The 72,089-nt window shown below is 38.7% G+C and overlaps 3 protein-coding genes across 4 annotated transcripts; 2 read left to right on the plus strand and 1 right to left on the minus strand.

Moving 5' to 3' along the window:
- Window positions 1-8,518: 8,518 nt before the first annotated feature.
- Window positions 8,519-36,854, plus strand: ngfa (nerve growth factor a (beta polypeptide)). Of its 2 annotated transcripts, XM_077580921.1 has the most exons (3): window positions 8,519-8,679; window positions 34,159-34,273; window positions 35,636-36,854. In XM_077580921.1, exon 3 carries the CDS (start codon window positions 35,647-35,649, stop codon window positions 36,469-36,471), a length of 825 nt encoding a protein of 274 aa, XP_077437047.1. In that variant the 5' UTR covers window positions 8,519-8,679; window positions 34,159-34,273; window positions 35,636-35,646; the 3' UTR covers window positions 36,472-36,854. The 2 variants fall into 2 exon arrangements, with proteins under 2 accessions (XP_077437047.1, XP_077437051.1); XM_077580925.1 differs by lacking the exon at window positions 8,519-8,679 and having other exon boundaries at window positions 34,126-34,273.
- A 6,918-nt stretch (window positions 36,855-43,772) lies between these two features.
- Window positions 43,773-56,947, plus strand: LOC144039527 (tetraspanin-2-like). The gene is made up of 8 exons (XM_077552956.1): window positions 43,773-43,963; window positions 50,122-50,224; window positions 53,267-53,364; window positions 53,437-53,511; window positions 53,595-53,678; window positions 54,047-54,103; window positions 56,114-56,197; window positions 56,285-56,947. Exons 1-8 carry the CDS (start codon window positions 43,895-43,897, stop codon window positions 56,348-56,350), a joined length of 636 nt encoding a protein of 211 aa, XP_077409082.1. The 5' UTR covers window positions 43,773-43,894; the 3' UTR covers window positions 56,351-56,947.
- A 2,531-nt stretch (window positions 56,948-59,478) lies between these two features.
- Window positions 59,479-63,214, minus strand: LOC144057856 (mitochondrial glutamate carrier 1-like). Its single transcript, XM_077575816.1, has 8 exons — window positions 63,150-63,214; window positions 62,476-62,531; window positions 62,174-62,264; window positions 61,981-62,099; window positions 60,892-61,087; window positions 60,656-60,813; window positions 60,500-60,575; window positions 59,479-60,411 (listed from the first exon to the last, which is right to left on the minus strand). Coding segments are annotated over exons 1-8 (858 nt in total). The 5' UTR covers window positions 63,152-63,214; the 3' UTR covers window positions 59,479-60,251.
- Window positions 63,215-72,089: the final 8,875 nt, after the last annotated feature.

Genomic DNA, 72,089 nt, shown 5'->3' on the forward strand with positions numbered 1-72,089 from the left:
CACTTGATTCCTGGTAATTTATACATGGACCAGTGTTGGCTCATCTGCAGCTGGATTTACACTACATTTCTCAAGTGACACCATTTTGAACTTTTACTCCCATGTGGTACATTTCGGACTTGGGTTGCATCGAATGGGATATCCTCAGACACGAATGTGGATAGAAATACATGAATGATCATTTATCTGCCAACTAGGGGTGTCAGGTGATTAAAAATTTTCATCGTAATTTATCGCATGACTTTAATTAATTAATTAATTAATTGTGAATTTTATATCTGTTCTAAATGTACAATAATATTGTTAAAATAAAAGTGGAATCGTTTTAACTAATAGAAATATGGCTGCATCTTTTAGTCATTTATACAGCAATTTCATAAAATGGAGTTTAAAAAAAAATACTGTTCAGTAAAAAGCGAGTGTGATATTAATTTGGTTGGGGGTCATTTTTTTCTGCCACTAGATGACATAATTGCATTTGTAAGGCATTGGTGACAGCTCACTGCATTTTTTTTTCATATTAAGAGCTATCTGATCCTTAACATGAAGTAACTTGTGAAAATCTGCACATTTTTTTTCAAAATTGTATTTGACCCCAGTCTCCACAAATATAAGCATTATTACTACATTTATTACTGCTGAATTTTGACGTGGAATTAGGGCTGTCGCGATAAGCAATAAATAAATTCATTGCAAGATAATTAAAAAAATGAGCTTGATAAGTTTGCCGGACTCGATAATTCTGAGCCATGTACTGTATGTGCGTGTTTGTTTACATACGCCTGCAAATGTTGAGATGGCATTGATTGAATCGGTAAGATTATTGAATAAACAATACTGAGCTCTATAAAAAAAAAAACTAAAACATTCACGCTGCCCTTGAGGGTAAAGCGGCTTTTAAAACCAATTTAAACATTTTGGTTCGTATGTGTCCCATCGGGTCTTCATTAGCACACGCAATTCTCTTTCTCATTTTTGTGATGGCAGAAGGGCCGCTCATAGCCATATAGCATTATTGCTAGCAGCGCACCACAGCTATCGGTGTTGTTTTTTTCATTGCTTGTGCTTCGAAGCCTGCCGAAAAAAGCAACACTGGCTTCATGCACACACCCTTGCAATCCTGCGCCGCTCGGTGAGATACGGACTTTACCAAAGACCCTGCGTAGGCTTAATAAGTTAACTTTCCTGTCACGACTGACCCCTAAACCGTGCTTAGCGTAATGACGAGTGAATCATCTTGCCACGCACTCTGAGAGGCGGGGCATTTGGCGCATCAGATTCAGCTCGAGGGCCCCTGAGTAGTAGGAGCAGCTAAATATTTGATATATATATCAAAGTGCAATTTTGTTTACATAGACTTTATACTTTTTTTTTTTTCATTTTTGTGTGATTTTTATTCAAGTGCATTTGAGGGTTCATTTTATGTATTGTTTTTGGTGGTTTTGATTATTTATTTAGGATATTTACAATTTTTTATCATTATATTCCAAATTAAAATATTTGCAAAAAAATAACAGTTGTGTAATACAAAATGTTTTTTTTTTCTCTACATCATGCATGTTCCACCAATGCGGTAAGGGGCAATCATTAATCGCGTGTTAAAAAAAATAGTGACGTTAAAGGAACTTTAAATTCATTTTAATTTTAATTAACTTTAATTTTGACACTCCGACTGCCAATACAACTGGAACGAAAATTGACAGTTCACATCGACCCTGTTAGTACGAGCATAATTGACTACATGCACACAAGCTCGTTAACCCAGTCAATGCAAAACACAGCAAAAAAGAAAAGAAAAAAAAAAAGCACACATCACTGCAGTGAAACAAAACAACGTGAAAACATACTGTACGCCATTAAACATGATACGTGCACAGAAATACACCTCAGGAGTAAAGTCAGTTCAGGACAATTAAAACGGTAAGTCATGCTAAATGATTTGTTTAATGATTATACTAATTGTCATTATTTGCAGTACACTGTATGTAGAACATGAATGATTGAGAATGTGTGGTTAGTATTCTGGCATGATGACATGAGAGAGTGTGTTTTCACATTAGCGCTAAAAAGGAAGGATGTGAGACAATAACGGTAGCTGGTGGCTCAAATTCAGTCCATGGAGAGAAGGGGGACATCAAAGTAAGAGTTTGAAGAAAATGAGCCAAGTGATTTCCCACTTACGTTGCTTCATTAAGTCCTCAGGGGTGTTGAACTCGCATTCGTGTTTCAATTATCCCTAAAACGCTGTACCAGAAAGAAAACACATGCAATATGGAACTTCTGATGGAACAAATATAAGATCGATAAGGAGTTGTTGGCTGACATTTTCAGGCAAATTTCAATCCCGTCAAACTGCTGGAAACATTTTCTCCTTTTATGATGTTGAACCTGTCCAGGCATTCGCCATTAGTCACACAGCTGTTCTTGAAAGAATTTGCGTTACAGCTGTTGTTTTGAATTTTCAATGTATTATTCTTATTTTTATTATTATTATCCATCCATTTCCCATTCTGAAGAAGCCCAGACATCCTGTATTAAGTCTAGCTAGGGGATTTCAGAGGTGTTTCAAGTTCACCAAGGAGGCGTCCAAGAGGTATCTGAGTTTCACCCTTTTCCTGACTGCAGAACTACATTATCTGCAAAAAGCAGTGAAACAATACCGAGGCCACCAATCCAAACCTCTGTCCATAAAACGTGAACATAATCGCCTCCAAAAGGGCAGCCTCGAGTCTTCTATGTCGTCAATCTCCCTTTCCAAAACGCTGCTCTGTCAATTCTGAGACCCCCGTCCCTGATGTCCACACGATGATGCAGAGGTGTGTCAACCAAGACAGGCCCACAAAACAGTCAGAGCTTGAGGAACTCTGGGCGGGGTCTCATCCACCCCCGCCATCCTCAACTCCAGATATAGGATAGTCTACTTCAGAGTCCCCAGACTCTACTTCCTCATTGTATCTGCTTCCTTTAAGTGTTCTCCCCACCAAACCACAACATCATCTGTGTTTTTCCTCCTTGAAGGGTTATGTTGTGTTGAACTAGACCGCATTAGATTCATAGTATCCTGGTGACTTTCTTCTTCCCTTTTTGCCTTTTTGTGTTTTGTTTGTTAATTCGTTTTTTTTTTTAATGCTTGTTTTATTTCTCATTAGTAACTTTTAGTTTGGATTTTTGATTGACACTGGCCACTTTGGACATTTTCACGTAGGGGTGTACTCACTTTTTGGGGGGAAATTCAATTTACACTGCTGTACAAGATGTACAATGACAATTTTAGATTGTAGCAAATTATATTTTTTCCAATGTTGGACCATGAAAAGATAATACATTTTTTACAAAAATGTGAGGAATGTACTCATTTTTGTGAGATTATAGTTCTGTATTCTGTTACTCTACTCAACAAAAATACAAACACAACACTTTTGTTTTTGCTCCCATTTTTAATGAGATGAACTCAAAGATCTAAAACTTCTTCCACATACACAATAGCACAATTTCTCTTTCAAAAATTGCGCACAAACCAGTCTTAATTTGTGATAGTGAGCACTCCTACTTTGCCGAGATAATCCGTCCTAGAAACCCCCAACAACACCCCCCCCCCATTTTTTTTTTTTTTAAATAAAACAAAACTGGACCTTTCAGTGTGTCCTTTTATTGCACTAATCATAGTGTCTAATCAGCATCTTTATACGGCACACCTGTCAGGTGGAATGGATTATCTCGGCAAAGGAGAAGTGCTCACTATCACAGATTTAGACTTGCTTGTGAACGATGTTTGAAGAAATTTTAGATTTTTGACTTCATCTCATAAAAAAATGGGAGCAAAAGCAAAAGCGTTGCGTTTATATTTTTGTCGAGTGTATGTATGTCAACTAGCGCCTCGGCCGTAGCATGTAATAAACGCGGTGCGTGAGAGTGCGTGCGAGGATGCATGCTAGCTTGTGCGCGCCACAGGCCGTCCTTGACGAGACAATAGCGGTATTCTGCAAAGAGAGCCCGTGGGAGGAAGAGTACAGCGGAGTCAATGAGTGAGGCGGCTTCCAGATACGTCAGCGCTTGGCCACCACGAGGGTGTAGGAGGACAAGCCTGGCAACTCAACAATGTGCAGGATGTCACACATACAGTATGCAAACAATCAAGGGTGTACAGCGCAGGTGACATTCAAGCTTGGGAGCTTGGGATATTTGACTTTCGGGTGAAAATTCAGGTTGACACCACCATAACGCTTACAGGTGACTTTAATTTGAACTTTTGAACGCACAAGTCAAATCATTTGAGACGTATGTACCCTTTGCACGACTGTCTCTTCACTTAAGCCCTTTTCACACTGCACTTATTGACAAACACATTCATTGTGTATGTGGTGAGGGGCAGACACCAGAGTATTGATGGGCGGCGCGGCAAAAAGACTTCCATTGTCTTTCCGTGTTGCCGTTTAGAGTGAGTGCAGTGTGAAAAGGGCTTAACAAGGAGCTGCATGACAAAATTCACAACACGTGTTAACACATTTCGAAGGACGTCCATTTGTATGCCTTTATGTGAGTCTTCCAGTCTATGTTGATGCCTGCTGATGATACTCTGTGACACTCTTGTCGTGATCTGTTTTTATGTTGACCTTGTTTGGATTCAATCTCGATTTCTTTTCGCGTTTTGTCATGTCCCTTCTCATGTTTTGTTCACTTGATTTCTATTCCACCTGTTCTCATCAGGCCCCCCTTTCTTGTGTTTCCTTTTTTTTTTCTGGAGAGCTCAGTATTGTTCATTTGGTAATTTTACCGATTTAACATGTCAAACCCCCAGGGACCCCCCCCCCCACCCCCGACCCAACCGCCAGCCCCCCAGACCCAGACCCCCAGATCCCGGGGACCCCCCGCACCCAGGCATTAGTGCCGAAGAGGGGCCGGACAGCGGAGCGGAGAGGGCACCCGCGCCCACACCGGGGGCAGAAAGGGAGATGGGGGCACCGGGGGACGGGCGGCACCCCTGAACCCCAGGCCCAGCGGGGAAAGGCCCCAGTTGTCACTCCAGCGTTCTTAGTGAAAGCTAACCCTGTTACTGAGTTCGCCAGCTCGCCGACTGGTGAACTCTACCCCTACACCTTGAATGTGACCCCACCCAATGTATCGTTTCTTGTGTTTCCAATCAGCTCCCTCCAACCACTTGTGTTTTGCCAGCTGAGGTGGTTTCTTTCAGTCTGTTGGGTCATTATTGTTGCTTACCTGTTTTGCTCCTGTTAATTACGTTTAGTCTAGAAACGTTACATTTCCTTTTGTCGTGGTTTAATCTCTTGTGTTTCTCTTGTGTTTAGGTCTATCTTTTCCCTCCACACCAACACCTTGCTGATAAACATGTCAAAAGTAAAATGGAGTTGTTCCAACTTGGTCACGCATTGCTCGTATTAGACATTATATTAGGTCATAAATATAATGATGATACACCTTTAATTCAAAGGCAGCTATGCAGTGTACAGTATGTGAGCATCAGGAACAATTTCAAGTCCTTGCAGGAATTGACTGGAATTTATAGAGCTGTAAATTGATTATGACTCATCTCAATTATTGCTGGGCATGCATGCATGCACATGCACTGTAATAATGATTATAACTGCACATTTTCGGGAACAACCACCAATGCAACTAGTCTTGATGATTTTTTCCATAAACAAAACTTTGGTTGTGGTTACCGGTGTGAATCAAACATCAAAATATAAACATTTTTGTCACCCACACATTGCAAATTGCTTGTAAAAGAAACTCTGTTCAGGTCTCTCTGAAGTGATCTCACTGACGCAAAGTGTGAAATATGAGCATTTTAGCGCACTTCTGACCTCTACGGAGCGCAACCAGCCCAACGTGCCCACCCCCCTCCTCAACAGTTCTCACCATGAAACAACCTCAGAGTCAAGCGCGAGGGCAAAGTCCACCGTCTGGGGGTTTCCCCTTTCAGCTCTCGTCCCGATAACAAGGGCCGAGGCAAATTTGACAGTGAAACGAGTTTGGGCATTAGGCAAATGCTCACTAGGGGTTGAACTTTGATGCGGAGGTCAACATTCTTAAGCAGATACAAAGAGGGAGAGAGACAGACCCTCTCAAGTAAGCACCTGTGTTCATCTTTTTTGGGCGCCAGTTTGCACCCAATTAAGTTTTCCTATTAATACCAAAGCAGCATTAACATATCTAGTAAGATTGAAGAATTGTTTTGCTTTAAGGCGGGGGGTGTGGGGGGGGGGGGGGTGATAGCGATATCACTGACACAATCCTTCCTTTCTCTCATTTTTCTATCTGTCATAGAAAAGGGAGTGGGATGGCAATTCGGGCCAAAGACAAGCTGTTAAAGTGAAGCTGTTGAAGACAGCAGCACTTGGAAGCAGAAGAGAGGAGATTGGAAAAAAGAAAGATGCAAAAAGAAAGAAAGAATAGAAAGAGAGGCCTGAGTGAATGTCGATTGTGGGCTTTGCTTCTGGTCTTATTTTCTGACTGTGTGAATGTTACATGACATTTCTGGCATGGTTGTTGCAGTCTTCACTAAATATGCCCATCTGGAAAGGTATTTTGGATATCCAATACTCACAATAACTATCCACAATGGTCATTTGGGAAGCAATTGCTACAAAGGGGTACATACGCGCATTTGCCAGCGACATATGTACATGAAATTAATAGACGCATACCACAATACATTTATAAATCATATCCTCATACTCACATATACAATTTTCATTACACTCATACCGATACATCCAAAGAAATTACAGCATATATATATATATGGATGTATGTATGTATGGATGGATGAAGTCTGATTTTTAATGTAATGGCTGTGTGGTTTTAAAGGGGAAGTAACTGATTTAAAGCCTCTTCTGTCAATGGTGATGCATACATTGGTTGTTGGGCAAAGCACTTAACAGGACGATCACTCAAAGATGTGAGGTCAGCGAGAGTTAGAGTTCTCCTCTCCCCTCCCCTTCCCATGGAGAGTAAAAAAAAAAAAAAGATTAAATTAAATTAATTTCCTTTTTAGTTCAATTCTTCATGCTTTACACACATGTAGTGTACTGAACATACTGATGTTCAACAATCTAATAAATGTAATGAATGTGTGTAATCTGTCTGATCTGAGCTCCATGACACAATGTGTTGAAGCTCTTCCCATAGACATAACATAATTGCTGGCCAAACATACGGTGCGTGGGCCAGAACCGGCCCTTAACGGGGTCCAATTTGGCCCCGTGAGGACAAAACAAAAACTTCAGTCTCTCACTAAAAATAATATAACTATAAATCTAGCTAATTTTGTAAACTAGAGGACGACCACTGAAATGACATTCTAAAATGTGTCTGTTAGTAAGAATTTAATGCAAAAAATTTGCACTCCACTCATTTTTGTTAGAACATTTTTGAATGGGAATGTACTTGTAATTGTTTGCATCCAAAAAATTATAGTTCATTAGGCCATGGACATGCAGGTCCGGCCCACTTCAGGTCATTTTCGGGTGAAAGTGATCGCTGAATTAATATGAGTTAAACACAACCCAGGGATCTCTTCCATTCACTTGTTTTGAAGTAATTGTGTTTGGCTCCAATAAATAAATCATAATTCATGAAATTATTTACTGATTTTGACTCGGATTGGTTTGTTAGAAACATCAGACGTAGTTATGATACCAGACACGTGGATCATTTTATACTTACGGCTGTCATAAAATATTAAATAGAAAGGTGTAAGACTAAATGCCTTACACAACAGCAATGAACTCGATGCTAACTTAAACATGCTTTTGTTTTTCTTGCTTGGTTGAACAGTGTGGAATTGATTGATGCATAATTAAAAACTTTGAAAACAAATGCTTCGATTTAGGTCAAAATTGAGATACAGGTTAATCTTCTTTTTTGGGTTTGGGTTTTTATAAATGACTCCAGAGGAGTCAGTGCTTCAAAACCACACCGAAATAACTTCCCTCTCTGTAAGATTAGCACTTTGCAAACATAATTTTCCTTTTTTTCTCTCTCGTTTACTTTTGTAAATGTACATTTTACTTAAGAAGTTTTTCTTTGGTCCTTCCTCGGGTCTCCTGACGGCCTCACGACTCTGGCTGGAAGTGTTCGGTTTAGGTGAACGGTATGGGATTTTTTAATAGGTTTTAGGTGAACTAATGAATACACACACGCACACACACATGCTCACCCACATACAAAAAAAGAAAATAAAAAAAGAAAAATGATGATGACATGTCAAATCGGTAAAATTACCGAATGAACAATACTGAGCTCTCCAGGGGAAAAAAAAAAAAGTTTTGGGGAAAAAACATTTTGGGACATTTGTGCATATTTGTAAATTCTGTTTCTACCTCTCGCTACTGTATTGTTTTCCTCCTTCCATGTGGCAGCTTACAGAGGACGGCACTAGGACCTGCGGTGAGGAACAGCAGGAGGGAGGGAGCAGTATTGGGACTCTTGTTACTAAAGTTTTAGAACAATCCATTTTCCAAGAGTGTGGGAGAGAGACACACACACAAGTGAATGGCCCCAGACCTGGATGCATTGCACAGCTTTTGAAATCAGGAGCAAGATCTGACTTTGGGATAATTTTGGGAAGAGAGTGTGGTGGAATATAAAATAACCTTTTTTTTCTGGAAGTTTTCACTCACTGGGAAAAGAAGGAGAAGGATCACTAATAGGGTGGTGAGTTTTTCATTAAAATATAAGCATGTGTGGTGTGGAAATTGGATCTTCAAAAGCAAGGGAGCGTTTTTCCAGAGATGTTGGCTTTACAACTTTTTTCGACACCTGCTATTAAGTGAAAGTGGAGCCTCTGAATTGACATTGAGACCAGCATATGAATCTTCTACTGATGGGAGAACAATTTCACCTCAAACGTATGAAACACACTAATTACTTACTCATAAAAAGTGGATCAGGTGATAGTTAAGCTTTTGGGGGGGAATTTATATAGAGACAAATATGACAACACCAACAGCGGAAAATGACAAACGGGAGACGGGTTCGGAGAGGAATGCGAGAAAAGGAGGTTCTCCAAACTTCAATTGGAAGCAGCTTAGTGTTCTGGAAACCCCTGAAACATCAGGTTACCTTCTTTCTCTGTTTGTCTGTCTCGCCCCCTCTCGTTCTATCTGTCTGTCCCGCTGCTCATGTTACACAACCCTTGAAGGGCTTGTAGATTGGGATGAGCTCCAATGTCTCATCTGAAATATGCTGTTGAGGTTCCCCATGAGCTTGTCTGGGTGGGGCCAAGCTGCAGACCCTGTGCTGGCAGTCATTGTTTATACCTTGGCAGGTATGGTGGATGTATGTGCTCATATCTGCGTGTATACAAGCTTGTGTGTGTGTGTGTGAGTGTGTGAGAAGAGAGAACTCATGCCTGCCACTCCTACCAGGGAATTCCTTTTTGGCTTTGACAGGGGAGGAATGTCACCAGGGATCCAAATTTACTATAAATCTTCCAACAGTCATCACAAACCAAAAGACTCCTCCGACCACTTTTGGCCTGTTAAATATACACAGTCGCACCTTGAGGTTCAAGTTCCCCCAATGAAATTCATGGAAATGGCATTAATCTGTTCCAGGGCAACCCAAAAATAAATATTTGTGTTTGTGTATAACCCCCCCCCCCCCCCACCACCACCACCACCACCCAAAAAAAAAGCTTAGCAATATTTATAAAAAAATAAGATATTTACATAGAATGTAAAGAATTCATATATTTGTGCGTCATCATTTATTTTCATTGTGGTGCTCTTTCTGGTGTTCCCACATTGGCCACCGGTTATTATAATAAGTGAAAATGAGCAAAATAACATATTAAAATTGAAATGAAAAACTTTTTGTTAAACATGATAAAATATAAACGAGAGTGTAAAAAAAAAAAAGAAGAAGAATATTTACCAACTATATTTTACGTTAATGAGGCTTACAATAACTATGATGGCAATGCCATTTGTTTTTTGCCAATTTATTTCATACATGAGCTTTCAGGTTTGATTGTTAATATTTATTTCAGTATTACTGTACAGCTATACAGAAGTAGTAAGTTCAAAAAGTCGCTTAGGAATTTTAGTTCACTTTACTATCCAATATCTATTGAGACATCTTTATTTATTTATTTTACTTTTGTTTGCACATCACAAGCACGTCATATATTAAGCAAAAAAAAAACTAAAACTAATACTAAAACTACTTGAAAAATAAACTAAAATAAAGCATTTCAATAAATAAATACATAACCGGATGTAAAAACTAATCTACTATAATGAAAAATCAAAAACTATTATAACCCTGTTGGTAGAGAGCATAATAGAGTCAGGCAGTCATTAAAAACAACAACTACTATTACTGTGATTCTGTAAGATGTTGTAATATGAACCATTTTTCATAGATGATACAGAATATAGGCTACACCTGTAAGTATTGTAATCTTATCTGTCTACACTGTACGTGTATTTCTCCAACTCTTACTCTTGTTTTGAAATGTCCGTGAATTAAGTGGTTCTAAAACCAGTTCAGGGTGAAGACTGGGACGAGGAGTGGCATTAAAAAGCCTAAAGCCTCATTTTTTTAAATGAATTGTTCACTATTTACCTAACGGCTTATAGTGAAGTGAGATGCATTGAGTTTATATAATAATAATGGCTTGTATCACAAAAAATGATTCACCAAGGTGGAAATGCATTATTTTTATTATTTTTATTCGTATAATTCTTATTATTTTTATTATTATTATTATTATTGTCTGGTTGCTGATATTATGTGTTAATACAATAATAATACGGTAATATTGCATATAATTATTGAACACGTAACCCAAACTTACATCCAGCCATAAGTCAGCCAAGTTTCTTGAGAAACAATGGAACTTTAAAAAAAAATTAATTAAAAAAACTATTATTTTTTTCATAATGAGCTGACAGCGGATGTGGCAGGAGAGAAAACTAGTTGTTGTAGATTTCACACTAAACGACATCATCTCACATTGTCCATGAGCCAGTTTACTGGATGTTCACATCCAGAGATTTTGTTGTTTTCACACAAACGCAGATCATTGACTGTCATTAGAGCAAGCAAATGGATGGCATGCATTTGCATCACTTGATCCTTTTTCAACTTCCAACTTTGTAGAAGCCGTTTGGGGAAGGTCAAGTTGGTTGTATGTTTTTTGTGTGGCAGAACCCACAAGCCCTGAGCTCAAACCCTTTCGAAATAACCTGCCGGCTGTGGCTCACTTGGTAGAGCGGGTTGTCGAGTGACTGACAGATGTCATCTTATGTCGAAGCTCACAAACTGCTTTTAACTCATTCACTGCCATTGACGGCTATAGACGTCAAAAATTCATTTGAACTATTTCTATTAGTTTAAAAAATAAAATCCACTTTTGTTAAAGAGTATGAAAACCTAGAATTTTTTTATTGTACATTTAGAACAGATATACAAATTGTGATTAATTGTGAGTTAAAATTTTTAATCGCCTGACGCCCCTAATTTTTAATAATCTTTTCTCTTTTTTTTTATCGCGTCAGGCGATTACATTTTTTCATTGTAATTAATTGCATGACTTCAATAGTTAACTCACAATTAATCACAAATTTTATATCTGTTCTAAATGTACAATAATTTCTTTCTAGGTTTTCATACTCTTGTTAACAAAAGTGGGAAAAAAATGTTCAACTAATAGAAATAGTTCAAATAAATTTGTGACGTCTATAGCCGTCAATGGCAGTGAATGAGTTAATATGTATTATTTCTGCTCATTTGAATGGAAAATGGCAGAGCAGCCAAAAGTGTTGATTTCAAATGATAATAGTTAACTCACGATTAATCACAAATTTTATATCTGTTCTAAATGTACAATAATTTCTTTCTAGGTTTTCATACTCTTGTTAACAAAAGTGGGAAAAAAATGTTCAACTAATAGAAATAGTTCAAATGAATTTTTGACGTCTATAGCCGTCAATGGCAGTGAATGAGTTAAATTGTCACTACTGCGCTTGGCATCTCTGTGATCATTTTTGCATAATTTCACTAATGTTAGAAAATGCATTGGGCTCCTCAAATCCTATTTTGTATATTGCAAGTCGAACAGCTTAATTTTTCCTCGATATTTGTCTATTGAGCTGTTTGTATGATCACTGCGGGTCCGTTCTTCCAACCTCAACTGCGGTAAACACAAACATAAAGTGGTGCGTGAATGGAAGGCAGATGGACAGTTTTCCAGTGCAGACAAAGATGTCTATGATTATTCATGACCAGCTCAGGTTTCCTTTGAAGCTGAATTACAGTTTTTCCTGACGCTTGCATGTGAGGGAGTGGAAGGATAGTGTATAGAGACAAAACGAGATCTTACAATCTATCGCCACACTCCATGAATCAGGAAGTTGGACTTTTCTTATCTTTTAAAAAGATCACTTTAAACGTGAATGCACTTTTTTTTTTTTTTTTTTACTTCAGACATTATCCACAATAGATGAAAACAATCCACAAAGCTGTTGCCTAAGTATTTATTTATTTTTTTTATTACATGTATCACACGAACTGCAGATATTACTTTTTAGGGCTCGTCTCATTCCATACTATAGTATCAGTGACGTTGGGCATGCGTGTTTTTAAAAAGGCAGGCCTAGCCTAATAAGTAGAATGAAAGTCAGCAAATGTTAACATAGAATTGGCTGGCTGTTAACTGCTTCGTCTGGACCTTTCCTTTGGAAAAACCTGTGTAAAATGCTCATTTTCTGTAGTATTATTGTCAAATTTTGAATTGGATCTAGGGAAGACGTCAAACTGTGATCCTGTTGTGTTTTCCAGTTCACCACACCATGCTACATTCATTTTGAAAAAAGACGAACATATAATTTGTCTTATTTATTTATTAATTTTTTTTGTTCCATTGCTCAGTGGCAGTAGCACTTTAACAGATTCTAACGGTTGGGGAGAAAAATCCAAACTCACTTTAACAGATTCTAACTGTTGGGGAGAAAAATCCAAACTGTTATCTTTAAAAATAAAACTATGCTGATACTCCAAATGGTTCAAGAACAGCTTCAAATTTACATTGAGTGTACGTTTTCTAGGCGTTTTTAGGTCAAAATGACAGGAAAGGTAAGAGGCTGAACGTTAGCTACTCTAGCGTTTAGTGATGGCATCAGTTGAGGTCATCAGCAGGTCATCTAAGAACGTGCTCGTGTTTACTGTATTTTGTTAACATTTGTTGTGTAACGTGACAAAGTACACAAGCATCCGTGTCCATATTCCCTCGATCCTAAGCACCTGTGGAGGCAACTAGTGGTGGTCGGCTATATTCAATGAGTTAACAATGTCTACTTTGCCGTAGACGTTAAAAGAAATGAACTGCAACACAGTGAATCGCAATATAGAACGGGATGGCTGTCGTTATTGTTTTCCAAAAGCCAGCTAGGATTTGAGGTCATGACCACAATGGATACAAACAAACCTGTTCAGTCAGATTTAAGCACAGCGAAAATAAGAGTTGAGGACGGAATGGTGTGAAAAGTCTAGAGTGGTTTTCAGAACACCTGGGCAGGGGACAAGCTGTGATAACACACCTGCGAGTTTAACTATTGGCTATTTCACCTCAGGCCCACAGCCAAACTTAAGCCACCTCTGAAGGCTACAATTTCAAATTCCACCAAATAAATAAGGTACAGACAAGTAGCTGTATTAGCCCTGAAATGTCAACTCCAATGAAAAAAAAGTTGTTGTTTTATTGTTAAAACACTGTACTGAAATCTCAGGTTCATAAAAATGTGTTTTGGTAAAAGTAGCAATTACGTTTTTGACAGTGTCTGGAATCTAAAACACTATGGCCATGCTTGTAGTCAAGTAAAAAAAAACTTTGTACCAATTTAGAGCAGTGATCTTTGCTGAAATTTTACATGCATGAAGTAGTGGAGCAAATGGTAAACGTGCCCCGCTGTGCAACGCCTCCATAAACAGTTGTCACGGGGCCTTTTGATCAAACAACGCCACCAGACACTTTGACATCTGGGACAGTGCCAGTTGGCAGCGGAATTTCAATTCACAAAGTCTTGTTTGGTGACTTTTCCTTACATCAAATGGCTATAAAAAGCAGACAGAAATCGTTTCCCTTTTTTAATTGTCTTCTAATAAGATCCGGTGCTTTCAAACAGAAAAAAAAAAAAAAAAAACTACCATTCGTGATTAATTTGGCCTGTGTGGTGAAGTGAGCCTTTAATGATTTATGTCACATGTTCCAACTATCCTAACAATTCCTCCTTACAGTTAAACCCAGTTTGACAAACTTCAGGATGCGTTCAAGTAAAACCATTCCAGTGTGCTAAAGTGTCAGCGTGATTTTTCAAGAGCGCTGACAACTTAAACCGCGGTGTTATTTTTTGCACCCTGTTGCTTTCAAGTCGACTCACTGTTTCCTTAACAGCCGCGCTGGCTACCAAAACAACATCTCGTGCGTTAATTGCCTCAGGCTCTCTGAAGAAACGATTCAGTCTGAGGCACGTTAATGCATTCCAACTGATTTTTAAGAGCGTTTTGATAAGACAGTTAAAACCTTTGCAAACAATTCATTACTAAACAATTTATTTTGGGGATGGAACAAACAACACAAGAATACACTTTTAAAGCAGTGTTTCTTTTTACACAAACTACCACCTCAATAAATATTTTTTATTTTTTTCTGGAATGCTCAGTATTGTTCATTCGGTATTTTTATCGATTTGACATGTCATCATCATTGCTCTTCTTTTTTTTTTTTGAATGTGTATGTGCGTGTGTGCGTGCGAGCGTGTGTGTATTCATTAGTTCACCTAAAACCTATTAAAAAATCCCATACCGTTCACCTAAACCGAACACTTCCAGCCAGAGTCGTGAGGCCGTCAGGAGATAAATAAATAAATTCTTATACCACCATGGTACCAATTTTAAAAGTCACAGTCGATTGCTGTCGTGTCATAATTCCTGCACTTGTGGTCACTTCAAATTAAATGACGACTCTTGCTGTCAGTGTTCTGTCCTACCACACTAATGGTAGGATTACGTTGCTTAACGACTTTCTGCATATGTATGCAATTACCTAACTGTTCATTTCGTTATAGTGGCTTGTTTGCTCCAATAGTAGTGGCTCAAACTGCTGGAGACAGATTTCCTGTGTGTTTTTAACCCTGGAGAACCCAAGAAACCTTTTCTTCTTTGCAAAATGAAGAATTATACATTAAATGACTGCTATAAGTTCACTGAACACCAAAATATATGTTTTTTTCAATTTTAACACTTGTTTTTTGAACTAGCTCAGAGTTGCTAATTTTTCAAAATATATATATAAAACATACTCCTAGGCATTCTGCAACATGATCTGAAATAGATTAACAAAAAAAACACAATTTTACCATCTGATGGTTTGCTGAGAAGATGGTTTTGTTTGGATTGATTTCCAGCTCAACAAAAACAGCATGTTGCCAGCCATCTTGTCACCACCACTCTGGCTCATGTAAGTGCAATATTCATCCACTAGATGGCCCCATGCAGGGGTCAGAAGTGGCACTCTGGACTTTTGAAGTTAAATTTGTAAAAAAAAGAAAGAAAAAAAAAGGTCTTTGTTATTTGAGTAGCAGAATTTATAGGGGCCAAATTTGACCCCGTGGTTTCTCCAGGGCTGTGCTTGGCCAATAAAGATTATTCTGATTCTAATTCTGTTCCTGTAGTTATTATTACGGTCCAACTGGTCCTTAATAATGAGGCAGTCCTTAAAAGTGTACTCAATGCTTTTGTTAGCTAATGCACAGTATCAACATTAACACTGCGCTTAATGATGGAAAAATAATTCAATCAGAGTGAATTGCACATAAAAATAAACACGAATAAATGTTTGAAAACATTTACAAAAATTAAATGCTAATGTAAAGGTTCTGTACTGGATTAACAAAAATGAAGCCACAGTAACAATTTGAACAAATAAGTGATTTTTTTCACCACCAGTAATAATTGCATCACACTTTGAAAATCATTGAAAAGGGACACAGAAAATCAAAGTGTGGTATTTTTGTTTGGCAAAATGAGATCATAATTAACGGCTCAAGTTTTGGTGACCAGAACTGTATTGTGCCACATGTCAATGCGAGCGGGCTAGCACATGTATTCTGGTGCTGCCCTCCAGTTGCACGGGTTAGTCAGAGGTCAAGGGAGAGCTATCCGACATCTTCAACTTAGCATCCTACCCCTACCACGATGACTCCTTATCACCCCCGAAATTCATACTCATTCCTAACACATTTTTTGATTGGAAAAACAGAACAAAATTACCCACTAAAACATTGGTGTGAACTGCTAACGGAGCATTCGACATTTTCCATAAAAGACAATATCACCTGTTTTAACAACTGCTGGTTCCCATTCAAGCAGTTTATCCAGAGCTGATAGTGGTTTGTTTATCCTCCCAAAAGACTCGAGCTTGTCCTTGGGTGCGAATAAGGATGGGAAAGCTTGCTTTTTCTGTGCGAGCGGTCCTTTTGCCTTTTTTTTTGGTATTGTCTCATATTGTTATTTTGTTTGTTTATTCGATACCGTTCTGTAAGTGGGCTCAGAACATCTGGCGTAAAGTGAACAAGCTGAGGTGTTCAGTGTGGGCTCAGCGGAGAGGTGAAAGGTCAGAGTGTGACCTCAGGGTTACCATAGCTGTTGGTTGAGGAAAACTGAGATCTGTCAGGTCTCTGTCATTGCCTTCTTTATGAACATCCTTTCCAAAATATATTTTGAACAAATATTAAAACATAATAACTTAGTATTGTTCTAGGATTAGTGAGTGTGTTTTGCAAAATAAAAACAAAGCACTTTATGAAAATATGCACGTCTGTCTGACATTTTTTCCCCCTCTAGCACAAAGCATTACGGAATTTATTGCTTTTCTAGTGACCAGTGGTTGTTCACTACTTTGCATGTGTAATACATTTAGAACACTATATAAGACAGGGGTGTCCAAACATTTTCCTACGAGGGCCGGGTAAAAAAAAAATAGAAGAATGTAAGGGCCCATTTGGATTTTTTCTTATTTAAATTTATTTTTTTTAAAAAAATATGTCAAAAACAATCTTTCAAGTATTTAATTTTTTCTATTTTTGTTGTTGTTATTTAAAAAACAAAACAAAAAACAGCTTCCTGCTAAGAAGTGAAAAGAAAAAAAATTGTGACCTTGTCAAGGAGCAGAAAGTGGAGGAAACAATTTTTGCTTATTAGCTTTATTCTCCTTGAAGAGAAATGTTGTTACTATTTTAATTGTCAATTAGTTGTCAGTTTCTTTGTGTCTTTGCATATTGTTAGAAAAACAACCCTCCACCTTTTTCATCACCCACTTTTCATGTCCCCCTTTTAAGGAAAAAAAATATTAAGTTGTGATACGGGCCGTGCCAAATATTAATTTGAGTATTTGTTGTGGGCCAATAAAAAACGGAAGCTAGGCTGCAAATGCCACCTGGCCATAGTTTAAACTTGGCAATATAGGTGTTAATGTTCAAAATCATTCGCTCATTACCTACTTCCTAATCACTATTGGAATCTTATATAGTGGACTATAGAATACACACATCAATTACGGTAATCTCTCATTTATCACAGGGATTAGTTTCCAGACCACATAGGCGAGGCACAATCCACAAAGTAGCAAGTCGATATTTATTTCATTATTAATAATCAATATATATGATGTGATACTATATGAATGTGAGGGGCAGGTATTTTATTTATTTTTTTCCACTTGTGGTAGCCATCCTACTGTTCTACAGTACAGTAGGTGTGACTGTGACTGCATGTTAATGGCTTTGAAAGGCGGGGCCTGGCCTGTTGAATAACGTGAGCATTACAGTATAGCATCGACTGGTTGTTAGGGACAGGTAGGTCACATGTGCTTGTTTTCTTTTTTTCACCTTTGTTCAGTAAAGCAAAAGTGACGGAGACACGAAGACGGAGGGATTAGCATTGTTCTAACTAGCAGTTTTATGATCTGTATATTGAATTAGCTAACAATGCTTAATTGACCGTAGGCGTGCCGTTATGTAGCTTAAACCAGTTATGCTTCGTAAGAGACACATTGCACTTGAGCTTCTTTGATTACGTGTGAAATGATCCCAAACGTTGTCTTTTATGCGCTCTTTCCTCCTTGTTTGTGCTTATTGCTGCTTACAGCCGGTGGGCCTTCCAGAGTAAATAATGACTAATTAAATAACTCTTTGACTGCCAGACGTTTTCAGAAAAGGGATGCCGTGGGTGCCAGCCGATTTAAGCATTTTGACTGATCTTTCAAGGTCCACAGAAAATGTTGCGTTTGGACTATGGGAACACACATACTACCAAATGAAAGATTGGACTCTCATCTTTCATCAGAAAAAAAGAGTTTGTTTCTACCTTATTCCGTTTTTCAGTAATCAACAATAGAAAATGGTTAGTTTCACCTCTGTTTTGAAACAAACGTCTTTTAACGTCTTTGGCACTCCTCCCTAGGATTTTACTAAACGTTATTTAACGTTTTTGGCAGTCAAAGAGATAAAGCATTTATTATATTAATTGATGACACTATATAGGGGATAACCTATACTCACTTTACATTCAAACAGTACAACAATATAAAATGGCAAACTCATTATGATGACTATATAGTAGATCGGGAGTGATTCCAAACACATTTGTGGCGATGCAGATGTCGTGTTGGAACCAAGAAAGCGTGCAAACAAACAAAAACAGAACAAGCTGGGGATAGTGCAGCTACAAAAACCATCTGTCTCGAAACTAACACACACAATGAACCGATAAAGCCCAAAGCAAAAGCAGGAGAGCTTAAATACACTCCGATTAATTGACACAATAGCCGTGTTTCCACCGCAAGAACTTTGGGGTAGGAGCCTTCCCAACCGGGCCACATTTACAGGAACTTACAGGGATGAGCGGAGGTCCTACTCGAGGGTAGGTACTCGGCCGGACTGATAAACTCCCGATTGAGCTTTCGTGCTGATTGGCTAAAAATGATCTTAACTTCATGCGCGACGATGATGCGTTCTCGGCTTAAGTCTCTTCCACCAAAACAATTCTCTTAATAATCCTTTGCCTATTTTCGTTCCACTCTACTGTTAGCCTTTTCAAATTCTTCATCTAAACGCCGTCTCCTCTCACTCAAACCATCCATCCACGCCAAGTACATAGAAAAAAGTTTTTCTCTTTCCTCAATGTTCTGATTTTTGCGGCGCCCTGCTCGGGTGACGTCACGCCGTCGCAAGGCGATTACGTGTCGATCGGAACTCGTGACTTGCGAGTCGGCCTTTTCAAATTCTTCATCCAAACGTAAACGTTCGTCTCCTCTCACTCAAACCATCCATCCACGCCAAGTACATAAAATAAAAAGCAGAGAAAAACAGCAACCATCTTAAGTTTTTATTTTTCCTCGTCGCACGGCGTTTACGTGCCGATCGAAACCCGTGACGTCGTGAAATGGGTCGTCTGAGAGGATGGTTCTTGCAAAAATCCCTACCCCCCTCTCCATACCCGAACGTCCTGCGGTGGAAATGCGGCTCATGAGGTACAGCTGAGAGGAACCTGAAGGGATGGAAGGTGCTGATTGGTTTGCAAAGAAAAAATACACAGGCAAGACCAAATCTATAAACAAGCTACAAGGACAAAACAAATATTCCAAGCCCAAATTGTAAATTGAAAATCCCAATGCAACCATGATATTAAGTGCTTAATGAGCACCTGAAACACAAAAGAGTACAGAATGATCCCATATAAACCTGCTCTTCAACCTGCACTGTTTGGAGTCTGCATTAATATAAGCTTGTGTGTTTGTCGGAAACCGGTAATATCAGTGAATGTTTGCATTCAGCAGAAGTGACAGCTTTGACAGGCGCTACGTCAAAAGAGATACATTTGCCTGCTTGTACATGTTTGTACAGTATTTCCATGTGTTCACATGTGCTTCATGTATGCAGCATGGTTGTATAGTGTCAATGTGGAAATTAGCATGCTGTTGTTCCAACTCAAATAATAACCTTGTGGTCTTAATGTGTTGGTTTAGTGGCGCAGTTATGCTCCCAATTGTTTTTTTTTTTCAGAAGTTGTGTTGACATAGCCTTTCGTTCATACCGTATCATCTGTTGCTTGTTGGAACATGAAACAAACTCGCTGCTGCTAGAGTGCAAGATTTTTTGGGTTACATTTACGCCTGAAACAAAACAACAATATCAAAGGTGAAGGTACTTTATTTGTCATTTTTAACCCTGGAGAACCCAAGAACCCTTTTCTTCTTTGGAAAATTATGAATTATACATTAAATGACTGCTATAAGTTCACTGAACATCAAAATATATGTTTTTTCAATTTTAACCCTTTTAGATTAACAAAAAAAAAACAATTTTACCATCTGATGGTTTGCTGAGAAGATGGTTTTGTTTGGATTGATTTCCAGCTCAACAAAACAGCATGTTTGCCAGCCATCTTGTCACCACCACTCTGGCTCATGTAAGTGCAATATTCATCCACTAGATGGCCCCATGGCAGGGGTCAGAAGTGGCACTCTGGACTTTTGAAGTTAAATTTGTAAAAACAAAAAAAGGTCTTTGTTATCTGAGTAGCAGAATTTATAGGGGCCAAATTTGACCCCGTGGGTTCTCCAGGGTTTTGTATCTTTCCATTTGGCTCAAAAATTGAGTCTAAAAAGGTACATTTAGTTTGAAATTCCTCATTCAGCCAACTGGTAAAACGTTAAGAGCTCATTGAAACTGAAATAGTTCACATTAAAGCACATAATGACGATAATTGTTATTTATATCTTTGTTATTTGAGTAGCAGAATTTATAGGGGCCAAATTTGACCCCGTGGGTTCTCCAGGGTTAAAAATGTAAAATAAATCTTCTTGTTGGTAGCATTTGTCAGATTGTCAGAAAAAAAAGGATTCAGAAGGGCTGTAGTCCAAGTCTGACAAACGTGTAGGCTACGTGAGCATACGTATGTTTGCGTTGGATACGCATCAAACACATGCACACGCCTTAGCCTCAAGTCGACATGCGAGGCCGCTTATTATGCACTTATTCGGATTATGTCAATCTGGAATCCACACGACGTGAGACGATGAGTCATAATTGGACTCCCACGCAACTGCAAATTAGTAACGAGGAGTCGTTTACTGAAGGAAGGAAGTGATTTATGCTTCCCCTTGGATTCACGAGTTTTGTAGAGGAAGCCATAGTTGTCGGATGTATCCAAGGTGACGCCTGCACTCGCATCAGTAAATATGAAACCATCTGTGCATTAGCCGCAGGTCATACTGGGAGCTTTATGTCTTTTGGCCGTAGATCCGCTCACACGGTGAACATGGCATGCCGCTAACAGACGGAGTGCGGGCCTGGGAGGTCCCACGCGGACAGGTGGTTGGCATCAGCCGGAGGGGGAGCAAGATGCAGGGAGGGGCAGTTGGGGGGTGGGGGAGATTACGAGGACGCAGGCGGGAAGAGATGACAGAACGATGTGAAGACCACACAGGATAGAAAATGGCCTGCTTATGTCTTCAGGAGGCAGAGTGAGGAAAACTCACACGTGTAAGGTGGTCTACTGCCGTACACCAGATTTTTTTTTTGGGGGGGGGGTTTGTTAATAAAAAATTACGGAAGAATATTGCATTTTTTTCTGTTTTTCTGAATATCTTTTTCTGTTTTACTGAATATGTTTTTCTGTCCTAATTTTTTTTAACGGGGTAGAAAAAATAGGAGGAAAGACAGGAGGAAAAATTATTATTATTATTAAAAAAACTGAAAAAATTAATCAGATAAATTGGGTGGGGGGTGGTGTGGGGGTTTCAAATGATTTACTTCATTAAACCTTGGTTTCTCACACAATAGTCATTTGCTTTAACCAATGGACTATTGTTGACTTCCATGACATGGTATGTACAGTAGTTGTATTTAATAATGCAGTAAAATACTGAAAGCTATCATTTAATTTGCTGAATGCAATGTTGAATTAATTTTGCCATTGAAAATAAAATATGCAATAAAATATGGAATATTGAAAAAAAAAATAATAAATGAATTGTGTGAATGCTTAAAGCATTTACACGATGCAAACGTGAATGGCAGCTGCACTGAACAGTATTAAACACAAAACAAAATACAACAGAAGTGGCATAGATAGATGCATGGAGTGACAGTTTCATCTGCACAACACTCAAACGACTCCAAATGGCTTCAATGCAGAAATGTTGTTATTCTGGAAAACGTCATTTCAAAGGTGACTCAAGTAATCAGTTTGTGAGTTCATTCCAATTTGTCGAGCATAATTTGCAATGCTCTAAAATGTTTTAATCTGTGTCTTCAAAGTATCTCCACACGCGCACACTTGGCTGACATTGAAACTAATGGAGGTGAGCCAAAGAATGTATGTGTTTAACATTAACAAAGCTCCTCTGTATTATTTATAAACAATATTAAACATTGACAAATGAATTTATTGAGTGGTAAAATTTGTGTACACAACTCCGATCAGTAACCTCTGTGCTAACAAAACATGACGTGTCACCATGGCATTAACAGAGACACCATTTTTTCCTGGTCCGTGCCAGTGTCGAGATGAATTTCACATCCGTGGAGATGTTAACAGACTTTAATAACTGCAATACTTTTGTTTTGGGGAACCAAGTGAAGAGGGAAAAACATAGTGATGAACAATAAAACAATATAAACAATTGGATGTTAGCCATGCAAAGCAAAAGATTTTGCTTAGTCTTTTGCTGAGTTTTTCTCCTCCCCATATAAACACTAACAATTTACTATATAATTCAACTGCATGTTTCATAGAGCATTAAACTGACTTCGTTTAAGGAGCATTGCTGAGCACTAAACTTGATTTGTTATTGTACAAGACTTTTAAGTGTGTGTACACCAAATTCTTAATAATGTAAATATATTGTGTTTTATCTCCCCGATGGCTCTATACAGTGGGGATAATTCATGTTAACTGCTCAGTGCATTGAATTGCTCAATGCAGTAGGTAATATTCAACCAAAACCATGTAGGCATACCCTAATGTCTGACGCATAGCAAACCTAATTCTGATGCTCCTGGCATCAGATGTCAGAACCGCGTCATGGAAAAATGACGTGTTGCCAAGAGTGCGATTTGGCCCAAAGGTGGAAAGAAGGAGGCTTGGGATTAGTAGTCTTCCCTGGAGCTTAGTTAAATTTTTGTTCCTATCAAAAAATGTGAAGTCCTCGCCCTTACACAAAAAAATAAATAAATACACTAAGGCAATGTGTTTTTAACAAGACAGATAGCACTGTCAAAACATAAAACAATGACATTATTAACTCTTAGATGCATGACCAACAAATGCCTACACTCTTGCATGAGTGGGGTCAAAAATGACCACAATTACAATGAATGTGTTTAATGCTGTAAACCTGTAGAAAAAACTCTCATTTTGGTTAAAGGAGGTGATTTGGGTTATTTTGGCCAACAAAAGAATTATTTCATGTCTGGCATGTTAAATGATTTTTTTTGTAATTTCTTTGTCATCACACAACTGCATTGGTGTGGTGTTCTGCCCTGGCCAGAGGACCCCTCTTTGGGGTGAACATATAATACAGACATGGAGATGATTAATAATATATGCCTATGAATATTGTTATATAATGTGTACATGTGTGATTGTACCGTTTGTATTCAAATAGCCATTAATTAAATGTTTTTTACACTGCGAGACCGATGTTGTTAGTTGTTAGCCCATCTGTAGCATTTTGCATTGTTTGCATTAAGCTAGGTAGACTTCTAAGCAAAGCAATGTAGATGTTCTCTTAGTTTTACTTGTAATTTGTCAGTAAACTTTAACAGGGATTGGCTTTAAAACTCTTGAAGCCCCTTTTTCTTTCACAAATTGTTCACTGTAGGATAAACTACTGTGCGTATTTCAAACTTTTGGGAAAAAACAAGCCAAACAATGGCTGGTATCTAAAAATTTTTTTTTAAAAAGGCACCACGGTACTTATTTGTTGCCTGTGTAAGGTTCAGAAATGAGTATGATTTAAATTACTTTGTTTAAATATATATATAAATATATATTGTTGTAAAATGATCCTTATGTTTTCCGCGTGTTCGTATTTTCAGAATCAGACTGGAGATCGGTGAATCAGGTTTCCTTTGAAGGATTTTATTTTACAGAAATTTCTGGACAATATATATATATATATATATATATATATATATATATATATATATATACACAAGTAGCTAAATTGACGTGTTGAATCTGCTGTTCTCATTCACTTGCATTTACCTAAAGTTTGCTAGCTCCTGATTGGTTAGTGGCTAGTCAGCTGATAAGTTGACAGGAAGTGTTGTTGCTGTAGTTGTGTGTGTGACGAATAAACAGCGTTGCTCCGCGAGAAATCCGTCACCATCCTGCTTTCTCGGAGTGTTCCATTAACCACCAACGAACCCTCACGTTACACCTGCATATAAAAAGAAAAGCTTCGTGGCAAGCTAAGCACCGGGGAAACCTACTAGCAAACATTTACTATGCCCACTGTGCAAATTCTGACATACCATTTCAAAGCAGTGAAAATAAGAGTTACTAGAGAGCAAAAAGTCATGGCAATAAAAAACAAACTGAGTCATTTGAGCCAGTGATATTTATGTAAAATCTAGCGTTTGTTTTATGTAATCAGATTCCAAGTGATATTGCTGTCCTCCCCGGGAAGATTAGCGCCGCCAGTGATTTGTGGCTCATATGGAATGGAGTGGTTGTTTTGAAGGATTCCCTTACAGTAAATATGCAACATGTGCATGCAATCGCTTTGGTGGAGTGGGCTTTAAGGCTGACAGGTGGAACAAAGATTTTCTTGTTAAACTTGATGAAACTCCACGTGTCCCTTTTAGTGTTGTAACTCCTCCCTCTGTCTTTGTTCTCAAATATTCCTTATATTTGTTTATTGCCCACGCTCTATTGCTTGTAGCCTCTCCCCATCCCTTGATATTTCCGACTCCTTCCTCGCCAACCCGCCCTCCATCGTCTTCATCATTCTCCGGGTCACACAAAGATGCTGGCCTTTTGCTCAGAGATCTTGGATTCTCACCAACAAAGGGGAGTCTTAAGTAGAGCCTTGCCAAAAGATTCCACACTTGTCTTGAGCGGATTTTGTTCAACGTCAAGGTCATAAGAAAGCACAGGTCTGGAAAACATGTTAAGGCCTTGTGTTCATCCCAGATACGAGGCCTCCCACATCTGCCGGTCAAGTACTGGGAGAGTCATCAGGAAGTGGAATAGGCTTGGCTCAGCGAGTGAAGATGGAGCATGGAAGGCCTCATTAGCACGGTCACGAGCCTTTAAATGTGGTTTTGCTTCACTGCCAGAGTAACCTCTCATGGCTGGATTCTCAACGTGTTCCAAAACAGAAGTCGAGTTTATTATGGGGATATAAAATGAGTAGCTTGTAACAGCATCTCAGCCAAGATGTCAGGGATCATTTTCACTAATGTGTCATTGCTCCCAGAGTGTGATAAATTCTAACTGAGACATTTGTGGCTTATTATGTAAGAATGATTGCTATTCCACTTGTTTGCAAAAGATGATCATTGCCAAAATTGAGGAAAATTAATATGACATTAGGGAACAGTAATTAATTTATCGGTCTTAAAAAAAAAATGTGCTGAAAGGCTTGGCTTCCCAAGACACACCTGGGGAAATACAAACCTGGCCAGAAAATTAAAATAGTTACAACAGCTGGAAGTAAATCTGAGTTGTGGACAGAAAATTAGAACTAAAAAAACAAAAACATGGCCGCCAAACGATGCATTATAGTCAGATTATATTCAGATGTGCTTCTTAAACATTTTATACCACCTGAGAAAATACTCATCTCTCCAAGTACCATCAATTGACCATCATTAAAATATAGACAAGCCTTAGTGTTAATCAAAAAAATAAAAAATTAAAATAAAAAAAAACTAGGTGGCAGTTTTATTCCTAAAAAAAGTATACCTACATTATTTCTAAGCCACTCCATGATTAGAATCACGGACACTATTATCAGTGGCAGGCAGTTAGTTTCGAACCTCCAATGGTTATTTTAGTGACCTAGTCCACCTTGTAATAACAACATTGCATTGCTAAATGTACAAAAGCGCTCAATACGAAAGCATGAAATAGTTAAAGTTACCTTTATCATCCAATATTGCAGCTGCTGAACGACTTCACAATCAATATTTAGCAATAAAAACAAAAAAAAACAAAATACATGGTACTCACTAGAGATGTTGATGCAGATCCTCCTTTCTTTGCTCCTGCCTGTCTGTCTAAGCTAACTAAATGTTATGCTCATAAATAATGCTCTGAAAAAGACAGAAAAAAAAAATCAAAATCCTGGTTGAAACAAGCCAGCCAGCAACATTGTTGGTTGATCTGGTCCAGTTTTTCTAGAAAAATGTGCCTTGAAAATGAATTTGTATGATGTGCCTTAGTATGATTTTTGATGTGCATTTTAAGCTCAGCCAATCGGAATGCTTAAACATAGCTGAACCAATCAGATGATGGAAAAGTGCGGAAGTCATTAGACCAGCCAACAGGTCAACAACAACAAAAAATCAACAACAAAAACAACAAAAAATCCATCACTTGGGAAAATGTAATTTACATAGCAACAGAGAGAAGCTGAAATCCAATTGGACTTAAAAAACAAAAAAAAACTTTTATTATGCAATTAAGTCAAAAGATTGTTGAAATTAAATTATTAGCATTCCGTATATATTGTGAATGCAATGTTATACAGTAATCCCAATTTTACAATTTCATAACCACTCCCACCATACAAAGGACGACAAAGGTGACTTTTTTGTTTTGTTTTGTTTACCTGAAACATACTGTCATGTTTTTGTGATAGGTGTGCAGAGCAATTTAAAAGAAAGAAAAAATTGAAGAGCAGAGAAGTTCTCTGGCCGCTCGCTGAATTCAGTTGCTGCTGCTACTTAATGGGTACTCTTGACTGACTGATTTATGTTGGCTTGCAATAACAAGTAGCATTTCATGATGTTTCCTCTCTCTACTTCAGTAGAACATGTGATGATAGCTTTAAATCGTGTTTAAGGATTAATGAGCAGTCACTGAATTTGCTGGAAAGTTCTCGAAGTTCTGGATTTCAAAATGAAAAGATTGGCCGAACACCTGACCTTTAGGTCAACACATTGGCACTCAAGCATGTGTGTAAGTATGCTGTTGAGTTTTTGTAGTATCTGTTGTTAACTATAAGAACAAATCCCACATGAGAAACATGCCACAAAGAGCAGGCATTCTTTACCTCTTTGACTGCCAGACGTTTTCAGAAAAGGGATGCCGTGGGTGCCAGCAGATTTAAGCATTTTGACTGATCTTTCAAGGTCCACAGAAAATGTTGTGTTTGGACTATGGGAACACACATACTACCAAATGAAAGATTGGACTCTCATCTTTCATCAGAAAAAAAGAGTTTGTTTCTACCTTATTCCATTTTTCAGTAATCAACAATAGAAAATGGTTAGTTTCACCTCTGTTTTGAAACAAACGTCTTTTAACGTCTTTGGCACTCCTCCCTAGGATTTTACTAAACGTTATTTAACGTTTTTGGCAGTCAAAGAGTTACTTCTACAACCGAGTGAAGTACCATTTAAGACTATTTCACAAATTTGACATCCAAACCTTTTGGTATTAGCAGCAAGCTTGAAAATATGCAGTAAATGAGGCAGCGTTGATCTTCCAAACCAAACACAACTGAACAAATGCACTGCAAGCAATGATGAATCACTGAGAAATTAGGTGCAAAAACAAAGGCTGAGCCATTCGAGAAAAAAAAGCGATTATTGATTCAATGATGTGTTAAAGTAACAAAAGTAAAGTGACTTAACGTTCCCATGATTAAAAGCTTCTCGTTGTCATGTGTCTCATTGAGCTAAACAGCATGAACTGGTTTGATTTTCACCTTGATGTTTTTCTAGTATTATTTTGACCTGAAAGTGGAGCCAAATGCAGACACATGTCCAACTGTCTAAACTGATTTCTCTTCCAGGAAAGATTCCATTTACTGGGACTGAAAATGCCTTGGCACAACTTTGTTAACTTAAAACTTCTGAAGCAGTAGCCAATTATATTATTCGATTTTAAACATCAGAGTCAGGGAATTCAGATGTGCAAAGGAATATGCGACATCCCTGTGTATACATGAATGAATATTGTTTTGTTGTTGTTGATCGAAAAGAATATTGCTTAGGTCTTGTTTGTCTGTCAGTTTGGCTGCCAGCAAAATTGAATAGAAGGTCATTTTCTGGAAGAAATAACCAGCTTGTTATGGGCTCAAGTCACGTCCGTCCATCCATCCGTTTATTCATGCATCCATCCGTTCGTCCATTCATCCATCCGTCCATCCATCCATCCGTTTATTCATGCATCCATCCATTCATCCATCCATACATACATCTGTCCATCCATACATCCCTCCGTTTATTCATGCATCCATCCATTCGTCCATTCATCCATCCGTCCATCCATCCATCTGTTTATTTATGCATCCATCCATCCATCCGCTATAGCACTTAGCGTCATTAGTAGAATGGTGGTGTGCTTGAGCCTATACCACCTGATTTCGAGCAAGAGGTGCGGTTCACCCTGAACTTTGTTGCCAGTCAATTGCAGGGCACACTCACAAAAACGAATTAGAATATTTCACTTTCCTTTCTTTTCTTTGGTCCTTCCTCGGGTCTCCTGATGGCCTCACGACTCCGGCTGGAAGTGTTCGGTTTAGGTGAACGGTATAGGATTTTTTAATAGGTTTTTTGGTGAACTAATGAATACACACACACTCACACGCACGCACACACGCACATACACATACTCACCCACATACAAAAAAAAAAAAAAAAAAAAAAGAGCAATGATGATGACATGTCAAATCGGTAAAATTACCGAATGAACAATACTGAGCTCTCCAGGAAAAGAAAAAAAAAGAAGAATATTCAATTAGTCAATTTTGATTTTGGAATGTAAGAGGAAGCTGGAGTGCTGGAGAAAAGTCACACAAGCACAGGTAGAACATGCAAACTGCACTCAGAAAGGCCCAAGCCCGGATTTGAAAGCTCAGCTCTTAGAACTGTGAGTCTGACAGGCTAGCCACTAGTTCACCATGCCGCCGGCATATTTCATTTGGTGAAATTCTAAAATAATAACATAATACAATAATAATCCACACAAACGATCCCTATGCTCATTTTTTTTATTAAGACACCAGTTGGCAGGAAAACAAAAGTTTGCTATGTTATGTGATTTTAATAAAATGTTATCAACAGCTTTGTTGGATCAGGAGGCTGTCGGGCTTTGATTTGTCATTTTAACACCGTAATCTCATTTTATTGAAAATCATGGACATGTTTGTCTTGTTTACTTTTGTAAAATTCCAGTCAGAAAATTCCACGGGTAGGAAAAGACCCAAAAGTAAAAAGGTGTGTGTGTGTGTGGTGTGTGTGTGTGGTGTGTGTGTGTGTGTGGGTGTGAGCAGCAGACCTACCATGGGTGTGTTTTATTATTCAAGAACAGTATTAGGAGAGCACATACTTCTGCCGGGCATTACAACCACAAATATCATGGCACTGCGTCCATAATGATATATAATAATTTTATATTTTCAACATTATACTGTATTTGGAATGATCAATGAAAACAGTGTTTCAATAAGGTCATATTTCGTACAACAATTGCCATTCACCATCTGGACAGACTTGGATAGATAGATAGATAGATAGATAGATAGATAGATAGATAGATAGATAGATAGATAGATAGATAGATAGATAGATAGATAGATAGATAGATAGATAGATAGATAGAAAAAAATATTATCTTGCTAACTAACGATAAAGATGATTGCTTGCTAGCAAATGATATTAGCTTGCTAGATAGATAGATAGATAGATAGATAGATAGATAGATAGATAGATAGATAGATAGATAGATAGATAGATAGATAGATAGATAGATAGATAGATAGATGCCTTTCCCATAGATTTTTTTTTTTTAGACTCCATTGAGAGCTTCTTAACATTTGTGGAGGGGTTTGGCCTAATTCTGCATTTTCACAACAGATGGTGCATGACATCAGTTTGCGTGATAAAAAAAAAAAAAAAAGAGTGGCGCCATTGTATTAATGTGGTATTAGTTTCAAAGGGGTGACTTTTAAGGGGAGATTTATCATACCGTTCATCAGTTTAGTTCACACATATGAGCCGAATTCATTCTGCACAGTATGTCGATAGCATTTACCCTAAAATGAGCTCATTGACTTTGAAATTCTGGTTGCAATACCCTTGACCGACAGGCGGATTTACTGTCACAGATTTGTGAAAGCGGGTGTGTTGACCTGGCAGTCATCATCCTCAATAATAATTTCAAGTGGAGGACAGAAGGAGGAAGTGCGCTGGCCTCATTTGATGAGAGACGCGTACAGTGAAAACATTTGGCTTCCTCTCCATTTGCTCGCTCCGTCACCACAGCTGACAAGCTCACTTTCACACCTTCTGATTATCCGAGGCTGCTGTCGTCACCCGCCGACGTGGGGTGTGTGTGTTTGCCGTAGGAAGCCGTTGACGCGCTTCTTTTAGCGAGGGCTTTGTAACGCACGATGACTGCAGCATCACATGCAAAGGGGTGCGCAAAGCAGCGCCCAGGCAGACAATGGCTTTCGTCCTACTCTCGACTCGCGAGGGCAAAAGTCAAAACAAGTGTTGAACCCACAAAATAAAATGGTGTCATCATCGGATAATTAGTCAGCGTGTGTCAACTTCTCCTGCCTTGAGGCCAAGTAATTTGCTTCCTCTCGTTTTCCCAAGTTGTAGTAACTATGTTAAAGCTTTTCTTTTTTATAATTTTATCATCTATTTTATATTTCAATGGCTTACCTTGACCAGAATCCCATTGTAGCAAAAGGTACAATCCTGGTTAATGCGCTTTGTAAGTCCTTGTAAAAACTGAAACCAGTTTTTTTTTGCTTTCTGTATTAAATCAAACCCCAACATCCAATTCAAACTGAGCACACAAACCAAAACGGTGCTATATCTATAATCTATATTATTATTATTATAGTAGAAGAACGGTTGTCACGGAACTTGCATTAATCCACCAGGGTTGTACCTTTGGCATGTGATTCTGGTTAAAGAAAGTCATTTAAAACTAAAAAGGAAAAAAAATAACATAGGGAGGACGTTTCTTCGTCCTTGTGTGCTGCCAGAGACGCTCCTCTTCGCATTCATTTCTGAGCACAGCTGTTTGTTTACCTTCCATGTAACTGTCTGCTCCATTTTTTGGGGCATTCCGTATAAACAGCACATTTGAACAATGTTCTTTGTTTTTAAGCAGTACGTTTGGAGCGTATTTTCAAACGCACCTACAATAAGGGAAAGGGGATTTTGGGAGCCATAAGCTCAAATTTTCATGATGTCTTTTTTTTTGTCAAACAAAATTCCCCCGAAAAGATTGGCATTTTTGAATGAAATACAGCAGCAATAAAACCCGCAATAGATGAAGTTATGATCACAAATGAAAACCCGCGATAAGAGTGAAGCCGCAATAACCAAATTGCGAAGTAGCCACTAGCCAGGGAACCCTGTACATCGCCTTCCGTTTTGCATTCATCTTTTTAGAACCACGATGCACGAAACAGTGCATTGACCGTAGAATTAGAAAGTGATACGTGACTCATCGGGAATGGTCTTGATTTACAGTGAGGACACAAAGTCATAAACATCCCCTATGGTGCCAATTTAAGGACCTTACAAGGTATGACTCATAAAAGCCATCTTGAATAACTGCTTTGTTTATGCTGGACTGCATTAATGTAATGCGAAGCATCGTGTGTTTGTCACTTGTGAACCTGCAGACCCTTTGTCATAATTGGAATTGTACATGAGAGCAAAATGTTTTGTGTTTTTCTTGAGGCCGCTGCTCAGGGAGATGATCGCACACAACTCAGCTTCATGACTTCCATATGATTATATTGTCATATTGAATGCAAGAAAAACACCCTAAACCCTTTTGTGTTTTTGTTTGCTTTGGCTCCAGATGCATTCAATTGTAGTTGAAACTTCACCTGGCTTTCTACATTGAAAGATGCAATCTATCACTGGAGTGGAACTATTTTATTTCAGCCAACAATAAAACAAGCAATTTGGCATCGGGAGATCATCCAAACGGCAGTTACAGAAATATTCAAAAACCTCAGGATGCTTGCTAGCTCGTGTTTGTTGTGTCCATAGCAGGGTTGGAAGGGATACTTTTAAAATGTATTCCGTAACATTTACAAGTTACCTGCTGAAAAATTTAGTTAGCAACGTAATCCAAGTAACATAATAATAAAGTAATGTAACTTGATTACTTTGGATTACTCCAATACCGAGTATGAAGACAAAATAAAAATAAATATCACCACAATATATATTCTATACAATGTGCCCTTGCTATTTGCGGGGGTGATAGGGACCAGGCAGCCTACAAATAGCAAAAATCCTTTTTTTAATTAAAAAGCATGTGGGCTATAGATTGATTGATTGATTGATTGATTGATTGATTGATTGATGTCCATATGCTACTCAAAGCATAGTGAAGCTTTTTTAAACTGCCCGCGTTTGGACGACACGACTAGTCAGTTAGTTTCTCTCTCTCTCTCTCTCTCTCTCTCTCTCTCTCTCTCTCTCTCTCTCTCTCATCGTAGAAATTGTAATCCGTCGAAGTAATCCCCATTTTGAATAAATGTACCTGTAATCTGATGTCGTGTTTTTTCCTGTAACTGTAAGGGAATACAGTTACATTTTTTTTTTTTGTAATCTGATTACGTAACAGCAGTACATGTATTCCGTTACTCCCCAAGCCTGGTCCATAGGGTATAAGTGTGCCAGGGTGACAGAGACAGCCCAAGAAAGGAGCGAGAGAGGAACGAATCCTGTATAAATCAGAGATACTCTCAAAACAGCATTGAACGCTGTGCTCCCGCAGCAGCATTTGTACCGACTCCACTAGCATTAAACACAAGCCACATATTTTTTACATTAGGACTCTCCTGGCTCGCCCTGGACTTTTTACAGAGGGAGCTACACGTCAGCTTGGATCAATCAACCCACTGCCTGCTTGGACCAGCTCCATCTGTGTGTGTTTGTGTATGTGTGTAGGCTTGTTGAAGCTAAAACAGTGGTTCCTCTAACAGTAACTACCTTAATAAGATTATTTAATGCTTTCAAATATTGAAATGCTGTAGTCCATTTTGGTTATATATTTTAAAAAAAAAAGCAAAAAAAATCACAATTACGCTACATCTTTGGGCATGCACGCACAAGCAGGTGAGTGTGTGCGTAAAATGAGATACAATTATTTCAGTTGACTTTTTGTGACGGTATTGTACCGTAACAACCTAAGTGTTGGTTTCTGGTGCAGTCAATCAATCAACCAATCAATCAATCAATCAATCTTTATCTCTTTGACTGCCAAAAACGTTAAATAACGTTTAGTAAAATCCTATGGAGGAGTGCCAAAGACGTTAAAAGACGTTTGTTTCAAAACAGAGGTGAAACTAACCATTTTCTATTGTTGATTACTGAAAAACGGAATAAGGTAGAAACAAACTTTTTTTTTTCTGATGAAAGATGAGAGTCCAATCTTTCATTTGGTGGTATGTGTGTTTCCATAGTCCAAACACATAATTTTCTGTGGACCTTGAAAGATCAGTCAAAAATGCTTAAATCGGCTGGCACCCACGGCATCCCTTTTCTGAAAACATCTGGCAGTCAAAGAGTTATTTGTATAGCACTTTTTATACAAATAAAATGCAACTCAAAGTGCTTTACATGGTTTAAAGACGAATCCCCAGCCCTTCGCCCCCTCACACAATACCGAAAAAAAAAAAAAGTGTTGTCATGTGATGAGTGCGAGTGTATTTGTGACTTTTAATGAGGCGAGAGCCGGAAGATGTCAAGCATCCTTAACTATGAGAAGTCAACATGGTTGAAACAGAAAGGGATATTGCCAGATTAGGGACTGCTTTTGAGATTCACAAAATGTTCAAATTTTTTTCAGTTGGAAGTGTTTGAATGTGGAGATTTAAAAAATTAATCCTGTGTTTCTTCTGTGCAGTATACGTGCGCGTTGTGAGGGGGTCCAGATGGCAGGCATAAGGGGCCCGGCCTGCACTGGAGTCTGGCTCTAGAGTCCACCGAGGGCTCCCACTTTAACTGGACACATTCCACAGGTGCGTCTTTTGGGGGGGGGGGGGGGGACTAATGCTACATACTACTGTATTAGAGATGGGCGAGTACCCATATCAGGTATTGGTATCGGCTAATACCCGGCTTTATTTCAGGGTATCAGTACTCGCGACAGCAGTCAATGCCAGTGTTGGCTTCCCTCTTGTGACCATTTTGCAATCAGGAACTTGAAATTGAAGAATAGAAAATTGACATTAACTTCATGCAATTTTAAGGATTTTTTTTTATATTGGAATTCATAGCTATTGTATCAAAAGTACTTCTAGTATTGGTACTTGGTATCGGTGACTACTCAAGTGTTGAGTGCATGTACTGGTATCTGTCTGAAAAAACGTGGCATCAAACATCCCTAATGTGTGTGTGTGTATATATATATATATATACACATATATATATATATATATATATATATATATATATATAGGGCAGCACGGTGGCTGACTGGTTAGCATGTTCGCCTCCCAGTGCAGAGGACGTGAGGTTTCCTCCCACATTCCAAAGACATGCAGGACAGGTTAATTGACCACTTCAAATTGTCCATAGGTGTGATTGTGAGTGTGGATGGTTGTTCGTCTCCTCCCCTCCCCTCCCGCAACCATTGTGAGGACAAGCGGTTAAGAAAATGGATGGATGGATGGATAATATATATATATATATATATATATATATATATATATATATATAGTGCGTTTATTTTGAGCTCAGTTAAAGTTCCTTTAACGGCACTATTTTTATTAATTTTTTTACGTGAGATTATTGACTGCTCCTTACTTAGAAAGCCTGTACTGGAGGAATTTCAGTTGCAACGCAGCAGACAGGTCAAAATTTCGCAGTAATTAATTTAATAATAATGCATTTATTTGTGGAAAGGAGTCAACTTGTATTATAATTTTTTAGATACTATGAAAAGAAAAATGCACTGAGCTGTAACCAATGTTTTACAAATGCAATTATGCCATCTAGTGGCAGAAAAATGACCTAAACACAAATCACTGTCACACGTTTTTTACAGTACAGTACATCTTTTTAATTTTAACTCAATTTTATGAATTATTATGAAATTACTGTATCAATGACTTTTTTTCCACTTTTATCTTAACAGGAATATGAAAAAATACACAAAAAAATACAAAAAAATAAATAAAAATTTTATTGTACATTTAAAACAGATATAAAATGTGCGATTAATCAAGTTAATTATTGAAGTCATGCGATTAATTGCGATTAAAAATGTAATCACTTGACAGTATGTATGTATAGACTAAGCAGTTTTAAGAGTGTTAGATTATTATTATTTTTTAAATGAGGAATGTTTAGACATAATTTGAACTGTGTGTTGGTCTCAGGACGTGTGCCCATGAGGTCGTCACCACTGGTCCTGGTCCTCCTGATCGGCGTCCAGGCTGTACTGAACATGGGAGGTGGACTGGCCCACACCTCCGGGTTAGCCAACCACAAAGCGGGACAGCAGACAACAGCCAACCACCAAGTAAGACAGCAGCAACAGACTGTGGCGGCGGCGGGGGACCAGCACTCCGAACTTCACAGGACCAGCCATCACAGGATCAAGAAGCGTCATCGGGCAGCTTCCCACGCACCGGACCCCTCCATCCCGGTAGTGGACGCCAAGCTCTTCTCCAAGAGGCGGTACCGTTCCTCGCCGCGCGTCATCTTCAGTGAGGTGCCGCCCTCGCATGACGCCCTAGAGGCTGAGGGTGTTGATACTGAAGGGATGAGGGGGCTCCGGGTGCGGCGCAGAGCGGGCTTGCACACCATGCACAGAGGAGAGTACTCGGTGTGCGACAGCATTAACACCTGGGTGGGCAACATGACCCGGGCCACGGACATCGCTGGGAACGAGGTGACCGTGCTGCCCAACGTCACAATCAACAATGTGGTGAAGAAGCAGTTCTTCTACGAGACCACCTGTCGAACCCCAACGCACAGGGGCTCTGGGGCAAAGATGGGGGGACGAGGAGGCAAGCAGGGCTCCAAACCGGGCAACTCGGGCTGTCTCGGCATCGACGGTCGCCACTGGAACTCCTATTGCACCAACACGCACATATTCGTAAGCGCCCTCACCATCTTCAAGGAACGGACAGCCTGGCGCTTCATCCGCATCAACGCCGCATGTGTGTGCGTGCTCAGTAGGAAGTCTTGGGCGGGCCGAATCGGACGCTGACTAGGAAGAACGGCCCCTGCCCGACCAGCTATGAACCGAACACACACATTTCTCCCAGACGACCACTATAGCTTTATTGCCAATACTGTAATTCTTGTCCCCGCCTCCACATAAACACACACACACACACACACACACATACAAACTCACATACAGGGCTTCATTGTTCCAGCCTCATGGCACCCCGCCCCTTACCCTACCTCAGCCCGAGAAGTCCTGGTCTGGACTGCATGTTATATTTATGGTTTATACAGTGAAATAATACAGTATATGTATATGTGTGTGTTTTTGTGTGTGTATACACACAAAATGAACTCAAGCTTTTATTGTTGTCATTGTTGTTGTGTTGTTGTTCTTATTGTTATTTATTCAACACATATGTACTTGCCTGGTTTGTTTTGTCGATTTGAAATATGCACATTCAGAATTTTTACATGAATGATGGATAAAAAGAAATGACCAACTCCACACTTGGATTTTTAATTTACTGTGCAATTTTTTTTTTTTTCAAAAAGCAGACAAGACACGGGGGTCTTTAGATACAAAAATACAAAGTAACAACAGAGAGAAGATTCAGGGCTCCATTTCACAAAAGCAGGTTCAACAAACTCTGAGACTAACCCTGAACAGTGAGTTGGCCTACCCTGAGATAGGAAATTCTGCGTTTTTGGTTCCAGAACAGCTGATTTGAGTTAGTTTGATCAACGCAGAGTATAGTTTCACCTGGCGTTTACACCACACTAAAAAGACCACATCAATAGAGCCCCGATTCGACAAGTCACCATGGCAACGAGGAAGGAGGAGGCAGCGGTGCCCTCTGCTTCCGCGTTTATTTTTACCTCCTGCCATCATATGGCAAATTTGAACATGTCTTTAGAAAAAAAATATTTATTATGAGTTCATTAAATTTAATATATTATATATTAATATATTAGGTTTAATGAGCTCATAATTAATTAAATTTAATATATTCACGTTGGATTAATGAAATTCAATCGTGTGTTACCAATTGAAGCAATTGTATTAAGTTGGTCAACAATTCAATTTGCATTCTTAATTTGGTTCAACAATTCTCTTTTTAGAGTGCACCTTCATCAACGGGATCATTTGTCAAAAGGACATGCCATATTCGTAGAAAAAAAGTGGACTTTTAATATAGGCCAACAACTTTTTTTTTTTAATAGCAGACGGCAGAACTATGTTCCGCCAAAACTCGCCAGCTGACTGAATGAGGAAATCAATATGTGTGACTGAAAGAAGGCGGAGACAGAGAGAACCTCCAGGTTTATTGTGATAAACCTGGTACCAGCCAGGTTAGGTTCATAGACTCTGTTACTACGGTAACTGACCGAGAGCTTAAGTTACCTCTTTTTATGAAACAGGCTAGAGTTACCTCTTTTTCTCAGGTTTCAGTTACCTCCCTTTCTGAAACGGAAAACGCAGAGTTTCCCACATTTCAGGGTTAACAGACTCTCACAAACCTGCTTTGTGAAATGGACCCCAGATGGCCTCGACGAAAAAGGAGAAACCTTGACTGAAAAAGCAGGGCAAGATGCATGGAAGCAACCTCAAACATATGGAAGAGAACAGCCAGAATGGACGAGTGGGGACGGGAAACCTCACCATAGTGAGAAAAAAACCTCGGCTAAGGAAGCTTGACGTAGTAAATTGTCATTCAGTCACGCAGTAAATAAGTAAGAGCGATTTGTGATTGTGAAGATTGTCACAGATTTGTGAAAGCGGGTGTGTTGACCTGGCAGCCATTACGCTCAATAATAATTTCAAGTGGAGGACAGAAAGAGGAAGCGCCCTGGTCTCATTTGATGAGAGACGCGTACAGTGAGAATGTTTGGCTTCCTCTCCATTTACTCGCTCCGTCGCCACAGCTGACAAACTCACTTTCACACCATAGGACCACAGGGTCATAGCAACTGACAAAATTATAAGGGACATAGTAACCACATAAGGCTAGACAATTTAAGAGTGTATAGCATGATCAAACGTTATCATTGGAATGAACATAGTAACTGCATAGCAACTGATAACACAACACAATGACGCCATGACCGAACCCAAAACACAATCATAACACAAACCGTATGCTTATCAACTGTGTAGCGGTACAGTACTGAGACAAATGTAGAATTTAGTTCCATCCACTGAGCACAATTATTATATCTTACTGTCGTATTTACAATTTTTCAACACTGTCAGGTTTTGTGTTGTGGTGGACCCAAATGCAGGGACACAAAGCAGGAAAACGGTCAAAACATTTATAAACGCAAAAATAACAAAAAGACAAACAGGTACTTGACTATTAAAGAAACACAAAATTCAAAAGTCCAAGATACAAAATTTTCAAATACAAAGCAAAACTGGGGATCAACTCACTAACCAAGACAACACAATGTGACAAGGACATGGCAAAAGAAATTGACAATAAGCGAAAGCAGGGAAGTAAATACACACAAGCTAACGAGATAACGACGGACACCTGACCCAGACAAACGTGGGAGCTGATTGGACGTCACAAGTGACCGGGATGACAAGCACAGGTGGTCATGATAAAACTTGACAAGCATGACAATAATGACAACAGGGACACAAGGAAAAACATGACAGTTTGACAAGTTTGTGAAAACGCATTTAAAATGACAAAACACACAAATTTACAACTTATCCAATATAAAATTATTCACAGAACATACATTACTCAATATATGATGAAGAAAATGGGACTCTCAGACTCCAACAATTGTCTCCAATGCTTACAAAACACTACAGACACTTATGTTCATGCTTTATGGTTATGTACTCCGGTTATGTATTTCTGGACTAAAGTCTTAGAAAACTTTCCGCTATTTTGGACTGTAGGATACCTTTATCTCCAAACTTGTGTTTGCTAGGTGACCTAACAACAACTGACTTACCACATAAACAATTTCAATCTACACTTGTAGCCCTTACTATCGCTAAAAAAACAATTCTTGTTAACTGGAAAAATAAACAAACTCTGAATATCGACCAATGGTCTAACCTCCTCATAAATCACATTTTAATGGAAAAAATATCTGCCTCAAATAAAAACCAAATATCAAAATTTATAGAAACATGGTCTACGTATATAGAATTTTTTAACCAAATTCTGGTTACTTAATTCTGTCTGTTAGCGAGAGCCACTACATCGTGATAACTTACATTGATGTTTCTGCATTTGGCAATTTATTATTATATTATATTATTAGTATGGGATTTTTTTTAATGGGCTTTAGGTGAACTGATGAATACACACACGCTCGCACGCACGCACGCACGCACACACACACGCACATACACATACTCACCCACATACAAAAAAAAAATATATATATATATATATGTGTGTATATGTATATATATGTATATATATTTAAAAAAAACATTTATTAAAATTTTTTAATTTATTTGTTTTTTTAGAAAAAAGGAGAGCAATGATGATGTCAAATCGAATGAACAATACTGAGCTCTCCTGAGAAAACAAAAAAAAGGAAAAACATGACAGCTAAAACCTAACCAAAACCATAAAGAACAAACAGACCTTGATGACAGATTCATCCTTGATAACAGTTGCAAAAGCAATGTAAAGATTGAGCTTCGAATAATCAGCAAGGTCTTAAACATTGCTCACTTCCACAAAACACACTGAAACTAATTTATCAAAAAGATTGGACAATATGGCCACCAATAGTTATCGCATAACTTTAAATAATTAGAGTAAGTTGCTTTGAAAATAAGGCTCATTTGAACTGATGACATTTTGAAGAAGTGTCCTCACCTCCTGTGCATAAATCAATTCCCTTGTAAAAATGCAAGTGCCCACCAGCTGGAAAGGTCACCTATTCGCCAAACGAATTATGAGCTATGAAAATAATCTTACTTTAATGTACACTATGTTCAGGCAATAGAAATGGTGACACTGACATCACTGTTCGAGCATCCAGTGGACTCATTTGGCACAGAAGCATTGCTACTTGGTCCGGCATGCAGAAGAGCAGTGAAGACCTTGGAGGAAACCGTCAGACTGTTGACGCATTCCTTGCATGCAACCGGAATGATGCAATGTTGTTCACTACGTGCGGGCCATGCAAAGTCCACTTCTGCGTTTGATGTTTATTAAGAAAGATGACCAAAGTCTGAAAGCTTCATGGACAGAAAAAAAAAAGCATATTTAATTATCCACACAATAGAAATTGAAACGCTGTGAGAAAACATTATTATACAGTGCTCCTGATTAGAGGGAAATGCGGCAGAAGGCAAATATTGAGACACATTGTGAAAGATGCACACAAAAAGATCAGATAAAACCCATACAAAATATTTTTATTCTCTGAAACAGTGTCAATATCTTTTGATCTGAGGAACCAATCAACAAGTGGATGCGCTTATTTTTTGCCATCTTATTGACATGACCATTTAATTGTTCTGCTGGCCACAATATGCTGTTGCTTAGAGAGAAGATATACTTGTAATTAATAAATAATTTACACACTAATTCATTAAACACCCGAGGATCTCTCACAGCTTACTTAGTGGGACACACTGCTCTGGAAAATATTTTAATTTAGCAAAAAAGAATATTTGCATTTGTAGAATTTTCATCTGCAAGATTCTTCATTGCGGCCAACATTTCAAAAACATACAGGTTAGGTTCATTCAAGACTAAATCAATTATCCATACGTGAGAATGGCATCATTGGTTGTTTGTCTCTAAGGTGCCTGTGATTGGCTGTAGTGATAAGTAAGTTTAAGTAATATTATAGCATATAATAATGTAAACATTGTGTGCATTAGCTACACCATATTTAAAATCGCATTTTGACCTTTTTCAGCACTTCTCACGGTTGCAGGGCAAGTCTGTCCATCAATTCATAGTGGCAGTACAACCACAAGGTGGCACTATGTCACCACAAATGCGATCTCGCCCACTTTCATGGCCAAGCGAAGACTACTTTGCTGCGTGTTTGAAATGATAGTCTATGCTATCTTACGACACACATAGTGAAATTCATGTAGATATGAACATGCCATTAATGGGACATCTCCCAGCACACTGACACATTATTGCCTGTTGTACCAGTCAGCTGCAATATATATATATATATATATATATATATTCATTTCTGCTGTTGGTCTATAGAATCACTGAATGGTTTGAGTCCTGAATACATTAAGGAAATGCTAATTGAATATAAATCCAGTAGGACTCTGTAGTCTGCAATTTCGGGTCAATTAGTGGAGCCCAGGTTTCAAAGCAAACATGCTGAAGCGACACTTAGCTGTTATGCTGCACACGAATAAATTGCCATCGAAGTCAGCCCCAAGTATAAATGTTTTTAAATCCAGATTAAAAACTATACTACTACTTTTCCCCCCATTATGTTAATTAAGGTCTTTGAAACCGTTTTTAAATTCATTTCACTTGACAGTCTAGTAATTTCAGAAAGCTACTTTGATTTTTTTTTTTCAAATCTCATTTAATATTTAAAATGTTGACAATATATGTTCTTTTAGTAATTTTGATCAGATATTTTTGTTCTCTTTGCTCTGCGAATGTCTTCAGTTGTTCTGTTTGTTAAAACTACTGGAAGCAGAAAATTCCATTTCAAATCACTACTGCCACCTTTTGATGAAAAATGAAACTGCACATATCCTTCTTCATGTACTGTACACAATTCGCACATGACGTCAAATCCGCAGCCAGAGGGTGGGAAATTCAAACCCCAATCCAGTCTGAAAAGTATTGGCCAGAAGCTTGCAGGAGTACCCACTGTAAACAGCTAAGGTGTTAATCTACTAATTAAAAATTGTTTCAGTCATAAATGGTCAAATAAAAAGGATAAAGGTATTTTGGGCCAAATTGTTACAGAGAGCAGCTTTAATACTTTTAGATGTTGTGCTTTGGTTGTGTGAAGCATTTAGTTGATCTGTGTATAAAAAAGGCCTTATAAATAAATTTGTCTTGCCATGCCTTGTTATCTACACTGAAAAAAACACTATTGCAAGTTACCCGCACACGTTGGAGCACAGTGGAAAAATGTGGCCTTATATTGACATAAATCAAGGGCAACTGGTCCCGCAAACTGTGCGAAAGGTGACACAGGACCAGAATTGATGGCGGCCCTTGACCTCTCCCCAACAGCACCCTGGCACTATTTAGAGGTGGTAGGCATGTTTAACTCAAGTCACCACCAAAAGAAGAGCTGAAAAGTTCTGGTGAGCATGTTCCAGTATGTTTTATTTTTCAAATACTTGCAAGTGCACACAACCAATCGCAAGCCACGTCCCCACGCTTATCAGTTTTTCCATTTTTGGCACCATTCTGGTCAAGGTCCAGACTAAACCGTATTGTTTTGTTTTCCTCCCCACTTTCCCAAATGAAAGCTAATCTGAGGCTTTCAGGAGGTTCAGATGTGAGTCCCCGCACATTCACGAGACTCAGAAGATCTGCATGTCCATGATTATACACATGCACATACGTCACCTATTTTTGTCTGACTCCTCCTCTCATACACTGTAGCTTGGCTTTGTTCCTCTACAAGGACATTTTGAGAGTGGCCGCATTTCTCTGAGCGATAAGATGAACGACTATTTGTTCCCTCGGGGTGATTTTTATGTTGGACCTGGTGGTGCTGATTATTTGCAGCAACACAGAACAAATTGATTCCATCATAACCTTTTATCTGATGTCCGTGTCTTAATTTAGCAAATATATATTATTGTGTTTTAATGCAAACAGCTGCAATATAGCCTATGCTCCATTCTTTTGAGTGTTCCCTAGCACTTTCATGTATTATTAATGTGCTTTAGAATTAACTGAAGCAGTCCTACAATAAAGACGCTGTTTTGCATATTCATATTAATATATGCATGAGCATACAGGACACAGGGACGTTCCCAAACGGATTACCTTAAAGGAAAAGAAGAAACTATGACATAGTTTTTTTTTTTTTACTTGCTCAAGTCTGATTTTTTTTTAAATATCTTAAAATAATTGCAGCTGTAGCTACAATTTATTGTAGCATATTGGACAAATGAGAGAGAGCATTTTTTCCACTTCTTTGTGAACAATTGCCAAATCCAAATTGCAGTCCCCCCTGCAGCCCGTCCCCCCCTCCCTCCCCCCCTCCCTCCCCCCTCCCTCTGCATTATAGAAGGGGGCGGTCTGGAAAGAAGTAAGTATGTGTGTGTGTATGCGAGAGAGAGAGAGAGAGAGAGAGAGAGAGAGAGAGAGAGAGAGAGAGAGAGAGAGAGAGAGAGAGAGAGAGCGCTTCTCGATGCACAAGTGTTTTGACTCGCGGGGACGATCCTTGTCATCTTGGACGGAACCAACTCAATCAGCCCTCCTTTAGGTCGTACTGTGTGGATAAAAGCAAAACCCGCTGACATGGGGAAAGTGGAAGGAGGGATGAAATGTGTGAAATATCTCCTGTTCGTGTTCAACTTCATTTTTTGGGTAAGTGTCCGTGACTGGTTGAAGCTGCGTGTTTGGATGCAGGTGCAGCGAGTGCAGCTGTGACTTTGCGGTTGAGGTTGTTTACATGCATGCTGTCTCCGTCTGCCGCTTGGTGTGTGGTGGGCGAAGTGATTGATTTTGCAGGCAGTCGGCGTGGTTTCCCTCTGTGCAGCTGGTGAGGGACAGACCGAGCTTTTCGGTTGTTATTTAACTCCTCAAATCAGATTTTCCACAGAAGAAAAAAGTCGCATTCATTCACTCATGTTTTTTTTGTCTGAAGGGAAAGAATGAATGAAGAATGGGAGATTGTGGGTCATCTTGGAAATCTAAGTCAGCAGTTGGCGCCGCATGACCTCAATGACACACAATGCGGAGTTGGTTGATGAAGTCGGTGCACTTGCATCATCTCCAGTAATTTTTTTAGCACAAATCACTTAAGTGCTCACAATGAGGCTCAACAGAGTCAGGTGGACATGAAAGGTGTGGGTTGAGGTGGACACGCACACACGCACACACACACTTTTCAACCATATCCAAGCAGTGTTCTTAGAATGGAACTTTTTCTTCCCTTTGTGTACGTGAGAGTGAGATTTTTTCCGGCAAGCGTCTGTGGTGGGGCTCAGTGTGAATGGATCCATTGTGACAGCGGGACAATAGCATCACTTCAGCCTGCTGCTCCAGCCTGGATAAGCAGCAGAACCCGCTTGGCTCCCAAAAGCAGCAACAGCCCCCTCCGGTTAAGCTGCATGACCTAACGCCAACATAGAAAAATTCATCTCGTATCCTGATGGGTGTGGCTGATGCAGATAAAAACGATGGAGGCCAGAAGACGAATGTGAGGACGAGGGGACACCGGGCGAAAAAGCTCATCGGGAGATTGTGAGGGAAGTTGGTGTGCGTGTGTGTACTCGCTCACATGGCAAAAGGGGGTCAGCTGGCGTGAACTTGACCCAGATAACGGCAGAAAATCAGTGTGAGGATAACAGGATGGCGTGTGGGTGCATATGTTGATGTCACAGTACCGCGGATATTATTTTTTTGTCAGTGCTGTGCTCGCTCGGTGACAATGATCCATTCGTTCTCTTGTCATGATGATGTGTACCTATCGGGTGCGTTCCCTTTAAAGGCTCACGGCAGGACTTCTTGCTGGTATGTCCGGTCTGCATAGTTCAACAAGTGTTCAGTCACGGAGTTAAGCCAGAGATGTAAACATGATAGAAATATGAACTTGGGTTCTTTTCTCCCATCATCACAAAAATGCAAAAACTATTATTTTGACGTTTGCTTTCTACTAGCTTCCTCATTAAATTCCTATTAATTTGATACAGTGAAAATCTTCTGCAATTGGACACACCACAGAGAAGAGTGTTGTTAGCAACTCTGCCAAACATGAATGATAAAAAAAAATAATAATTGTGAAATCATGACAACTGTACCCATTTTCAAACGTTGTGGGTGAGTCAACTAAATTCACTGAAAAATATGCCCCAATCAACGCAAAATAATAGGAATATATCCCACCAGGTTTCTGCGAAGCACTCTAAAGCAGCCATTCAAAGCCCCATTCGCACACTGGCTATCATATGGGGCGCTCCCCCCTCCCCCCACCTCACTCTTTCGCCTTCGCTATGTGATGTAGGCCTATATGTACACTTATGGCCAACAACGAGGTGCTCTGAACCGGCCATGCCAGCCTGAAGTCCCAAGTGCACACAGTGGCTGTCAAGTCGGACTTGAAAAATAAATAAATCCAAAATCCTCTCTCTTTGGCATGTCTCTGTCTGACTTGCTCACTCTTACTGCCAACAACGAGGCACTCTAAATTAGCCATGCCAGCCTGAAGTCCCAAGTGCACACGGTGGCTGTCAAGTCGGACTTGAAAAATAAATAAATACAAATACAAACATCCTCTCTCTTTGGCATGTCTCTGTCTGACTTGCTCACTCTTACTGCCAACAACGAGGCACTCTAAATTAGCCATGCCAGCCTGAAGTCCCAAGTACACACGGTGGCTGTCAAGTCGGACTTGAAAAATAAATAAATACAAATACAAACATCCTCTCTCTTTGGCATGTCTCTGTCTGACATGCTCACTCTCACAGCCAACAACGAGGCACTCTAAATTGGCCACTATCTGAACGGAATATGTCGATTCAGGGTGAACCGTACGTCGGTCAGATTGTCATGTATTGAGTTGGAGCTCATAATGGAGCCGCTCCAATTATGAAACATTTGCTCCTTAGTTGCTAATTTTGTTCTGGTTATGTTTTGCACCATTTTCAATAGCAGTTTTAGTTGTAAAATACACACAGTGACTCCAAAAAACAACACTCGCTGAACTCATTCTGTTTTCTTTCATTCGCCAATTTATTTAAAAAATAAGGCTTTCGCTTTTCCTGTCAACCCTGTTTTATGAAAAAAAGGAAAAAGAAAAGAATTCCACAGACTGTCCCTGAGTGAGACCACATCCATGTGTCCGTTCCGCATGCTCTCATGGAAATTTTCCCCTCACAAAAACACCATTTAACTGCACTTTTTTAAAAGTTGCCTTTACACCATCAAAAAACTATTTCATCTTAAACACAGATTTCCATCAACTTCCACAACGGGACAAACGTACAATTACTGTTAGTGTGGCTGTGCGTATACTTCCAGGCCACATTTCTAGTGCGTTTCCACAGGCAGGGGAGCAAAAAATGATCCTCTGATAGCGAACACCATCCCTTTCGTTATTTTATTATCTCATTCATTGTGTTTGTCACTTTCCCTCATTTTGTGCACCAAACCAGGGAGACATTGTCTCTTTGTCCTTTGGGGAGCGATTGGGTGGGAGGGCGTGGGACAAGGTGGGGTGGAGTGGGCGGGGATGCATGGAGGAAAGTCAGGGGGCGGGTGGAGGGATTTGGGATGAGAGGCGTGGGAGGGGAAGGGTGTGTCTGCTGTCAGGATGCTAATGACTCAAGACAAAGTGTGTTTGGCAGAGTGGGGGATAAAAGCAGGGAGGATTTTAGCAGTGAGGGTTGATGGGGATTTTGTGTGCCCTGAGCTGGTATTTATTAGTGCTTCTTCCCCAGAGGGCATATTTTAAATGTTATGTTGACTGTAGATTGCAACCAGTAGAGGCGTGACAAAGAACATCTGACCCAGTGGCGTGGTGGCCATCAGGAATTTCAGGATTTTCTATTCTAGGCCACAATTGTCGCGCATCAGGGCTCGTTGATGGTCCGTACGAAGGTGACAAATATTCCCAGTCCGAATTTAGGCCCAAGTGCGTCTCTGCTTGGATCCCAACTAGTGCAAATATCTTGGATTGGGTGGCATTCTGGTTTATTTAGGTTCTAGTGCAGGCAATAATCCCTAAAAGTTTGAAGAGTTTTATTTGAAAACTAGGATTGATGGTACAAGGCATCGGTTGAGTGGAAGCACCTAAGCCAAACTGTGGCAGTGTTTTTACTTCGGACCTGGATTTGACACCTTTGATGGAGAGAAGACGAGACAAAGCAGTGGTTTCATCTTTGACCTCATTTCTCCAATATCCCCTTAAATTAACACAAATATGTTTTGCACCATTGTCCCTTTCCAGAAGATACTGATAGTGTACCGATGGTTAATTTCCCTCCCTTCTGTACAGGCAGCATAATAAATAATAATTAAAAACCGGGCTACGATTTCACTGAAAATGAAATGTGCAACAAATTCTCACCTATTTCTAACAACAAATTTAATCGCTTGTCAATGTGGTGACTTGTTATGTTGTGTTGCTTTATCTAATGCTAAATGTTATCTTGGTTGACAGTTTAACTTCGCTAAACAAGGCAATGCACAATTATCCAACATTTTTGCTCAGTCCCGCCAACTATTGGAAGTTTGCTGTGCCGTTTAACTCGCGCCAGTCCCGCATTTTATCATTGGAAATATGCCACCAGAAAAGCTCAGCTTGCATCGGGTCTGACCAGCAAACGCAGCATAACGTAGGACATGTAAATGTAGTATGGACTACATTTCCCATGATTCTTAGACACAGAAACAGGAAGTAGTTCAAGTTTCGGTGTGTCATTACCACATGCGATCGGGCTGCCAGATCGTATCGGGGTCGCCTACCGATGATGTCACGCTACAGGATTGGCTGGAAATTATCCCGTTGACGTTGAAACATTGGAAAGAAAATGTTAAAGATGTAATAACGTGCAATTTTATCTTCATTCTTTTATATTTATTTACTTATTTATCTATTAGTATTTTATCTAATTTATCATGTATTCAATCTATTTGATTATTTATTCAATATTAAAGTATCCTGCTTTTATATTCTTAGGTTTATTTACATTTTTACAATTTCAGTCCATACATATTATTTAAATTACATCTTTGATATTTTTTTTTCCCAATGTTTCGACGTGCAACGGGTTTATTTCCAGCCAATCCTGTAGCGTGACGTCATCGCGCGACCCCGATACTATCTGTATCGGGGTCGATACTATAGGCGACAGATACAAACTGGTAGCCTGATCACATCTGGTGCCAACACCGGTATGAAGAAAACACGCCCAGAGTAGTTAAGTAGTAGAGAAGTAGTTAGATTAGTTGTATGAATCGCTATGACAACAGTATGATAGACATACACATGGCCCAAACAATTGGTTTGGTGACTGGACTAAAAATAAAAATAAAAATAAAAAAACAGGACTCAGGGCACAATGACCAAAATGAGACTGTCCTGGTTAAGCATGTTTTCTTTTCTTTCTTTCTTTTTTTTATTCAGGAAAAAGCATGTTAAGCATGTTTTCAATCACACTCAGAGGGGGTATGGATGGGATGTCTGTCTCTCCCTGTGATTGACTTGTAATAAGTCTATTGTGTAGTCTGCCTTTTGCCCCAAGTCAACTGGGATAGGTCAAGATTAAAGCTCCATACTGCTTTACTATGACCAACAGAGACAAATAACACACATTCTCAAGCCAAATCAATTGTCATTGCCTCAATTGTCTTTTTCTGTTTTTCCAGGCTCACACTATACCCCCCGTTTGGAGGCATAGCTCAAGCTTTGTCCTTTTTTTCCCCCTCTGCATTAATGATCAAGAACAACTTGTTACCAGAAAGCAGACCCTTGCCTTGACTGCACAACACAGAAACTGTCACACAACCTGTCAAGAGAATTCCTGAGATATAGGACGCAGACACACCATGTGACAATCGCTGCTTAATACTCCTCATCTTGTTCTCTGCGCCCATAAACATGTTTTTGAGCCCGTGCACGGACTGGATTATCCTCAACGACTCACGAGCCTTGACTGGCTGTTTGTACTTAGTGTATGTGTCAGGATAGCAGCCGCCACTGTTGTTTGTGTCCTCTAAAGCGTCTCCAATCTCACGGGAGCACTTTGACGTCAGGCTCGTCCGAGAATGTTTCGCACTGTGCGGAGAAGACCTTTATTGTACGTATACCGAATGAAGGAAAATGTGAGCAGCATGAAACCACTTTTCCAAACAAACAGGAGGGCCTGGTTTAGCTCAAGGTGCCACACTGCTGCGGGGTGCCAATTGTCAAGCCAGAGATGGTTAGGAGGGTTGTAAACGATGTTCTTAACCTCTAGGCGTTATTGTGACCATTTTTTGGCTTTTTGTTAGTTCTGACCAAGCCATTTCAAAATAAAATACTGCCCACGGGTTTAGAATCTGTCGGTCAAAAGCAGCGCATTTATCTGACAAATTCTCAATCCTGCTTGTTAGGTCATCATTTCATTTTACCCACGCCACAATTATGTTTGTATATACGACTGCTTAAGTGCAAAGGGTGGAAGGCCCGTCTGGAAACTTCCTGTCATCATTTGCTTTATTTTGGTGGAAAACCACAATTAGGCAGAGCAAAAGAACAAGTTATAAAACATGCACTTTTACTGCATTTCTTTCCTTTAAAAGACTGCCTGTCACTGCTTTTCCTCTATGTTACTCTCACTGAGGGACTAACATTTGCATCATTTGCAATTGTTACTCTCTTCGCTTTGTCGATGTATTTTCAGGTCACAAAGAAGCATTCATGATAAAAGAATGAATGTAATTTGATCGTAAAACATATTGGCCTGAGTGCATTTCTAGTTTGTTTTTAGTTTAAATTGCATTTGATGTGATCCTAATCTTTCTGCTCCATCCACCCACAGTTGATGGGATCCTTTGTTCTGGCAGTGGGACTGTGGTTACGTTTTGACCCGGAAACTGTGTCTCTGCTCAACGGTGATAAGGCGCCGGACACATACTTCATCGGTATGTACCACAAAACCTTATAAGTTACATTTTGTTTGTTTATCCTCGACCTTACTGACCTCTAAAGTCTTGGTGTTTGAACCAAAAGCTAAACTAATTATTATTATTTTTATTACAGTGGTGCCTTGAGATACGAGTTTAATTGATTCCATAACCACACTTGTAATTCAAGACAATTGCATCTCTGATCATCTTTTCCCATTGAAATGAATGGAAATGCCACGTTTCAGTCTCCCTCAAAAAAAAATAGTTTTCTAAAAAAATATATATATAAAAAAAAATAGCACTCTATAATATTGTACATTTTTTTTTAAAACACAGTTATGACATTTAAATAGAATGTGAAGAATTAAACCTTTTTTGGTCAAATATTTTTTTTTCCGCTTCAATTCAATGAACCTGCTGCTCTCTTTTGTGCTAGACAACAGCTCAAATTTTGTCGCTCGTTTGTCAGGGCACCATTTTATTTTCCATGTCCAAATGACACATCAAACTGTTTTATTAATAGTCCGGTTCCATTTGCTGATGCTGACAATGGCGCAAGACTTACTACTTTGCTGCCAGGTTCATGTTTTCCCTAAATACTGGTCACAAAGTGAGCCACGTTGCTCTCTTCTCAATTCTCCGTCTGGAAAGGGGCTTAAAATGTTGCCGTTGACATGTTTCCGTGCTACTCTGGGCTAAAGGACGACATCACTCGGGATATTCCTACCACCGTCTTGCGGTCAAATGCTCAGTGACCACACACAAAAGTGCACTAATCTTGGTTACAACGGAAAAACCTCTACGTGGTACTTTGTGAGTTTCACTATAGGCTACTGTACTTTCATATATATTTTCAAGCTTTAGAAATACCTGGAAATGAGGATAGTGTGGAAAGATGGACTTGGATTTAGTAATGGAGGCGTACTAAATCACTGCAATGAGTCAAACGATAATGTCAGTTGACATGACGTGCTGCAAAATGGAGCATTTAGAAATAACCTTCTTGTAGCCAGTAACTCATTTCATGAATCATGTGCGTCATATTGGACCTTGCAGACATTCATCATCAGCTGTTGGCTTATAAATTCATATATTGTAGCGTCTGAGGTCAACTCTAGTCTCAACAATCGCAGTCTGAATCATCATCATCATCAACATTCGGGTGATTTTGAGTGTCTGGCCTTCGGCGGACAAGGTTTCAAAACAGCAAACCGCGGAGTGAGCTGTTAAAGCAGATGTGACAAGTGTGGTCAGAGCTTTAAGAAGAGAAATGTTCGTCGACTGAATGAAGGGCAAGTTAGCTCGCCCCACAGAAGTGACAGGAGCACTTGTTTTAAACAGATCACTTACTGACTGTATAAACATGAACAACAAAAGAGCACTCAGAGAGTCCAAAGTTCTGTCATGGCTTAAACATTTGCCGTTTGTAAAATCGTATCGCCAACTGAATTCTCTCTTTCCCTCTAGAAACAAAACCAACTTAGCATATTACAAATTGCACTGAATATATTTGACACATGATCCCATGTTACATTTAAATAACCTGACCTTGCAGATTCATTGTGAAATTAATCCAAATCCGGTTATAGTGTCATGTAGCCCATTATGATACATTGGTATGTGCTTGTAAAGATTATATTTCATGATGTCATCACTACGGAAGCATGGAACTGCCAATGGGGAGTACGTTCGAACGTGTTTGTGAGTATGTTTGAACAAATCGCAAATATGTTCAAACGTACTCGCAAACATGTCCGAACGCACTTGTAGGCTAAATGCTGCGAACGTAGTATATTTTCCCATAATGCCACAGGGTATTACGCATGCATGAGTGAAGAAAAAAGTAACTTTGTGGAGCACAATACCCTGTTGCGTTATGGGAAAAAATACCAAACACAAATCCTGCACTCTAGACATAATAATGAAAAAAGTTTTTTTTAATAAATTTTTTCATGTATTGATATTATGTGGCCCAATATTTAAAAAAAGTGTTTTTTCGCTTGTGCATGAGCAAGAAATAGCCCATTGCATTATGGGAAAATATTGTATATTTGTAGCATTTACCCTACAAGTATGCTCAAATGTATTTACAAGTATGTTTGAACGTACTTGAGAGTTGTTGTTTTTTACGAATTTAAATACGTTCAATGTATTTGCATTTATTTGTGAGTATGTTCAAACATACTCGTATTTTTGAACGCCAGTCAAAAATATTTACTCCACAATTGTCAGTTCCACGCTTCCATTTCCAATATTTGGATTTCATGAAAGAATACTGCTGACCTGTCTTTATCTTATTGGTCACACGGAGTCCACACATTGTTTAAAAACAGGCATGATATGTTTTTCCATTTTAGGTATTTCTTAAGAAAATATAACTTTAACGAGTTCAGGTTAGGCAGCCTTTTGTGTGTGTTCCCAAAAGTAACTCAACAACAACACATCCAAGTCAGTTATTGCGTTTGTGTAAAGTTCTTTCATTGCCACCTGAGCCCTCATCACCTGCGGCCTCCAGGGGTGTCGCCTAGCAACACAACCCCTGCACAAGAGAAGAACGCTTGCGCCAAACTGTTGACTTCCTCCCTACAGACGCATGATGTACTTTTCCAAATGAGAAGCTTAATGGGAGATGTGGGTGTCGTCATCTTACTTGAAGATTCCTCAAACTGGTCTCTCTGTGAGGCCAGAACCAACATTTAGCACAGTAACACTTGTCTTTTCTTTATTAGATTACATTTTGAAAATGTAATAGCACTAGGAATATTGTCCTGGCAATTTCAGACAGCTGTCTTATGATTATGCTACCCCCTGCTGGTGGATAACAAAAATAGCTAAACCAACTGGGAATAATATTGAAGCCATTCAAACCCTCTATTGAACACTGAGGCTTTGTAAACAACTTTTGCTGTTTTTGGATCATCATTAGAAATTCCTCCCACAATGTCATTGTAACTTGAGTTTACCAACATTAAGTCAGAATATATCTACGACTATACAATCAGCAATATAAGTAGGCCTAAACTCAAGAGGTGAAGTCAGTTTTTGCTATTCTTGCAGGTGTATATATCCTGATAGGAGCTGGCAGTCTGGTGATGTTGGTGGGTTTCTTTGGCTGCTGTGGAGCTGTTCGGGAATCTCAATGTCTGCTGGGTTCAGTGAGTCCAAATGTAACAACTAAGCTTGTACCTGTGAACTAAACTCAACTTGAATGTGTTGATCTCTGCCAGTTCTTTGCCTGTCTTTTGATCATCTTTGGCGCTGAGGTGGCAGCCGGCGTGTTTGGATTCTTAAACAAAGACAAGGTACATTCAAAATGTCGTAGCCTGAATTGCGTAAATTGTTCATGTAATGTGTGTGCCTGATAAATACTTTCTCTCTATTACAGATAATTGAAGACGTTCAAAACTTCTATTCTACGACGTACAATGAAAATAACAACAGTACATTGATCGTCTCGTACCAGAAAGTCGTAAGCTGTCTTTCTTGTCAATATCCATACATATACTTTTAGTTAAATGGATTTACTTTTTTAAATCAGTTTTTTTTTTACAGTAATAATAAATGTGCTTGAATTAGCATTGCCATCAAATGTTTCATTTTGTTTTATTTTGCCAAACACAAGGACAACAATAATAATAATAGTGGAAATCTGTTTGGTTGTTTTGGATTTTCTCCTATTATTTAATTTGTTTAATTAAGTTAAATCATCGCATTTATTTAAAGAGATTTAGAAATAATGATATATTGTCACAGCATTCAAAAAACGAAAACTTTTGCTCTTGTGTCTGGATACTTACTGTTTAATTGCAAACATTGTGCTTTGCTTTTTGTTTTTAGCTAAACTGTTGTGGGACGTTAGCGAACAACTGTCCCGATCAAGAACCAGGAACAAAGGTACACTTCTGTACTTTTCGAACTACTACTACTACTATTATGAAAGAGGCAGCATACTGTATATGCTTAGACATGATGCCTTGAGATATGACTGAGCGATGTATGAGGATTTTTGCTCTGACTTAAGGGCAATTTTGAGATACAAGTGCTATGTGTGCTATGGGGGTGGCAAACTGCTCGAGTGACCTCACAACAAGCAACAGTTTGACAGCGAATAATTCTTCTAAAAAGAGGTCTCAAGCTGTTTTACCACTCTCAGTTGGAGATTACTATCAAGCTAAACACACTTCGTAAAAACAAAAAAAAAGGAGAGTTGCATAATTAACTCATTTGTGCCCAAAAACATATAAATACGTTCTATTTTAACTGTTTTAAGTGTCCCAAAGACGTAAGTTTTTATGTGTTTTTTTATGCTAGAGCATATAGAAGGCTTTGATGCAGCCTCTCAACTGCAAAAAACGGTTGAAGATTATTATTATTACACAAATAGCCAGCAGGTGGCAGCAGAGCAAATGAGATCAACCAAGGCCATGTTGAAAAAAAAAAGCTAATTCACTCACAATTCTAAATAGATTTGTGAATAATGATGAAACTTATTCTAATGCTAATTGTTGCAAAACGGAAACAGATAGAGTTATACATTTTTTCCTGATGAAAGAAGAGACTTAATCTTTCTTTTGGTAGGTTCCATGTTTTTATAGCAATAGAACACAATATTCTGCGGGCCTTGCATTATCAGTCAAAATCCAGTAAAACAGCCGGGAGTGAAGAGGATTGCTTCAGTGAAAATGGCTGGGAGTGAATGAGTTAAAAACAACCACATAGCTTTGCCTTAGGTACATCCGTTTCGCTTCATGCTAACAAACAATACAAACCTTAATAGACTGGCTAATGAATAGCATGAGTTATTTGAACACAAACGGTGCAACAACATTTAGGCAGGCATCCACATGTTGATATCCGTTAGGCATATATATATTCTTGTCCCTTTATGAAAATTACTAATATTTTACAGCAGCAAACCGAGTCAGTTCTGACACACTTTTTCATGTCTGTATTATACGACTCCCTGGTGGCCAAGGTTCACACACCACAAGGAGTTTAACTTTTTACTGTCATGTTTGGGTTCTGTTTTTCCTTGTGTGTTCTCGTTAAGTGTAATCCCGCCCTTCCTCGTGTCAACCAATCAGTGCCCTCAGCCACTTGTGTCTTGCCCCAGGTGTGTCTTGTTGTGTCATTAGCGTGTGTGTATTTAGTCTCCTGTCTCACCTCCGTCTGTGTCGGTTCATTGTCATTTCCCCTCCCGTCATGCTACCAGTTTTTGCCTTGTTGTCCTCCCCATGTTTTGTTTTCTCTTGTCATTTGGAGATCGCTTTTGTTTTGTAGTAATTAAAGTCCTTTTTTTGTACATCACCTTCGCCTCCTTGCCCTGCTTCCCTGCGACTTGGTCCTCCACCAAACTTTGCCTTCCTGACAGAGGTCGGTTCATTCTGTGGGGAGGACAACAAGGCAAAAACTGGTAGCATGACGGGAGGGAAATGACAATAAACCGACACAGACAGGAGACGAAATACACACACGCTAATGACACAACAAGACACACTTGGGGCAAGACACAAGTGGCTGAGGGCACTGATTGGTTGACACGAGGAAAGGCGGGATTACATTTAACAAGACCAAGGGAGACACACAAGGAAAAACAGAACCCAAACATGACATTTATATTTTATTGAATTATGTCATTACTACGTGTTAAGTACAATATAATTGAGTACTATTCTTCTTATTAAAAAAAAAAAAAAACATTATAATATGTTTGTTGTTTGTTGGGGTGAGGCTGGAATGTATTAATGGCATATTCAATTCATTTCAATGATAGTTGTGATGGTGATCACAGAACAAATTCAACTCATATCTCAAGGCACCACTTCATTTCTCTCGCACTGGGTTGGGTGATATTTTTTCATTTGGCATGCGTGTAGTCATTGTAACATCATCGACGTCATGCAGGACTGTGAGACAGCTATCAAGGATTTCTTCAACAGTAAACTCTACATCATCGGCTACGTTGGCATCGGCATTGCTGGGGTCATGGTGAGTTGGGCTTTCAGAACTGTTGCCAAAGGTCAGGCACAGCTTGTCACTTTTGAGTTTCAAAAGAGCTGAATTTTTCTCCAACAGATCATCGGGATGATCTTCAGTATGGTGCTCTGCTGCGCCGTACGTAACAGCAGGGAGGTCATCTGAGGTCATGCCTCATTCCACATCCGTCATCTGCCGAGCAGCGCAAGATCCCAGCTGCTCTTAGTGGATCTCCCTTTTATTTTCTCAGTCTTTTATTTCACAACGTCACAACACGACGATGGGACTTGGCCCATCTTATTATAAGATGCTGTTTCTTATCTTTCAGGTTGTCTTCTCTCGTGGCTATTCGGTCACCGCAAACAAATGTGAACCCTCATACTTTCACCAGGTTTGTCACATGACGCAAAAGGCCTGTTTTATAGGAAGAGAAGCAATAGGTTGACTTTTTTTTGGCGGGACATTCTTATTTATTTTCTGTATTGCTTCAAACATGAGGCTTGAGATAGCAACTAGCTAGCTTTGTTTAACATGATTACTCAAAACTGAAGCAAATTTGCTATGAGGGAAAATATGATTAGGTTATTATTATCATTATAATATCCAATACAATGTTTGATAATAATTTTAAGAATTCACATTTTGGCCATGGCATAATAAAAAAAAAATTTTTTATTACATCCTTTTTTATTGTCCCCTGTTCAATTTTACTACATTTTTATCTGGACGTTTTTCATAATACCTTTTTTTTTTTTTTTTTTTTTTAAGATGTCTGTAATACAATTCGCACAACGATTTGTGAGGATTAAAACAAGCCCCCCCCCCCCCCCCCCCCCAAAAAAAAAAAACACAATAATAATAACAATAATAAATCAAGACTTTTGTGTTAAGAATGTCATGAATTAATTTGTTTGGAGATTACCCAGTGCCATAATTATCGGATTAATGCCACTCGTCACCCGTACAATCTCTGTAAATGTGGACCCTCATGCAAGGTCACAGCTCCTCAATCATATGACCATTTTATTCAGGCTGAACAAAAACGGAGCCTTGTTACTTGAGAAATAGAACCAGGGCTGAGCAATGTACTCCAGCAAATTTGCCTATTTGTTTCCTTCCCCTCTCTGCTATGAAAAAAAAGAAAGAAAGGGGGAGTGGGGGGGGGTGCATGTTAAATGTCGGCTGTCATTCTGTCACTTTGTGCTACATTATGTAACTATCCGACAGGTTTTTGTAGCTGTCGTACTGTGTGTAGATACAGTTTTGCAATAGTTGTACAGTCAGCAAACCCATAAAGAAATAATCCATATGGCCAAAAACAGCCTTTCAATGTGCCTTTTATTAATGACAAGCTTAGTGACAATGCGCTTTCCGGATGTAGAGTGTAGATGTACATACAATTGTGACGTTAGCACGTTTTTAACAAGTAGCACATATTCAACTTTTTATTATTGGTGTTGTTTTAGTTGTGTCACTCGACTGTGTCTCCTTAGCCTCTTGGTAAGAGGGAAATGTGTTTTAAAACTATTTTTGATTATATAAGTAATCAAGCAACATGGGACATTATGTTACTCATTATTTTAGTAGCAACACAAGCAATGAGATGATTCAAGGCGTATGTTAACTTGCAAGAGTGACATACAGACAAATATAATGAGCCATGTGATCACGGAATTGAAAAATGCTTGATCGCCCCTTTTCGGTGAACATTTTTTCACTCTTCTGGAAAGTCTTTCTACAAGATTGATTTTGTTTGTTCATCCAAAAGAACATTTGTAAGATCAGAGTTCACTGAAACAACTCGACCTTATTTCACAGTCGGGGTTAAGATGAAGATTCAATAAGGGGAAATAAGGTGTCTAGTAAGATGACTGTCTGGATGCTTTTGTTTAAAGTGTAAGAACAGGATAAACAATTCTTCTCAATCCACTTTACTGTTACAGGCACATACTGGATGTCATGTAATATTTCCTCCCATAACAAATGTGCACACCGTCAAGCCTTTTTATAGTCTGTGTTAATTTATTTTGTCACCATTATGGGCTTCTCAGGTTGACACAGTAGATGTTGAAGTTAAATAAAGTGTCTAAAGTTTTAAACCGTTTCTTTCATGTTATTCCATATCTCTGATGTATTTTGTGCCTTTGAATGGTGTACAATTTGATCATTGTTCCTATTGCATTTTTCTCTTTAAATGTGGTCAAAGTAAATCTGCGAACAGTTGTATTTAGATTTTTCAACGGTCAAATAAATGTTTACTGCTGAAATTTACCTTTATAAACATTGATCCAAACACTGAGTGAAGTCGAGCTAGGTTTCAACAAAGGTTGTAACGATATCCAAACGATGCAATAATTATCATGATATTGTGGGGAGGTTAGCGATACAAAAATATTAAATATATATAAAAAATATATATTAAATACCGCAGATATGTTGGCAAATGGTACACCAAACGCAGGGTATTATTTAAAATATATAAATAATAATAAATAATATTACAATATTGTCAAAAAAGGAGCTCATACTAAAACAAAAGCACAGTATTGTGCTTTTGTACATAACAGCAATACATATAAATCACCTACAATCTCTAATAACACTTAATATTGAGGCACTTATTGCTAATTCACGCTCAAATTGAGTTCCTCCACAAAATGACTCGGTTCACACGAATATTACGTTCCAAGTCTTCTGACCATTTGCGTCTATTTTAAACATAGAAGGGCCAAAACATCAATTGTAAAAATTAAACTGCACTAAAAAAAACTAGCCACCAGAAGGTGCTAGAACTGCGCAAATAGAAATCAACCTGACTTTTTTAACAGATGTGCTGCTTTTAATATCGTGACATGACGACGACGACATCCCTAGTTTCATTATTTGTTTGTATTAAACATGGCCTGAAATGGCGCCTTCCCACAATAGTACCTAATTTCCTCTATGACATCCTATATAACAATATTGGATGACCAATCAGTTGGGAAAGTACTGTACTAACCTGAGTAGTAAAGACAGCTGAACACTTGAATTATGTGAGTGCTGTTGCAGAGGGCCAAGGATCACCCGGGCTCGGGTTACTCAACACTGCAGCATGAGCATTTCTACGGCCACAAATGTGTCCACGCGAGCGCTGCGTGCACTTTGGGGTAGGGTGACACTTTGCATCAGAAAGTTTGACTCGTCCCAAACAAAACACACGCAGTGCATAAATTAAGAGTGAAACAGAATTTATTATTCTGTATTTACACGTAGTGAATTGAAACGTAATGAAAACAAGGGTAGTCTATGGTCGGAATTTTTTTTTGTTGGTTACATTTTTTCTCCCTTTTGAGAAAAAAATCAAATACAGGGTGTCCATAAAGTCTCTTTACCATTTAAAAAAATTATTAAAAATGCAATTGATTAGATATTTTATTCAGATTTGTTCTATTGTATTCAGTGTTTAAAAAAAAAACACACAGTGTTTATCATTACTGACCTTAAGCAAAGGATTACTGATGCCATTGCCACAATTGATGAGGCTATGCTAAAGCGAACATGGCAAGAAATCGAGTATCGTCTTGATGTGCTTCGTGCAACTAATGGTGCCCATGTAGAAGTGTATTAAAAGAGGTTAAAAAAAAACTTTTAATAAACGCTGAATACAATAGAACAAATCTAAATAAAATATCTAATCAATTGCATTTTTAATAAATTTTTGAAATGGTAAAGAGACTTTATGGACACCCTGTCTAGAAGACATATTTACAGTGGTATGATGCCTAATTTTCCTCACTATGTGAGTGCGACCGAGTGGGCTCATGACAATATGAAAGAGGAGTCACGCGTCAAAGAGAAAGTGGGTCAGCATTTGGGCAAAGCCTCGAAATCTTTGTGCTGACATACTCGTGCGTCTTATGACCGAGTTGGCCTATCGAGTGTTCCAACGGAGGACACATGACTTTTGTTCAGTTCCAGTGGACACCACATACCTGTACAGTACAAACAGCCATCTTGCCCCTTCCAAATTTGTCTCCTTGCCTCTTTCCCCTTTATTAACGGGATGCCAGAAATGCTAAGCTGTCTATGCTGAACAAATGCTATAAGGTGTGTAACCAAGCAGCATATCTCCAACTCCTACAAAGTACACGACTTGGGCGATGCCAAAGAGAGGGGCAATGACAAGGGCCCGGCAAGTGGCCCCTTTAAGAAAAGCAGAGGGGCCCTCTTTTCTCATGATTTTTCTGCAATGAAAGGAAATAAACATTTCATATCACCTTGAAGTAGCAATACATGACATTTGTTAGGATTCAGCTCCTTCTGAAAGTTTACCTGACACAATCAACCACTCCGTTGTACGTTTCCTCATTGGTTCCCTTTTTCAGAGATTGTAGTCTTGTTTTGACCACTGAAACAAGACACAGACAAACACAATCCGTCTGAGTTTGCCTTGCTTGTACACATTTCTTTCAAATGACAAGCACTGACCGTCACAAGGGCTGACAGCCACGGCTGCGACGGATCCAGCCAAGCATCCGGACACAAAAGACCAATAGAAGGGCACCGATGGGTTTTCTGACGAATGCTGACCGAGTTGGTGCAAGTGTGCAAAAAGAGGGAAGTAGATGACCGAGAAGGGAATGTCCCTAAAGAAGCGACAAACAAACATGTTAGGCATCCAAGAAGGTGATCCAGGTTCAAGTGTGTATTAAACGTAATCTCACCGCATTAATGTGGCCCCGAGTCCCCTGTACAATCCGGTGACACCTTTGGTCTTCAGTAGGTCTCTGGTAATCTGTGTGGCTGATACTGTCCTGACCTGAGGCGCGGGGCTTGCGTTGTAGGAACGACTAAGGACAGCGCTAGGCCCACCCATCTTTAGAGTTGCTGCCACACTGGGCATGACCCGCTGCTGTGCCGCTTTTGGAGAAAGCAGAGTTACTTCATCAAACAGTTTCTTCTTACTCCTTATTTAATCAATGGGGTTTTTAATAGGAAGATGTTATGTTACATAAACAGGTATAATCTTACTGGTACTTTTCCGACACTTTGGCATGTCACTGAAAATATTAATATTATTGAAGTACTGTGCTTCCCTGCATATAATAAAAAATCTGTAAATATATATATACTAACATTTTTACCCCCAAAATTATTTTAAAAATCACTGTTAAGCATTCTTTAATTTTTAAAGTTTTTAATAGGAAGTTGTTATGTTACATAAGCAGGCATAATCTTACTGGTACTTTTCCAACACTTTGGCATGTCACTGAAATTTTTTATATTATTGAAGTACTATGCTTTCCTGCATATGATAAAAAATCTATAAATATATATATGAAAATTTTTACTCCAAAAATTATTTTAAAAAACACTGTTAAGCATTCTTTAATTTTTAAAGTTTTTAATAGGAAGATGTTATGTTACATAAGCAGGTATAATCTTACTGGTACTTTTCCGACACTTTGGCATGTCACTGAAAATATTTATTTTATTGAAGTACTATGCTGCATATAATAAACAAATTGTAAATATATATATATATATATATATATATATATATATATGAAAATTTTTACCCCAAAAATTATTTTAAATTAAATTTAAATTATTTCTCCATGACAGATGGAGGGAAAAACCTGAAACCCCCTCAAAAAATTAAAAAAAAAACTACAAATATTGAAAAAAAATGGGAAAAAAATCACGAATAAGCAAATCTGCTTGTGCCAAACTGCAAGCATGTGGGGGCCCACTGTATTCTGCAAACAATGCAAACAGCGCGGCGCATTGTGCAAAATTATTGCCAACCTCACCGAGCCTGCCGGCATCCTGGAGCTGAATCTTCAACATCTCCATGGGCGTGGTGACAATCACCTGGCACATTCCTGCACAGCATCCAGCCAACATCTCCTTAAACACCGTCAGCCTACCACTGATGACGCATGGACATATAAGGGACTTTAATACCAACACAAAAGCAAGATTCAGATCTTCTGTGTGACTCACCCATCTTTGCTTAGCTGATGGCGGAAAAAGTCGTTGGCAGCGAGTTTAATGGCCTTCTCAGGAGTCACTAGGGTGAGATTGACGGCAGCGCCTACAACGTGGGTTTTAGTAAAGGTCAATAAAAAGAATATGATAAATAGTGCATAGAAAAAGTCTACACACACTTGTTCAATTTTAGGATGAGGTGATAACAACAATTCACTCAGTCTATGGCGTTTGGAACTACATTATGCTAATTATGTTGACTAAAAGGTGCTTATTATTTTATCAATCAGTCGTGCAAACAATTAAATGAAGCTTACCTCTATACATGCCAAAGTAACCCTCGGATTTTACTGTCTTTATAAGACAGTCCAGCCTACCAGAAAAAAAAATAAAGTATTAATTCTGGTAATGCTCTGAGCGTTATTGCTATTGATTAGATTAGATTTGGTTATTTTCATTTCTCGCTTCCTTGAGCTGACTTAACTGGAAAATTAAAGCAGAGATGAAAAGATTACCCTTAACACTCAGGCGCATAATGACGATAAACAGTACAGGGACATCTATAAAAAAAAATAATAATAATTTGGTGAAAAACCTAATTTGTTTCAGTAATTCAATTTAAAAAGTGAAACTTATAAATCATATATTTTAATTACACTCAGAGATAAATATTTTGTGATTTTGTTTTACAGCATTATGATGATCACTGCTTATAGTAACCAAAAACTCAAAACAAAACAAAAAAATCCAAAACTTAGGAATTGGTCTTCTGAAAAATATTTTCTTTGTCTATAATGAATACAAATTGTATAGGAGTTTCACGTTTTGGATTGAACTACAGTGCTGAAATAAACATATACGATGTTATAATTTAAAAGATGCACCGTATATTGCTATAGCAACATCAAATATAAATTCAAATATTCAAAAAGGTTTGTGTGTGCTTGTGCGTCTGTGTGTATACATGCACGTGTCAGGAGGTGGTTCTTACATATTCTTGTACAGTTGTTGCCCGCTTCGTTGATTTTGCAGACGTGTCTTGGCCAGGTCGATTGGGAATACACAGGTGACTCCAACCATGCCTGCAATTCCTCCATTAATCAGTTTGGCTGGTAAGCTGGACTCAGAAGTCAAACACAAATGTGCATACCAATCATTACTGATCTTATTATATGTGAACAGTGGATTTTATTTATTAATTAATTTTTTTTATTTTTTATTTTTTTATTTTTTTTATAAGTCTACACACCCCAGTTCAAATGCCAACTTTTTCCCCACCATTTCGTGACAATTTAATTGTTTTATTTTTTAATTATTTATGTTTTGTTGTTGTTGTTGTTGTTGTTTTCAATTAGTGAAATGAAAATAATGGTTTAATTGGATTATAACAAAGTTTCTCCAACGCAAATGTGACAACATGTTATGGAAAAGCCTACTAAAACAGCTGACATTTGTTTGGATTTAATTAAAAGCACTTTAAATAGTGGCAGGTGTGTGCGGACTCCCATTTAACATGAGTTTCAATGAGACAGGTTAATTTGGTGTTGTTAACTTATTTCAGTTCATTTAGTTTCAGTTTATTTTTTACTTCCCCTATTGAAAAGATAAATACAAAATCAAATGATTTGTATAGCTTGTAGGTCACCTTAATGATGAGATGAGAGCATTTATCTAGATCTTTTTTATATCACAAAAACCTGGCATTTGAACAGTGCTTGGTAGACTTTTTATATCCTCCGTATGTATGGAGTAAGGTTCAGCACTGTTTTATAACATAATCTAATGAACGAGTATCGCCACCTCGTACAACAACTGTGATAATTTGTGGTTTTGTTGTACGTTATATGCGTTTAAGTCACTGTGGCTAGTTTCTAAAATTAGAATAAAATTAACAGAATTAAAAAATAAATAAAAGAAAGCAGGTTCCTCCTACCTCATCTGTTGCTGGTGGGCCATGGTTTTGGGTTGTTGCGTGTGCAAAAGCCCTACGAAGGAAGATGAGCTTCTGAGGGTCCCCGAGAGGCGTCGAGCAAGGCAAGAGCAAAGAGTGGCTTTTGGGCCGTATATATAGACAAGTCCAACACAGCGGCTCCAGGGATAAATTCCACTCACATCACTCCACACCCCCTGTCATGCCAGCCAGGAAATAGAGCCTGGATCGTTTTTTTTGGCCTGCCAAAAGCAAACCACAATCAGAAACGTTGTCAGGGAGGCATCTCTTAGCTGTGGAAATCGTTTTCTTTACATCAAATCAGAGTGTCCTAGTCTAAAGTAATATCAAAATGTCCACAATTCTATTCTGAGAAGTGAAATCAATCATCAGTGAATAGCAGGCCCATAACAAGAGTGTCAGATGACCCTTGGTGTCACTTTCTACTTGTAAATTTTAACCACTGCCGCACCAAATGAAAGAAAGAAACATGTGACCGATGCAATATTGAGAAGACATTTCATTTTGTGTCCAGGTCAGGAAACTAACAACAGTCTCCAGCAAGTTTTTGCTGCATCCAGTGCTGAATGTTTTGGCTAGTAAAAGCATTACAAATAGCAGCACAACTAGCATGGACATAACTCAAATATAATTCTTTTCAACATCAAATAGCTTTTCAGTTGTGAAGCTACTCTGTCCACAGGAGTACATTACACCAGGCCGTTCTGAACCTTTCATGCATCTCTTCCATTTGACGTCATGGACCTAGCTGCCCAACAAAGTGAATAAAAAGATGCTTACGAATAATCTGATAATGCAGCCGAGCGGGATGGTAAGCGCACAGCTGGAGACGGCAAAGGAAGAGACAGAGATGTGAATGTCTCATAAATCCCTTTTCCATACCATAATAAATTCATGTTATTTAGACCTCAAAGTCACACAACATAACACAACATATTTTGGACACACATTCAGGTATTTCTCAACCTTAACAAAACAGCAGGTAAGCTAATCATCACAACAGCTAGCTAATATAGCATTAGCAACTTGTTTTTGTTTGCAGTAGAATAAAACTTCATGTTTGCGTCTCGACAAAACAAAATTGGTCTGGTCTATTTAAAAAGTAGTTGAGGAGAAATATGTTTTTAGAATCAAGCAAAGTGTTCATTTATTATGCTCCAAAAGTACAATTAAAAATTGTTTCAATATTAAAACTTTGATGTAATTGAGCTAGCTTAGCTTGCTACATTTCCCTGGTGAGAAACTTCAGTTCAGCAAAGCATAATTCTCAATTACATTTGTCAACACTGTTAAATAGAATAATAATAATAATAGAAAAATATTACTGTGAGCTGCTACGGTATATTTATTTTTATATTTTTAACATTTATGATGACACAAAATGTTTTCAAAATCATAAGGTAGACTAATGAGCTTATCTTTTCATTTTTCATTTTTATTATTATTATTTTTTTTTTTTTTTTACTGGTCCATAGCTTTTAGTTCAGTAGCCTAGTCCAACAGGTAACTGAGGTAGTAGTAAATGTTTCAATATTTGAATGAAAGCTTTGTGGCTAGAAAACTTGAACCACCAGATGGCAGAAAAGGACAATCTCAAGTCCACCAGTTGTTTTAATTCTCTTCAGGTGGCCATAACCTAAACAATATTATCCACACAGTCGAAAAATAAATGCACGTCACAAACGTGATGTCAAGGCTTAGAAGAACAGGTGGAAGATGAGAATGGCCACCTGCTAGAGCTTGGAATAAAAACGATGCCTAATGGATGTATTTTATTGTACTTTTAAATGAATGCATGCAGGCTGAATTGCATGTTGTTTTTCAACACAACACCAGCGGCAGAAGTGTTGCTTAAAAAAGAAAAAAAAATATTGGAAAAACAAAGAGGGGAATTAAAGACAACCTGTTAAAAAGTGAAAAATCCTTTTAAAAAGGAATGAAATGTATTCCTGAGATTTGTTCTGGGGACGACGAGCATACCAAGATTTTTTCAGCACTTTTTTGGTACTTCTCATGAGGAAGAGGAAATAGTTTGACCCAAATCATTGCTGGAGTCCTTGAAAATAGCCATATTAATAACCTCAGGAATCTAGAGACATCACACCTCCCACCTTCTTACCCAACTCTCAATTTGAAGTTTCCATGCCACAAAGTTTTTCTTCTTGTCGTGTATACCATTCACTTCCTTCGCACGCTCAGGATCCCCACAGGGCCTCCAAATCAATCTAATCCTAATTTAAAATCATCAGTCGGGTTGGGGCAGACAGCTTGCCAGTTGCTAGTGAAGTGGTGAAGTTTGTTTTTCGTCTCTATTGGCCTCACTTACCACAACTTTATTCTAATTATTTTTTGAAATGGAATAAGTACATGCTTGAATGATCCCAAAGGAAATTACAAGGCATTTTATTTATATGCCATTTTATAGCAGCCTCCCTTGACTTGGTTTTAATTGATTTCAATCCTTAGCACTTTTTGAATTCTTTTTGGAGATACAAAATGAGAATGGAAATCTTTCATTTGTGCTCCAAGGCTTAAAAGGCTTCAATGTGTCAGTTTTGATTCATAAATGTATTAAAATCTGTATTAGTGTGCACTTGTCCTTTGCATAAAGAATCCATCCAACTGGTCAGAAAAAAATATCAAGAGGCTGATTATTTTGATTATTGCTTATTCTTTCCTTTTCTCTGACACCACATTTTGCAGAAAGCTACTTCAAGGCCCCATGTTGCAAGGATGCCAGCAATTCCTGGAAGGTAAAAGAACTGCACTTCTATTGTGTGGTTGTTTATTTTGTCTGTTGCCGCTGCACCTTCCGGCGGCTGTATTTGAATGATGAATAATGTCGGAATGTTGCGCCAAGGTTATGCCAATTCGATGGCTCCTTCACAAAGGCAATGTTCTCCCTCCACGCCTATAATGCATGGCGCATGAATTGCGACAAAGATCGTGTCTTCATCTGCTATTCAACCGAATTCAAGCCATGAGAAGCAGGTGCGTTGCATTTCATGAAGCCAAAGGTCATGCAACATAAGCCAACAGGAACCAAATTTGAGATGCTCGCATATGCGGAAACCTTAATTGAGTATGGAAAACTAGGTGTTGTTTCCTTATTTCCTCACACAATCATGCTCACTAATTCATAGGTAATTCATAAAGTTCAATTCATCCGCACATAGGCCTGTGTGTGACGTAAGATGACCCCCCTTTACATGTGGGGAAAGTACTGCAAAAAGGAAAGAAATAGAGGTTATAGGTGCTACGTAATTGTGGACTTGTCTGGGAAATATCACTGATCAGACGGGACAAGAATAGAAACTGTCAGCACTCAAAGCCTTCTTTCTGCATTTGTAAATTTAATTAACAGTATTTCTGTACGTATACGTCTAGCTGAGCGCATTCTAACAGTCCTGTTGGTTACAAACTTCAACTAATGAGAACCACAATGTGGAAGAAAACAGAAGTTTGAGTTGACCCAGGTCTGATTAAAGATATATACTGATATATAAAAGATAAAAACAAGCTTGTAGAATCACGGTTGTTTACTCCTTTTATGTGATTTTATTTAAAAGCCATTTAATTTGCAAAGGTATTCTAATGTGTCCCAAACCAGTGCTGACGTGAAGGAGGCGATGGTCGCCCTATATTACAACTCAAATATAGCTGTGCCAATTAAGGCCAACTCTCCTATGCTACATTAGGCATGGGAAACAAAGCATTCTATATCACAATATTATCTCTCAATATGGGAGTTGGTGTACACAATAGTCATAGGGGGATGTTTTCATGTTTTCTTCAATTTCTTGTTCTTTTGAATGCCTGTTACCAGGTGTATCATTAGACTAAAACAGAAGAGACAACATGGGTGTACAATGCCATAGTTACTGACATAAAAACTTATTTTAGTTATTATCAAGAAAACCATAGCTGAATAAAGGCCTGTGCAGGGTCACAAGGAGGGACCAACAAACACGAGAACGGAGACCAGCTTGAAAACGAAAAAAAAAAAAGAAGTGATAGAAAAAAGTAGGAAAAGCAGACTGGATGAGCAATGAAGCGAAGAGGGATGCTGGTGGGTGACAGAAGGGGAGAAGAGGGCTGGCGAGATGAAAGCTGAGCTTCCGTCAAACGGAAACGGGACGCTGTCCAGTAAAAACACCAAAGTGTGTTTGTGTGTGTGTGTGCGCGCGGCGCACGCATGTCCTGAACATGTACGTGATGCCAAAATAAGATACAGTACATGTTGCATGGGTAGATTCACGGCTGTTTGGGATTTTATTCAAAATGAAAGCCAGCAGGGAGAAAATATGGGTGAAAATCCATGTGCTCAGTCCTTTCAGCACTGTTAAAAATTAATTTAGTTGTTAAACTCCTTCTTATTTATTTTCACTTTCACGTTTGCATTCTCATCCGCATCTAATCACTTCCAGTCGTCCCGTGTTTTTATCATACTGGAACTAGAACTACTTCCTGCTTTCGTGGTAAAAGCCTTATGCTTCAGTTACTTAAGAACTTGTTTCTTGGCTCGTTTCCAATATTACAGTGAGCAATAGCTGCCGGGACCGAGCAAAAACAGTTGGATAACGGTGACTGGTTTAGCGCTGTTGAACTGTCAACCAAGATAGCATTTAGCTAGGGTGACCATATTCCCAGTTCCAAAAAAAGAGGAAACTTGCCCCAGCTTTGAAATTGTGGTACCAGTCGCACATACACAGTGTACATCACCTCCTATCAGTAACACAATGCCAACCGGACATTTTCAAGAATTAATAAAAACCCCGGACGCCCGAACAGGACTTAAGGTTTGGTCACCCTAATTTAGCATAACCACCGGTCACCGGATTGACTAGCGATTAAATTTGTTATAAATAGTCCCTGTGGTGATTTATTGTATACAAAAATAAATTTTCAGTGAAATTGTTTAGTTTTGAAAATCTGGTCACCATCCATTGAATTTATTCGTAATTGCGTTTGCTGTAGATAGATGGCTAGCTAGAGAGCTAGCTAGATAGCCAGGTAGATATGGCTATCACTGGCTAGGTTTATATCTAGATATGGATGGATGGATGGATGGATGGATGGATGGATGGATGGATAGATAGATAGATAGATAGATAGATAGATAGATAGATAGATAGATAGATAGATAGATAGATAGATAGATAGATAGATAGATAGATAGATAGATAGATAGATAGATAGATAGCGTGTGTGAGTGAGCGAAGAAGAGCCAAAGCTTTCAGCCCCTCTTTCAATGGCTGTTGGCCTTGAAGCTTGCCTGCCAGCTCTGAGTGACACATTTGGCACAAAGACATGTTTGCTGTGAGTCCTCAAAACCAATGATGCAGTTCACTTTCATCCACACAGCTGTGCTTTTGCTTCCTCTTTTAATGGCACAATTTAGTTGACCACATTCTTTCCGTGTTTTTTTTCTTCTTTCCCCCAGTAGCGCAGGCGTTTTAATGATAAGTGTGTTTTTCAGCCTGGTTTCACAGCACCCACGGAGGTGCTTCTCATTAAGAATACAGCCATTCACTACAAAACATAATGGCTCTCTCACACCTCAGTTTGCCTTTTACGAGTCCTGCCGGCGCTCTCTTGGCGACACGTGGTGTGTGGACAGGTTTTAGAGACAATATAGTCAACACTGTCCAGTGTCCACTTTTACCAAGCTGCTGTCAGAAAGCGGAATGTATAACATGAGTACATTTCTGTCCCTTGATGTTCAATCCAAAGCCCGATCTTCACAGTTTTTGCCTTTATCTTTGTCAAAAATTTACAGGTAGACTTAAGCACCATTTGTTACATAAAAGACACAGTAAAGTCATTTTAAGAAGCTTTGTAAGAGATACTGATTTTATTAATTACCTGATGTCAGTAAAGTACACTGATTCTCTACTTAAGTACAATTATTCAAAATTTTCTGTGCAATAGATTTCACTTCTCTCACTACTCCCTATTTAAGTAGAGATTTTTTTTATTTTATTTTTTTGTTAGGTGCACTGCTATTGGCTGGATGGTGAAGTCAGCTCAGATAGGCTCCTGCTCACCAGTAACCCTAATGACAGCAAGCGCGATACAGTATGTCCCCAAAATGTCAAAACCAACCAGACTATGTGCAGATTCTACCTGAATGATGTAATGTGAGGTTTTTGCACGCATTAAGGATACGCATGTCCTGACAGTGTTCCTCATTAAGACAGTGATTTCAAATACGCTCCATTGTCGGGATCAGTGCACAACCATCAGAAACCTTCACTGATGAGGCTATTATTTGCTAAGTTGTAACCCGTTCGCTTTCTCTCTGTTGACCTTTCTCGCTCTATCTATCACATACATGGACATCTCTTTTCAGAAAATGAAAAGCCTGCCGCAAGCTCCAGGTGAATGACTGTGGGAATGAAAACTGTAAATGTTTGGACTAAAGCATAAGTGTGCAATGTATTACTTCTTACGTATGTCATGAGCTCAGTATATAATTGGAGCCATTCATGTCATTCATGTAATGCATTTTAGAGGGAAAACATACTGTAAGTTAAATGGGGAGTTTGGCAATCTTTTAATAGCTGAGGCCATCTTTATGTTGAGCAGCAATTCTTTTTTTCTTTTTTTACCTTAAAGAGCTCTTTATGACGAAATGCCATATTGAACATTGAGTGACAGTTATGAGAGAGTTTGAGACCTTGTATTACTAACAAGTCAGAGAAAATGAATAGTTGGGCCCAATTTTGACATTTTCACTTAGGGGTGTACTCACTTTTGTTGCCAGTAGTTTAGTCAATAATGGCTGTCGAGTTATTTTGGGGGGACAGGAAATTTACACTACTATACAAGCAAACTTCTTTACATCGTAGAAAAGTATTTCATGAAAACAATATTTACAAAATGGGAAGAATATACTCACTTTTGGGAGATACTAATATAAAAACTAGGGGTGTCAGGCGATTAAATTTTTTTATCGTAAATAATTGCATGACTTCAATAGTTAACTCACAATTAATCGCAAATTTTATACATGTTCCCAATGTACACGTTTTTATACCCTTGTTAACATAAAAGTGTCATGTTTATTTTCAGTTTTGTTTACTCCCTGTCATGTTTTCCTTGTGTGTTCCCCTTGTCTTGTCATTTCCTGTTTTATTGTGAAAAGTCTACTCCTCTAGTTTCTGGTCACTTGCCCTTCCTCGTGTGGTGTCTGTGTCACCCCTGATTGTGTCCACCTGTGTCCCCATCACCCTCATGTGTCATCCAATCAGTGCCCTCAGCCAGGTGTGTCTTGTCATGTCATTAGTGTTGGTGTATTTAGTCGGTTGTCTCCCCCCTGTCTGTGTCGGTTCATTTTTGCTGTTGCCACTGTCGTAAGTCTTTCGCCACGTCACGCCGACCTTGTTACCTTATCAGGATCCATGTCATATTGTTAGTCTCGCCTTAGTTGTTTTGTCATGTTTAGCTTCATCTTTTGTTAGTTCAGTTTATTTTGTTTTTTGAAGTTAGTTTTTTTTTTGATTAGAAATTTAAACCTCTTTTTGGACTGCACCTCTGCCTCCTTGCTCTGCCTTCCCGCATCTGGGTCCTAAAGCCCGCACCTTACTGACAAAAAGTAGGGGGGGGGGGGCAATTTTTAAACAAATAGAACTATGGCTGTATCTTTTAGTCATTGATACAGTAATTTCATAATGCATAAAATTGCGTTAATATTAAAAGATGTACTTTAAAGTGTGATATTGATTTGTGTTGAGGTCATTTTTCTGCCACTAGATGGCATATTTGCATTTGTAAGACAGGTTCAGTGCATTTTTCTTTTCATATTAAGAGCTATCTAATCTTTAACATAAAGTAAATTGTGAAACTCTGCACATTTTTAAAATTGTAAAATACAGCTTGACCCCAGTCTCCACAAATATATGCATTATTATTATTAAATGTTTTACTGCTAAATTTTGACATGGACGTGTCTGCTGTGTTGAGACTGGAATTGCCCTA

The sequence above is a fragment of the Vanacampus margaritifer genome, chromosome 1 (assembly GCF_051991255.1).
Source record: "Vanacampus margaritifer isolate UIUO_Vmar chromosome 1, RoL_Vmar_1.0, whole genome shotgun sequence".
Classification (NCBI taxonomy): domain Eukaryota; kingdom Metazoa; phylum Chordata; class Actinopteri; order Syngnathiformes; family Syngnathidae; genus Vanacampus; species Vanacampus margaritifer.

Excerpts from the sequence above, each read along its gene's own strand:
- ngfa (XM_077580921.1), top strand. The coding sequence starts at position 35,647 with ATGAGGTCGTCACCACTGGTCCTGGTCCTCCTGATCGGCGTCCAGGCT.
- LOC144057856 (XM_077575816.1), bottom strand. Across the intron at positions 60,814-60,891 it reads CTCGGGGCCACATTAATGCG|GGACATTCCCTTCTCGGTCA; the intron begins GTGAGATTACGT and ends TCGCTTCTTTAG. Across the intron at positions 60,576-60,655 it reads GGCTGTCAGCCCTTGTGACG|TGGTCAAAACAAGACTACAA; the intron begins GTCAGTGCTTGT and ends GTCTTGTTTCAG.
- LOC144039527 (XM_077552956.1), top strand. The coding sequence starts at position 43,895 with ATGGGGAAAGTGGAAGGAGGGATGAAATGTGTGAAATATCTCCTGTTC. Across the intron at positions 43,964-50,121 it reads TGTTCAACTTCATTTTTTGG|TTGATGGGATCCTTTGTTCT; the intron begins GTAAGTGTCCGT and ends ATCCACCCACAG. Across the intron at positions 53,365-53,436 it reads CTCAATGTCTGCTGGGTTCA|TTCTTTGCCTGTCTTTTGAT; the intron begins GTGAGTCCAAAT and ends GATCTCTGCCAG.